Here is a 72089-nt window from a genome sequence, read left to right as displayed (position 1 = left end):
ATAATCAATACCACCTCAACTAGACGTAGGCTTTTACCTTCACCGTAAGGGGCCGAACCAGTATAACCCTCATGTTCCTTGTCCTGTTTAACCCCTTTAAGCTTCCTAGCTGCGATGGCTCCATGACTAAGTCCTAGCTCGAGGACATCTGCCGTGACAATTCCACGACAGTTGGCGCCCACCGTGGGGCTGGCGCACGGTGGATTTGAGTTCTTGAAGGGCAGCTTCGAAGGGCTCAAGGGATACGCTATGGGCCGGATGACCAAGAGTCGTCGCGTCAAGCTCTACATCGACGATGCAAACTGGGGCCCCGACGCCGGCACAATTGAGTACGGGTACTGGGTCCCCTTCGGCGGAATTCATGTCTTCATTGGCAAGATTGGCGAGCCGGGCCCTGAGCCGGATCTCTGCGCCGACCTCATCGAGACGGCTCAGTGTTCACGACCCGCCCAGGCTCTACCTGCCTTGAAGCATACTTTTGTGGGATGTGTTCATGGAGGACTCTCTGAAGGATCTGGATCTGGTGATGAGACGGTCGCCGGCTCTGACGGCGAGTCGTCTACGGATGAGTCAAACTCGTTGTATCAACTTCAAGATGGCAGGCTCAGGGGTTGTTCCGACGGCGACAGTATTCCGGACCCCTTTGAACCGCCGAGTCGGGTTGGAATCTTCATGGCCGGCGCACAACCTGTTCAGAACCCCGCCTCCGGGTCAGGAAGCCCGGTGCCTTCACCGGCTCAGGTGCTGATGGATCTCACACACAAGATGACGGTCCTGTTGACCGCTACGGTGGCTCCGGCGGATCAAGTTCAACATGACGCGGAGGTGGCACAGTTAAAGATGGATCTAGCAAAGGCCAAGGAGGATCTGGCGGCGGAGGGGATCAGGATGGCTGCAGAGAGGCCGGCTCTCGACGCCCAGACTCAGCTGATTCAGGCACAGTCCTTCCGGCTCACGATGGATCAAAACGCATCCAATGAGGTCATGAGAAGGAGGCATCAAAAGGCCCAATCTCGACTCCCTCCGGTTTACGATCCTCGAAACCTCTTCAACACGCCGGGTGCAGGGTCTAGTAACCCACCGGAGATCATAGTGCCCGGGGCTGGGACACCAATTCAGCCCCAAGTGATGGGACCTCCCCGGGTGAACCCTGCCCCGCCTCAGTACGTGCCAATACCACCGGGTCATTATGCCAACCCGCTGGAAAACATGGTCGCCGCGGCGGCACGGCTGGCGGCTCTCCCAATTGATGGTGACTCTCCAACGGCGGTTGAAACCCGGCGGGTCAGAGAACTCCTTCAGACAGCTCTGGCGCAGCAAGAGGCGTACTCTTATAGCCGGGACAGGATCCATTCAACCCCTCGTCCAGGCCGGAGTCCGAGTTATAGCAGACACATGGTCTCAGCGACCGGCTCAAGTAATGTCCGACGCCATGATTTACCACCTGGCCACGGCCCGGCTCGTAACGGGGCCTTTCACGCAGCAGACCAAGACAGAGCACGGCAAGAGCTGGAGCAGGTGCCTCAGTTGACGGCTTACCAGACACCCCCGGCTTATCCGACGGCTTCCGCCGACGTGGGTATCCCTACGAGGACTGGAGGTGTCCCTTGTTTAGTGCCGGCTCTCCGCAATGAACGTCTACCCAAGGACTTTAAAGGGCCTAGGAAGGTGCCTAATTACACGGCTGATTTACAACCTGGAGCCTGGATCGAGAGTTACGAGATGGCCATGGAATTGCTGGAGGTCAGCGAAGCGGCGATGGCCAAGTACTTCACCATGATGTTAGATGGGACTGCCCGCACTTGGTTGAAAGGGCTGCCGCCGAATTCTATCGGGTCTTGGGCTGAGCTGAAAGCCCGGTTCATCCAAAACTTCAAACATACCTGTAGGCAGTCTATGTCAATTGTGGATTTGACTAACTGTAAACAGCAGGAGGGTGAGTCTACGACACATTGGGTTCGCCGGGTCAAAGAGATAATACATTCATCTGATAAGATGGATGCCGGCTCTGCAGTCTTAATGTTGGAGCAGAATTGTCGTTTCCTGCCCCTGAAGATGAAACTCGGGTGGCTCAAGCGCGACTGCAATGATATGGGTACACTGATGGCGGCTCTCGTCAAGTACGCCGACTCTGATAGTACCAAGGACCCCGCGTCAAATGATGAAAGGACAGGGAAGGGAAAGAAGAACGGCAATGGCAAGGGTCCACAGCATAACCCGGCGAACCAAGGAGGTAACAAGCGTAAGGCTGATCGCAGCATGGAGTTTGTGGCCAATGCCAGCTCACAGGGTAACAACTAGCGACGTAAAGGGAGGCCACCTCCCCGAGCCGGCGGTTCAGGCCCGACGCTTGAGCAGTTGTTAAATGAGCCTTGTCCAAGGCATGGCTCTAGGGAGAAGCCAGCTACTCATCTATGGAAAGATTGCGCAATCATGAAGGCCTTTAAGAATTCCAACGCCTTTAATGGCAACAATGGCCCGGGCGGCGGTGCAGGCGCCGGCGGTTTTCATGGCACGGGCGGCGGCTCAAATTCCAATCCTCAGAATGTTCAAGGGGGCTTTAATCAGCAGTCCGGCCAGGGTCATCAACAGCAACAGGGGGGATACCAGACCAATCCAAAGCAGCTCAATGGTGGACAGTACCATGTGTTTACCACCAGTCTGTGTAAGCGAGATCAGAAGCTTCATAAGAGGGCTGTGAATGCTGTTGAGCCGGCGGTTCCACGCTATTTAAGATGGTCTGAGCAGCCTATTGTGTGGAGTAGGGAGGATCACCCTCCCAGGGTTGATAATCCGGGTCACTTGGCCCTGGTGGTGGCTCCTCAGTTGGGAGGATATAAGCTCACTAAGGTGCTCATGGATGGAGGCAGCAGCATCAACATCCTCTATTATGAAACCTTCCGTCGCATGGGGTTGATTGATAAGAACCTCAGCTAGTCCAATACTGTTTTCCATGGTGTGGTGCCTGGTAAGTCGGCTTATCCAGTTGGTAAGATCGAACTGGAAGTGGCCTTTGGAGATGAATATAACTACAGGGTGGAAAAATTGACCTTTGAGGTGGTCAAGATAAGAAGTCCGTACCATGCCATATTCGGGCGGCCGGCTTACGCCAAGTTCATGGCACGCCCGTGTTACATATACTTACAGCTCAAGATGCCGGGTCACAATGGGACCATTACGGTTCATGGCAGCCGAAAGATAGCCTTGGAGTGTGAGGAAGGCGACGCGGCTTATGCAGAGTCTGTTTGTGCAACAGAGGAGTTGAAGTTTTATAAAGACAATGTTGACCCAACAGATATGACATCTCTGAAAAAACCGACCACGGAGCATGAGCCGGCGATGAAATTTAAGTCGGCTGATGAGACTAAACTTGTTGATTTCGTTCCAGGTGACTCATCTCAGCAGTTTAGCATCAGTGCCAATCTGGATCCAAAATAGGAAAGCGCGCTCATCGAGTTCATCTGTGAGAATAGGGACATTTTTGCATGGAAACCTTCTGACATGCCAGGTGTACCTAGAGAACTCGCTGAGCACACTCTTAATATTGATCCGAAATTTAAGCCGGTCAGGCAATTCCTTCGGCGGTTTAATGAAGAGAGGCGAAAAGCCATTGGTGAGGAGGTGGCCCGGCTCTTGGCGGCCGGGTTTATTATCGAAGTCTTTAATCCAGAATGGTTAGCTAACCCGGTGCTCGTGCTCAAGAAGAATGGCACCTGGCGGATGTGTGTGGACTACACGGACTTAAACAAGGCGTGTCCGGCTGATCCTTTTGCTCTCCCCCGTATTGATCAAATCATTGATGCTACGGCGGGTTGTGAACGCTTAAGTTTCTTGGATGCTTATTCTGGATACCATCAGATTAAAATGGCAGTTAAGGACCAGGAGAAGACGGCGTTCATTACTCCCTTTGGAGCCTTCTGTTATGTGTCTATGCCTTTCGGACTCAAGAGTGCACAGGCGACTTACCAGCGTTGTGTGCAGAATTGTCTTCATAACCAGATTGGGCGCAATGTTCATGCCTATGTGGATGATATCGTGGTTAAATCCAGGGAAAAAGAGACTCTAGTCGATGACCTTAGAGAAACCTTTGATAATCTCCGGGTTTACAAGATGATGCTTAATCCGGCCAAGTGTGTTTTTGGTGTTCCTGCAGGCAAGCTCTTGGGTTTCCTGGTTTCTAACAGAGGCATTGAAGCTAACCCGGAAAAAATCAAGGCAATCACCTCTCTGGCTAAGCCGGCGTGTCTAAACGACGTCCAGCGTCTAGCAGGCCGCATTGCTGCTTTGAGCCGATTTATAAGCCGCTTGGGTGAAAAGGCCATGCCACTGTACTAGTTGATGAAGAAAACTGATGACTTTGTGTGGAATGATGCTGCTAATATTGCTTTTGAGGATCTGAAGAGGCAGCTGGCGGAGCCCCCAGTCCTTGCTGCTCTAGTTGACAAGGAGCCCTTATTACTGTATGTAGCTGCTAACACACGAGCCGTCAGTGTGGCGGTGGTGGTGGAGCGCAAGGAAGAGGGTAAGGAGTATCCGGTTCAGCGGCCGGTTTATTACGTCAGTGAAGTGCTCATCGAGTCCAAACAGCGGTATCCACATTGGCAGAAGCTTGTTTATGGTGTGTTCATGGCAAGCCGGAAGCTTAAGCATTATTTCCAGGGTCACCCTATCACTGTGGTTAGTTCTCCTCCCCTTGGAGATATCATCCAAAACAGAGAAGCCACAGGAAGAGTGGCTAAGTGGGCTATAGAGCTCGGGCCTCATGGTCTGAAATACGTACCGCGCACTGCTGTTAAATCTCAAGCTTTGGTGGATTTCATCAATGATTGGACAGAGCTACAAGTGCCTGAAGAAAAGCCGGATAATACATATTGGACTATTCACTTCGATGGGTCTAGGCAATTGGAGGGCTCGGGGGCTGGAGTCGTGTTGACTTCCCCTAAAGGTGACAAGTTCCGTTATGTGCTACGGTTGATGTTTCCATGCACTAACAATGCGGCTGAGTACGAGGCTTTGCTCCATGGTCTTCGGGTGGCTAAGGAGATGAGCTTGAGCAGAGTAAGATGTTTGGGCGACTCAGATCTAGTGGCTCAACAAGTATCAGGCAAGTGGGATTCCAAGGACCCTCTCATGGCGGCTTATCGCCGTGAAGTTGATGCCGTTGCTGGACACTTCCAGGGTTACCAAGTAGAGCACATCAATCGCAGGAAGAACGAGGCGCCTGATGCATTAAGCCGGCTGGGCTCTCAACGAAAGCCGGTGCCGCCTAATACTTTCTTGGACATCTTGCATAACCCTTCTGTTAAGTTACCTACAGAGGAAGACTTGGCTGTCCCTGACCCGGAAGCACAGTTGGTGGCGGCTCTCCACATCACCCCAGACTGGACAGTACCATACTTGGCTTACATGACCCGGGGAGATTTGCCTGAGGATGAAACTTTGGCCAGACAAATAACCCGGCGGTCTAAGTCAATGGTCATCATCAATGGCGAGCTGCATCGTCGCAGTGTTACTGGAACTTTCCAGCGTTGTGTTTCCCCTGAGGAAGGCCAAGATATTTTGCGTGAGATTCACGAGGGGGATTGTGGCCATCATGCCGGCTCAAAATCTCTTGTGGCCAAGGCTTTCTCATGGTTTTTATTGGCTGACGGCTCACGCTGATGCGGAGGACTTGGTTAGTAAATGTGACGGTTGTCAGAGGTTCTCGCGACGGGCTCATGTGCCGGCTCAAGAGTTGAGGATGATACCAATCACTTGGCCATTTGCGGTCTGGGGGCTTGATATGGTTGGGCCTTTTAAAAGGTCCAAGGATAAGAAGACCCACCTTTTGGTGGCAGTTGACAAGTTCACAAAGTGGGTTGAGGCAGAGCCAGTTAGTAAGTGTGACGCGGCCACGGCGGTTCAGTTCATGAAAAGGGTGATATTTCGCTTCGGCTTTCCACACAGCATTATAACTGACAATGGTACCAATCTGTCTAAGGGCGCCATGGAGGAGTTTTGTCAACGAGAGCATATTCGGCTTGATGTTTCATCAGTGGCTCATCCTCAATCCAATGGTCAAGCTGAGAGAGCTAATCAGGAGATCTTGAAGGGCATTAAGCCCCGGCTTTTGGTCCCTTTGCAACGGACGCCGGGTTGTTGGGTGGAGGAGTTACCCTCCGTGCTATGGAGCATCAATACTACTCCTAACAGGTCTACGGGTTACACGCCTTTCTTCATGGTTTATGGAGCGGAAGCAGTCCTCCCCAGTGACATCCGTCATGACTCGCCTCGAGTGGCGGCTTATGTTGAGGCGGATAATGAACAGGCGCGCCAGGATGCTCTTGACTTGTTGGACGAACAGTGTGACGTGGCAGCAGCTCGCTCAGTGATTTACCAACAAGACCTGCGCCGTTATCACAGTCGCCGGGTTAAGTCCCGGGTCTTCCAGGGAGGTGATCTGGTGTTCCGGCTCATCAAAGATCAAACAGATGCACACAAGCTATCCCCGCCTTGGGAAGGGCCCTTTGTGGTCAGCAAGAACTTGCACAACGGGTCATACTACCTTATTGACGTTCTGGAGCATAAAGATTCACGGAAGTCGGAGGAAGAGACCCCGTCGGCCGTGGAACATAGCTCAGCTTCGGCCTTATTACACCTGAGCCACCGGCTCTCATAATGTACATATTTCTATAGCCATGTATATATTATGTTCAATAATAAAGCAGGACCTCTGTCCTTTTCTCCTCCAAAGGTAAACGTGTTATTTCCATTACAACATCACATGGTCACTTGGAGGTGGATCCGGCTTATGATCGTATTCGAATCTAGCCGTAACCAATATAATCACCTGGGGGCTTCCTGTTCAAACATGGGTCGTATTCGAACCAAAGAGAACATAGCTGTCGATACCCACTTGATTGGCAAAGTGCCGAGCTCATTGGGGATTTTTTGTTGATCATATTTGAATCATAGCTCAACCCCCTTTGGGAACCGACGTGGATCGTATTCGAATCAGCGTCGTTAAACAACTCTTAAGGTCATTTGGGGGCTTCCTGTTCAAACATGGGTCGTATTCGAACCAAAGAGAACATAGCTGTCGGTACCCTCTTGATTGGCATCGCCAAAGCCACTAGGGGGCTATATGATCACATTCGAATCTTAGCTTAACCCCTTTGGGACGGTTCTCTGGTCGTATTCGAACCGGAAGCCCCTAAGTTTTTGATCTTCTGACTTACAACAAGTTCTGTTGGTCACATCAACAGTGTGCCGGTTTAATTTTGATTCACAATGTTGATAACACATAGTAAGTATTCTTGATGCTGGTAAACCAGAGTTGAGATCTTCACCTCATTATTCGGGTTACATAAACCGGAAATATACTTGAAGGCTATTATGGTTGCATTAAAGATATGATTGAGGGCCAGTCTTTGGTGATTTTTAATTCATCTTCCGGGTTATATATATAAGGTCTATGATTCTCAGTGCAGTAAGCCGCCTCGAGACTTGTGACTTGTTTTCTATGCAGGATGGTTAAAGACAACTGTTCGAGCTTAAGGACAATATTTGATCAATTATGACCCGGAGGAATATAAGGAAGCAACTTCAATGGAGTTAAGCATTCAACACGTGCACGATGGCACGACAAGGTTAGAATGTTTGTCCTACTCTATTACAAGACTCCCCAAGTCCAAAAGATGAGGCATTGTTTTAAAGGCGTAACCATGGGCCGCCTAAGAGTCAAGATGCTTGCTGGGTCGAAGCTTCCGGCTCATCCCTCTCCGCTCCTCCGGCTGTTCCCATGACCTGGAAGGTTGACGATTTCCAGTCAATGCCTCTCAAAGCTTCAAATTGAGCCTCCTCGTCAATTAACCCGGCCGGGTCAACTTCTGGGGCGAAGGTATGCTTACGAGTCGGAGGGATCAAGCTGATTGCTTCGTAGCGTGGAGTGGGGATCCTCTGATTCTCTGAGTCATAGCCCGGCTGATACTTGGTGAGGTCGGTGTCATTCCCAATCGAGGTAGCCACCGAGCACACACTCTTCACGCAGGCAGCAAAGTCTTTTTGATCAAAGGGAGTGCCGTCCTCCTTCAGACTGGGGTATCCAAGTGCGATCTCCGCCGGATCTAGCTCCGGGAGGAATGCCTTGGCCCGGCTCAGAGCAGCTATGGCTCCGGCTCTTGCAGAGGCCCGTCGTAGCTCTTGGAAGCGCTGAGGAAGAACGGCAAGCCGCCGAAGTACGTCCGCCAGGTGAGTCGGATCTCATTGGACAGGGCCACAACGGCCAAGGCGCGCTGTGACCCGGTGTAGAGTTGCTCCACCAAGGTGTACACGGCCTTCAGTTTGGTCAGCACATTCTGATTGAGGTTGGCGCTTCTGGGACCTGTTTAACAAAGTAAGGTAAGCCGCTAACAATGATGGGACTTATGAGATATGAAGAGTGTAAACTTGTTGAAGGCCTGCGGAATGACTTACCGAAGATTGCGGCGACCATCTGTGACACATGGCGTTTTAAGCCGGAGAGTTCGGCGGTTCTCTCCGTCAGAGCCGCCTCCGCCTGTTCGGCCCGGCTGACCAGAGCAGCCTTCTCCTCGGCCCAAGTCTTCCTTTCGGTTTCAAACTTCTTCTTCAGCTTCTCTTGTGCAGCAACACTGGACTCAAATTTAGCGTTGGCTTTCCGGGTCTCAGTTTTCTGAGTCTTCAGGCGGTTCTTCAACTCAGAGATATCAGCTTCAAATTTCTTGCTAGCAGCCTGTAGAAGTTCTGGGTTATAGTATGAGTAATTATTAGACAACATTAAAGTCCCAAGCACTTTCCAAGCAAAGACACTTGGCACTTGGGGGCTAATGCATGTTGAAAGGTTCTATTTATAAATTGTCGGTTCATGAAAGTAAGCCGGAAGTTAAGTCTACAACATATTCTATCATCAGTGGTAGACTTGGGGGCTAGCATGGGGAGAATGACTATGGAGTAAGCAAGAGAGGTACCTCAGATTTTTGTTGCATTTGCTTTACCATGTCAATCTCTAAGTCTCGGCTGTTGCGCACTTGACCAATGTAACTTGAGACGATGTCTCCAATGCTCAAATTCGCGTAGTCAGTGATCTCTAGCCTAGCCCTGCGGCGCTCCAACAGTTCTTCTTTGGCGGAGCATTTGGCCAGCGCAGTGGGTCTCCCCGACTTGACATATTCCGTCCGGGTGATTACAACGTCCGGGTCATCGGCCGGCTGAGCTGGGATGGAGATCTCCGGGTTAGTTGAAGTCTCTATGACTGGCTCGCCAGTTGGAGCGGTGGCCTCAGGAGCTGAGGCAGATGGCGGTTCTTGAGCTGAAACTTCCGGTTCAGTTAGGACCGGGTCTTCGACTGGTTTATTCTTCTTCGCTCTCTTGCTGAGCTTTGCTTGAGCACTGAAAGGACAAAAGGTTAGTACAAAAGTATGAGTAAAGATAAGCACAATATAAGATGATCATCATTACCCGGGTGCGGCCTTGAAAGCCGGCAGGTTCGATTGCATAGAATCACCAGAGGAAGGTGAAGTGTCCTAATAATTTGAATCAGAAGAATTGAGCGGTTGACGAGTAACGCCCGCCAAAGGATGAAAAGGATATAAGTTGGAGATAACCGCGGTCCGGTGCTTCCTTGATGCTTCAGGTAAGCCGGAGGAGAGGTCTGCATCCTTGTTGGTCCGGGTGTGCCGCCGGCTCTCATGAATCTGTCGCTTCAAAAGAAATTGAGGATCTTGATAAGCTAAAGGATGTGAAAATCTTACTTTCCGGGTTACTCTTCGGACTTTCAGCCTTGGCAAGGGCTCCGAGTCGGAGGAAAGTGTAGTTACCTCTTTAGTCACCGGATACTCGCTCCGGTGTCCTCCTGCTGATAATCAGTATCGATAAGGCGGATAGGAATAAATAAGAAACAAAAGAAGAACCTAAAGATTCAAGGGTTACCTCTGACTCGGAGCTGTCACTTAGCTGAAGCAGCTCTGAGGCAGTAGGCCTGCTTCCCTTCTTGCGAGGAGCGGCTCTCCTGGCGGCTTTCTTAGCCTTCCTGGCTTTTTTAGCCGCCTCATGGTCATATCTGACCTTCCAGAACTTGTCATTAGCCTGAAAAATACAACAAAGGTTTCTTAAAGTTCAGATGAAAAATATTGAAAGGAAAATCAAGGTGTTCAGGTCAGTGGCTTACCGCCGGAGCCAGGTTAGCTTGGCAGAAGGGGTTTAAGCCGGTCCTCCCACAGTCGGCTAAGCTCTCATTCAGGAGAGACTTGGTCATGTCGTCCACGACGTCCTCAGGAAGATCGTTGGGGCTGTGCCGCAGAGGGTCATCCTTTCGGCCCGTGTAGTCACACATTAAGCCGGGGCGGCGGCTCAAGGGGATCACCCGCCAAGAGATCCAGACCCGGACCAGATCAATGCCGTTGAGGCCATTTCCCAGCAGAGCCTTGATCTTATTGATGGTGGGGATCAGAGGTTGACGCTCAGCTTGAGATAGTTTGTCTGGCAGAGGGTGATTTGGCTCCAGACGCAGGGCACGAAAGCTGGGCAGAGGGCTCTCGTCAGCCGGAGAGGTATCCTGGCAGTAGAACCACGTCTGGTTCCAGTCCTTTGGATGGCTTGGCGGTTCAGCGTAAGGAAAAAGGCAATCTCTCCGTCGTTGAATGGAGATTCCGCCAAGTTCCAAGCTAGGCCCGTTAGCGCACTCATTCTGGCGGTTCAGATAGAACAACTCCCTAAAAAGCAGTAGGCTGGGCTCTTCTCCAAGATAGACTTCGCAGAATACTTGAAAATTGCAGATATTTGACACGGAATTGGGTCCTATGTCTTGCGGCCGCAGATCAAAGAAGTTCAGAACCTCTCTAAAGAATTTTGAGCCGGGTGGTGCGAAGCCCCAGCTCATGTGATCAGCAAATATCACCACTTCACCATCTTTTGGTTGAGGTCTTTCCTCCGACGGGTCAGGGGCACGATAAGACATGATCTCCTTTTTGGGCAAGTAACCCGTCTTCACGAAATCAGCTAAAGTATCGTCGGTGAGATTGGATCTCATCCAGTTGCACGTGATGGGTGCCTTGGGAGCTTTGGGTGGCATTGTGAAAGATGAAGCCTATGACAAAAGGGAAAATGCCCGGTTCAATTATAAGCCGGAAGACGTCTACAGTTCAATGCTCAAATGGCGGCTTATGAAGGAGCCTAATGACATATGGCTAAGTGCATCGGGTTATCTAAGCCGCTGAGGGCATCGTGAGTAATTCAAATTGTCTATAGTTTTATCATAAATGAGCCGGAAATTCTACAGTGCGTGGCCTCCTTTAAGCCGGAGATATGAGCCGCCATATCTAAACAGAGGCAATTTTTGACTAAGTGCGGCGCAAACAAGTTTCACAGATCACGGTAGTTATTCTGGATCAAACGATCGACTGGAAAGGGAAAATTTCTAGACCTAGAACTGACACAGTGGAAGTTCACAGGTTCGAACGGAGCCTCTGTGCAATGAAAAGAGATCTATGTACGTTTGGAACGGGTGCGAAACAGCTACCGCAGCATTTCTATACTACCTAAAGATCAAAAAGGGGTATTAAGAGTGGAATCTATCAAGCGTTCATGACGAACGACGACGAACACCGACGAACTCGAAGGTCGCTAATGCGGATCTGAGGAACAGGGAGGAGAAAGCTTACAGATGCGGAGTTACTGTGGAGGTTCGTCGCATTTCTCTGGTCACGTCAGGTTGATGCAGCGGCCTGAGTTGGTGAAGACAAGGAAACCCGCGGCGGCGGCGGCGGAGCTCGGGCGGCAGCACAGTGGCGAGAGGAGGAAGAAGATGGAGGCGACGAGTAACTGGAGGCTCATGGGCCGGGCTATTTATAAGGTGAGGCTCATAAGTGGGCGCGAGAAACGAGGAGGCCACGGCGTGATTATCTCGCTACGAAAGCGCCTCGATTTTCGGGATAGCCATTAAAGATAAGATCCGTTGGAGTATAACAGAATAAAAAAATGGACTTAATGGAAGATGACGTCACGGCGGGTTACCAGGACTCCAGAAGATGACGTCACGGCGGGTTATAACCTTCGCACGACCATAAGCCGGAAGATTTTTTCTCTCAAAGGAATTGAAGATTGACATGAACCGGTTCAAATCAATCTGGGGCCTAATGTTGAGAATATAACCATTAGAGTCACCCGCCCAGGAGGGGCCGGGTTACTCATAATGGTCATCACGCGAAGCCCAGTACCGAGCTTGAAGACGGCGGGTCAATAATGGGCTTAAGACCCGGAGATGGCTTAAGGCCCGTAGTGATAACCGCCATTATGGTGGAACTTGTAGTGTAAGGCAAGAATAGTTGAGAGTCCGAGTCGGACACTCTTATGAGCCGGCCGGGACTCTGAGAGCCGCTGGGCGTCAACCTCTCTATATAAGGGGGCGACCCGGCGGCGGTTTAGGGACAAGTAAGATCTCGTCGAGAGCCAGGCATAGCGATTAAGCTCCCTGGTCATTGAAACCATAATCAATACCACCTCAACTGGACGTAGGCTTTTTCCTTCACCGTAAGGGGCCGAACCAGTATAACCCTCGTGTTCCTTGTCCCGTTTAACCCCTTTGAGCTTCCTAGCTGCGATGGCTCCACGACTAAGTCCTAGCTCGAGGACATCTGCCGTGACAATTCCACGACAGGGTGGCTTATATAGAGTGTGCCAGGACCCCAGCTCCCCTCCGTTACACAGGATTCAATGTACATAAAGTGAGAGCGTTATAGGTAACGTCAATAATAAATTGCTATAAATGATCATTAAGTCTACGAGTAAACGTCCGACCGTTGCTGCGCGGAGTGGCTTTAGGTCTTCTGTACGTCGAGTGGTTGAGTGGTCGAGTGACCTAAATAAGGAGAGATCTCCGAGTGAATGGTAGGTCCAGTGGATTGCACTCGACACCTTTGTTGAGCCCTCTCTATTTAATCTTGAACTTCTTTGCTTCTAGGACAAGGACCTTAGGTAGGACGTATAGGTCAGGCCTATTGCCCTACCCTAGGTCTATGTCCTCATCATTAGCCCCCGAATGGATGGAGGTCCGAGTGAAAAGAAGGTTGAAGTTGATCTTGCTTTGACTCTTGCCTTTCTCAAGAACTCATCTCTGAATGGAGGCTAGTGTTGGTACTTCAGCTTCGTTTCAGTCGCCTTGATCGATTCAGGAATTGCCGATTGGTTTTTATAATGTCACCCGCCGAGTGTTGTCTTTGACGTGAAATCTTTGGCGTGATCGGTTGCAGAGGATCCCGGATTTCGCGGGATTCGAAATTTTGGTGAAAGCGCGCCAGGCGGAGCGTGCCGTGGTAAGCGGAGTGGATAAACAGGACGTTTCGATTTTTGCGCCACCTTTTTCGCCACATATCCCGTGTACGACTGTTGCGGGATTTGACAGGATCGCCCGGACACACGCGTCAGCCACTCGGAAGTGGGCCTTTAAAAGCGGCGAGGCCGAGGCATCCGCACTGTGCGTGCCCATTCTCCTTCTTCTTCCTCTTGCTCTTTCACCCCATCCGACTTCTGCACTCTCGATGCCTCCGCTCCGCCGCCATGGGGAAGGAGAAAACGGTGGCGCTGGAGCGCGCGAAGAAGGCGACAGGGGCGGCGAAAGGCAAGAAGACGAATCGGGGATCCTCATCGCGCTCGAGGCTGCCGCGGGGTTGGATCCAGGGAGATTGGATCCGTTCCTCGCTTCAGCAGGAGGACTTGGATGATATGGCCGAGTCAGGGCTAATCGTCCATGGGTCCGCGCGGCTGCCGGAGGGGGACACGGAGCCACAGCCGCAACCGGGTGAGTGTGTTCTGCTTGCCACCCATGTCGACCGCGGTTTCTCGCTTCCTCCACACCCCTTCTTTCGAGGTTTCTTGAATTTCTTCGGGGCTCAACTCCATCATTTCACTCCCAATACCATCACATACCTTGCCGCATTCGTGTCCATGTGCGAGAATTTTCTGGGGTGTCGACCGCACTGGGGTCTTTTCAAGCACATTTTCACCATCCGCTCCCAAACAGTGAAGAAAGCGAACTCGAACGACGAGAAAACCCATGTTATCCAGATGTGTGGGGGTCTGGGTATTCAAAAGAGGAAGAGGAGTTCCTTCCCTTCGATGACTCTTCCTGAGTCGGTCAGAGGCTGGCAGTCGACCTGGTTCTATTGCCAGGATATTGCGACTCCAGGCCAGTCGACTGGACTTCCCCCTTTCTCTCTTGATCGTGTTCAAACTCCATCTTCATTGAAAGTGACCGCCGCGGAGAAGCCGGAGACGGGCATGTTGGTCGAGAGAGTAGTTCAACTGATCAACCAAGGTGTCACCGGCATGGATCTGCTGGAGGTGTTCCTCAGTCGACGCATTCAACCACTCCAAGCTCGTGACCACTGCATGTGGCTGTACTCCGGGGCTGGTGATACCGCTCGGGTTCATCCGGAGGAGGTGGAGGCCAAAACAGTGGTCGAGTGGCTGAGGGGCATCACCGGGAACAAGGACAACCCCAGGGGTGCCAGGAGGGTCAAACCTTTCAGCGAAAGCAACCAGCCAGACAAGGTTTGACCACTACACTTGATTGAATTTGGATGTGTTTTCTGACTGTTTGTTTATCCGACTGATTTCCACTCGGCTCCTTGTTTTGTAGATTTATACAGAGATGTACTCAATGCCCAATGGCGAGCAAGCTCTGGAGCAGGACCATGAAGGCAAGGACAGCGCAGAGGAGAGCGACGAGTGGGAGTCACCAGCCGACGGTGATGAAGATGATAGCGATGAGCCGGACGACGAGGAGGTAGCCGACTCACCACCTCGTTCCGAACGTCGATCCAAGCAGCACAATGATCCCGCGGGCAGGCGTGGCAAGGCTGTGGCCTCGAGCGCTCCATCTCAAAAGCGCACTCGGTCTTCGACTCCAGAATTGGCTGAGAAGGTCACCAAGCAACCCAAGATCAATCCTTCGAAGGCTCGGAAGACCCTGCCTAAAATCAAGATGGACGTTCCCGTTGCTACTGGGTAAATGTTCTCTTTGTATTTTCTTGTTCTGACCGATTCTCTTGTACTAACCGAGTGGATGATGAACCTTTACAGCCCGGCCTCGGCTGCGACTGATTTGGATATCGACAAGACTGCAGTCGACGAGGAAACCGCCGATGCAGCTACCTCCAAAGCCAGTAAGTCTGCCCGACTCGAATTTATTTGGACGACTGGATTGTTTGTCAGCTATCTCTTTGACTTTCTCTGTCTGTTGCAGCACCACGAGATGTTGTTGTGCTCCCGGACGATGAAGAAGAAGTACCGCTGAGGGGAAGGAGGAGGAGGGACGCGGAACTGAGGGGGAAGACGCCTGAGGTCCAGGTTCCTCAGTCGACTGAGATGCCTGAGACGGCAGTCGAGCGATCGACAGATCCGGCACGTACCAACGTCACTTTCGCTATCCCGCTGTCGACTGATTTCCCATCAGGATCAGCTGCTCAGACTTCTGCTGCGCCAATATAGACTGCTCTGCCATCATCGCTTTTCACTGCGTATCAGACTCCGGACGACCCACCGGCTGCCGCGAAAGAAGCTCTTCTTCAGTTGAACCTTGTGATGGGGCAAATGAAAGTGGTGCATGAGGCCAGTTAGGTGCCCTTCAACACCAGAGCAGCGCTGCAGACCAATGTCCAGGTTAGTAGATTCCTGATTGATCATACTTCTCATCCGATCACCCACTGGGTGTGACAGTTATGAAGTTGTACGAGGCAATTTGAGTCGTCTTGAATTGTATCTTTGAACTAGTGGGGGCACTCTTAGTGCACCCACGGGGTGTAGTCCCTGAGACCATAGTTGACTGAGGGCAGTCGACTGTGGTCTGACAAATTTTGTCACTCGGTCTGGACGGACCAGGTCGAATGAAACCAGAACCAGTGGGGGCACGCTAAGTGCACCCACTGGGTGTAGTCCCCGAGACCATGGTTGACTGCGGGCAGTCGACTATGGTCTGAGAACTTCTTCTTTTTACTCTCGCGCTGGGCAGGCCATGTCGAGTGTTTATTCGAACCAGTGGGGGCACGCTAAGTGCACCCACTGGGTGTAGTCCCCGAGACTGCCGTTGAATGTTTGATTCGGTGGTAGTCTTAGAGTAGTTATCACTGTGATGTCTTTTTATCTCAGTCAACTGATATGGCTTATACTGCAGAAATCTTGTGATCTTGGGGCTCAGCTTTCTGCAATGAACAAACAGCAAATCAGCCTCAACCTTGATCTGGAATTGGCCAAGAAGAACTCAAGACTGCTCGTGATGAAGTAGCTGCCATGGGAGGTAACCAATCGTCAACTGTCTATCTCACTGCTGGCACTTTTCCTTTCCATTTTTTTAACTGAGTGACTCCACTCGAGCAGATGTATGTAGTGAAAACCGTCAACTCCAAGCCCGTCTGAAGAATGTTATTTCTTTAGAGAAAATGAAGCAGGCTTTGGAGAAGAAGGATCAGGATCTTGCTGCTGCACAGAAGGTAGCACAAGAGAAGATGGCGCTTGCTGACAAGAAGCTTGCTTCAGTCGGCAAGTTAGAAGAAGAGAACTCCAAACTGAAGGCTGCTATTTCTGACGCCAATCGGGAGGTCGAGCGACTGAAGAAAGACAAGGACAAGCTGACAAGCGAGCTTGGGAGCCTCAAGGCCAGGAAGGGCGAGTTGGAGTCTTATCTGGGCCAGCTTGCTGCAAAGCTGGTCCTAAAACTTGAAGGTACTGATGATTGACTGACTTATTGCGGACGACTGTCGAGCCCGATCATATCGTCGACTCACCGTTTACTCAACTGTGCAGAGCTTTGCCAAGATTTTGAAGCGGAAACTGGGCGGGTCGAGACAGGTCTCGACCCCATAAATTGCCCAGTCAAAGATGACATCGCAATGAATGTGCTGCGATTGGAATCTCGCATGGACAGCGCGGTTGCTTATCTTACCCGCCTGAAGGCGGAGATGACTCGGGTTGATGCTGAACTCTAGCCTCAGGCGGAACTATCTCAAGACCTCGAGTCTCTGATGGCTCGACTGAACCAAATACCTGACCGAGTGCAAGAATGGAAAAAGTTGTCTGCTCGCTGCGGTGCTGATGTCGCCTTGTCTCTGGTCCGAGTGCACTGCAAGGATGTCAAAGAAGAAAAGCTGGCAGAGCTCTAAGTTGCTAACACAAAAAGGCACACTTTCCAGTCCTTTATGGACACTTTCCTTGACGCTGCCACTCGCATCGCAGATAGCATAGACCTTGACAGTTTCTGCGACCCAGCCCGTCCTTCTCCCGATGAGTGACCGAAAAACATTATGCTCCACCTTTATTTGCCTCAGAATGCCGAGTGATTGTGTAATCTTTAAACTTCTTTGGGCTTGATGCTCGAGTACTTTTGGTATGCGGTCCGGAACCTTAGGATTTATCTGAACTTTGTTTTCCTTGAAATATGCTTGCGTTTGTCTTTGAGTGGGTTTTGTTCTTCACTCGGAATAATCTTTGAACTTGAGATGCAGCTCTGAGGAGGAGATTCCAGGCGGCCTGCACCTCATCGTCCTTGTGGATGAGGATGGAGCGTACGTTGTACTTGTGGTGTAGCTCTGAGGAGAAGGTTGCAGTCGACCTGCACCTCGTCGTCCTTGTGGATGAGGATGGAGCGTACGTTGTACTTGTGGCGTAGCTCCAAGGAGAAGGTTGCAGTCGACCTGGACCTCGTCGTCCTTGCGGATGAGGATGGAGCGTACGTTGTATTTGTGGCGTAGCTCCGAGGAGAAGGTTGCAGTCGACCTGCACCTCGTTGTCCTTGCGGATAAAGATGTGTTTCAAACTTAGGCGAGTACTGGACTGCAGCTAAGCCCCCAAGTTGGAGGGTTGCTCGCCACTCGGTAGGATTTTTTACACTTAGGCGAGTACTGGACTGCAGCTAAGCCCCCGAGTGGGAGGGTTGCTCACCACTCAGTGGGATTTTTCACACTTAGGCGAGTACTGGACTGCGGCTAAGCCCCCGAGTGGGAGGGTTGCTCATCACTCGGTAGGATTTTTTCAAACTTAGGCGAGTACTGGACTGCAGCTAAGCCCCCGAGTGGGAGGGTTGCTCACCACTCGGTAGGATTTTTCACACTTAGGCGAGTACTGGACTGCCGCTAAGCCCCCGAGTGGGAGGCTTGCTCACCACTCGATAGGATTTTTCACACTTAGGCAAGTACTAGACTGCAGCTAAGCCCCCGAGTGGGAGGCTTGCTCACCACTCGGTAGGATTTTCTACACTTATGCGAGTACTGGACTGCAGCTAAGCCCCGAGTGAGAGGCTTGCTCACCACTCGGTAGGATTTTTCACACTTAGGCGAGTACTGGACTGCAGCTAAGCCCCCGAGTGGGAGGCTTGCTCACCACTCGGTAGGATTTTTTAAACTTAGGCGAGTACTGGACTGCAGCTAAGCCCCCGAGTGAGAGGCTTGCTCACCACTCGGTAGGATTTTTTAAACTTAGGCGAGTACTGGACTGCAGCTAAGCCCCCGGGTGAGAGGCTTGCTCACCACTCGGTAGGATTTTTTAAACTTAGGCGAGTACTAGACTGCAGCTAAGCCCCCGAGTGAGAGGCTTGCTAACCACTCGGTAGGATTTTTTAAACTTAGGCGAGTACTGGACTGCAGCTAAGCCCCCGAGTGAGAGGCTTGCTCACCACTTGGTAGGATTTTTAAACTTAGGCGAGTACTGGACTGCAGCTAAGCCCCCGAGTGAGAGGCTTGCTCACCACTCGGTAGGATTTTTTAAACTTAGGCGAGTACTGGACTGTAGCTAAGCCCCCGAGTGAGAGGCTTTCTCATCACTCGGTAGGATTTTTCAAACTTAGGCGAAACGGATTCGCGGCTAAGCCCCCGAGTGAGAGGCTTGCTCATCACTCGGTAGGATTTTTCAAACTTAGGTGAAACGGATTCGTGGCAAAGTCACCCACTGGGGGATTTCAAACGCAAACGAAAGTAACAACAACCATTTAGGAAGACTGTAAAGCTCTTGTCTTTGATAAACAAACTACAAAGGTATTTCTTATTACATCTCATCCAAATGAGTACTCAAGTATAAAAGGGGCGGAGCAGCTCCGCGTTCCAAGCCCGTGGCTCGTCTTTCTGATGCTCGACATTGTAAAGATGGTATGCTCCATTGTGGAGAACTCTGGTGACAATGAAGGGACCTTCCAAGCAGGGGCGAGCTTGTGTGGTTTCTGCTGATCCACTCGAAGAACCAAGTCTCCCTCTTGAAAGGCTCGGCCCCTCACGTTTCTGGCGTGGAATCGACGCAAGTCTTGCTGATAAATGGTTGACCGGATTAAGGCCATCTCTCTTTCCTCCTCTAGGATATCGATTGCGTCCTGCCGGGCCTGTTCTACTTCATCTTCAGAGAAGAGCTCGACTCGGGGTGCATTGTGAAGCAAGTCACTCGGTAGAACAGCTTCAGCTCCATAAACCAAAAAGAATGGAGTTCGGCCAGTCAACCGATTGGGAGTTGTCCTCAATCCCCAAAGAACTGAAGGAAGTTCATCGACCCAGGCGCCTACTGCGTGCTTGAGATCACACATTAGACGGGGTTTCAGTCCTTTGAGAATCAAGCCATTTGCTCTTTCTGCTTGTCCATTCGACTGCGGGTGGGCGACTGAAGCATAGTCGACTCATGTGCCTTGGGAAGCACAGAAGGCTCTAAACTCATCAGAATCAAAGTTCGACCTGTTGTCAGTGATGATGTTGTGCGGAACTCCATATCTGAATGTCAATTCTCTGATGAAACTAACAGCAGTACTGGCCTCAAGATTCTTGATAGGCTTGTCTTCAATACATTTGGTAAACTTGTCGACTGCTACAAGCACATGAGTGAAGTCGCTCCTACCGGTCCTCAGGGGTCCAACCATGTCCAATCCCCAAACCGCAAAGGGCCAGACGAGTGGAATAGTCTTCAGGGCTGACGCAGGCTTGTGGGACATATTGGAGTAAAACTGGCAACCTTCACATTTGTCAACTATATCTTTCGCCATTTCATTTGCTCGTGGCCAATAAAATCCAGCTCGGTATGCTTTGGCCACAATAGTCCGAGAGGACGCATGGTGATCATAGGTCCCCGAGTGGATGTCGTTGAGGATCATTTGACCTTCTTCTGACGTTATGCATTTCTGGCTGACTCCAGTTATGCTTTCCCTGAACAGATGCCCTTTTATCACAGTGAAGGCTTTCGATCGACGGACAATCTGTCGAGCCTCTTCTTCATCCTCTGGGAGTTCCTTCCTATGGATATAGGCAATGTATGGCACTGTCCAGTCGGGAGTGATGACCAAAACCTCCATGATCAGGTCGACCACGGCTGGGACTTTGACTTTAGTCGGATCTGTGGCACTCTTAGGCTGCGGGGGCTCTTCAGTGAAAGGATCTTCTTGAACTGAAGGTGTATGAATGTGTTCTAAAAACACGTTGCTAGGAATGGCTTCTCTCTTGGAACCTATCTTTGCCAAATCATCGGCGGCTTGATTTTTCAGTCGGGGTATATGATGGAGCTCTAACCCCTCAAACTTCTTTTCCAACTTCCTCACCGCATTGCAATAACCAGTCAAAGCTGGGCTTCTGACGTCCCACTCCTTCATCACTTGATTGACTACCAAATCTGTGTCGCCGTAGACCATGAGGCGACGGACGCCGAGTGAGATGGCCATATGTAACCCATACAAAAGTGCTTCATATTCCGCTTCGTTATTGAAGGAATCAAAGTGTATCTGGAGAACATATCTGAGCTTGTCTCCTCTGGGGGATACCAGTACCACCCCAGCACCGGAACCATTCAGCATCTTGGAACCATCAAAGAACATGGTCCAGTGCTCCGAGTGGATTTGAGTCGGCAGTTGCTGTTCGATCCACTCGGCGAGGAAATCTGCTATTGCTTGGGACTTGATAGCTTTCTTTGCCTCAAACTTAATATCCAAGGGAAGGAGTTCAATCGCCCACTTTGCCACTCGACCAGTTGCATCTCTGTTGTTCAGAATCTCTGATAATGGAGCGTCGCTGACGACTGTAATGGAGTGGTCAGAGAAATAATGTGCAACCTGTGGTCATATAAATCCCATAAACAAGCTTCTGATAATGTGGATATCTTTGCTTTGATGGGGTCAAAACTTCAGAAACATAATATACTGGGCGCTGAACTTTATAGGCTTTTCCTTCCTCTTCCCGTTCGACCGTAAGTACTATACTGACAACTTGTCCAGTGGCTGCAATGTAAAGCAGTAAAGGCTCATTGCTGATTGGGGCAGCAAGCACCGGCTGGGTGGAAAGCAGGGCTTTGAGCTCTGCAAATGCTGCATCAGCTTCAGGAGTCCACTCGAACTTATCAGACTTCTTCATTAGTCGGTAAAGAGGCAATGCCTTTTCACCGAGGCGAGAAATGAATCGACTTAAGGCGGCCAAACAACCTGTAAGCTTCTGGACATCATGCACACGCACAGGGCGCTTCATTCGGAGAATGGCACCAACTTTCTCTGGGTTAGCATCGATCCCTCGTTCGGAAACGAGGAAACCGAGTAATTTTCCGCCCGGAACTCCGAATGTGCACTTCGATGGATTAAGCTTGATATCATACCTTCTGAGGTTGGCAAAAGTTTCAGCAAGGTCAGCCAACAGGTCGGAACCTTTAAGTGACTTGACCACAATGTCATCCATGTATGCTTCCACATTCCGACTGATTTGAGTGAGTAAACACTTCTGAATCATCCTCATGAATGTGGCTCCAGCATTCTTCAGACCGAATGGCATGGTGACATAACAGAAGCACCCGAATGGGGTGATGAAAGCTGTTTTTATCTCATTGGGTCCATACAGTCGGATCTGATGATACCTGGAATAAGCATCCAAAAAGGACAAGCGCTCACACCCTGCAGTCGAGTCGACAATTTGATCGATGCGGGGGAGAGGAAATTGATCTTTCGGGCAGGCCCGATTGATATGTTTGAAGTCAATGCACATGCGAAGTGAGTCGTCCTTCTTGGGGACCATGACAACATTGGCTAACCACTCGGAGTGGTAAATCTCTCGGATAAACTCAGCTGCTAGGAGTCGAGCCACTTCTTCACCGATTGCTTTTCTCTTCTGCACGGCGGACCGTCGAAGGTGTTCTTTGACCGGTTTCACTTTTGGGTTGACTCGCAAACGGTGCTCAGCCAACCCCCTGGGAACACCTGGCATGTCAGAAGGTTTCCATGCAAAGATGTCCCAGTTCTCACGGAGGAACTGGATGAGCGCTTCTTCCTATTTGGAGTCGAGTGTTGTTGAGATGTGAGTTCGAGCAGCATTGGGATCGGTCGGGTGAATATGAGTCGGCTTCGTTTCACTAGACGACTGAAATGCTGAATCCGTGGCAGGCTTCTTAGCTCGCAACAAATCACTCGGATCTGCATTTTTTTGATACTCCTGTAATTCCACAACTGCCATTTGTGCATCGGCGATCTTTGAGCCCTTCTGGAAGCACTCTTCTGCCTTCTTCCGATTGCCAGTGATGGTAATCACTCCTTTAGGACCAGGTATCTTCAATTTAAGGTAAACGTAACATGGTCGAGCCATGAAACGTGCATAAGCCGGCCTACCCAGAATAGCATGATAAGCACTCTGGAAATCGACGACTTCAAACGTCAACTTTTCCTTGCGATAATTCTTGGAATCACCGAAAACTACATCGAGGGCGATCTGGCCGAGTGACTCAGCCTTCTTGCCAGGAATAACCCCATGGAAACTCATATTGCTTTCACTGAGTCTGGACATCGGAATGCCCATTCCTTTCAAGGTCTCCGCATACAGTATGTTCAGACCACTGCCACCATCCATCAAAACCTTAGTCAATTGAGTGCCTTCGACGACTGGGTCGACCACCAACACTTGCCTCCCAGGGTAGATATGTGTGTCGGGTGATCAGACTGGTCGAATGTAATGGCGGTCTGGGACCACTTTAAATAACTAGGCGTCGCCGGAGCGACCATGTTCACTTCTCTATTGATGACTTTCAGTCGACTCTTGCTCTCGACATCAGCAAAAATCATCAGAGTGGAATTGACGTGGGGGTAACCATCATCGTCCTCTTCCTTATCCTCAACTTTGTCCGATTCTTTCTCCTTTTCTTTGGGTTGTTTCTTTCGGAACTGCTGGATTAGTAGCCGACATTGTCGAGTGGTGTGTTGTAACACCCCGGATGTAACTTTCCATATTTGTAACTTCAACTCTTGCTATTTTCGGCTATGTGTTATGATATTCCCTTCGTGGTCGGGTTTTGTCTTTCGTTTTGCATTTTGTTCATGTCATGCATTTCATATCATGTCATCATGTGCATTGCATTTGCATACGTGTTCGTCTCATGCATCCGAGCATTTTCCCCGTTGTCCGTTTTGCAATCCGGCGCTCCCATCTCCTCCGGCGCTCCCCTCTTGTTTTCTTTCGTGAGCAGGTGTCTAACGTTCTCGGAATGGACCGAGGCTTGTCAAGTGGCCTTGGTATACTACCGGTAGACCACCGGTCAAATTTCATTCCATTTGGAGGTCGTTTGGTACTCCAACGGTTAACTGGGCATCCGCAAAGTCCTTTTGTGTGTTGCAGCAAAACCCCCCCTCAAAAACAGCCCAAAACCCACCAAACTCTATTCCATGCTGTAGGTCGTTCGATCACGATCGTGTGGGCGAAAACCGCACCTCATTTGGACTCTCCTAGCACCCTCTACCTATAAAACTCCTTCCCCCTCCGAATTTTTCCACACATCAAACCCTAACCTCCGTCCCTCTGCGCGCCGGACGTGTCCGCCCGCGCCGGACGGAACCGCGCCGCCGGCCGCAGCCAGTCTACGCACGCCACGTGGCGCCCGCCACCGCCCGTACCGCGCCGGCCCGCCACGGGCCCGCGAGCCCGAGCCGCCGGCGCCCGCATCTGCGCCCCGCGCCGCCGCCTCGCCTCCCTCCTCGCCGCGCCGCCGCCGTGCCACGCCGCCGTCACCTCCACGCGCCCCTCCGCCGCCGTCTCGCCGTCGCCTCCGCGCGTCCCTACGCCGGAGCCCGTGCCGCCCCTCTCCTCCGTCGTCGCGCCGCCGCCGTCCTCGCCGGCCCCGAGGCCCTGCCGCCTCCTCCCTCACCGGCAGCAACTCCGGCGGCCGGAGCCCCGAACCCTAGCCGGCCCGATCGGATCTAGAGACGGTTGACTTTTCCCGAACCCCCGAATTTCTTCCAAGTCATTTATTTTTCTTAGCATGTGCTCATGTTCATAGCATCATAACTCTCTGCATATAGCTCCGTTTCGCGCGTGTAATATATCGAAATGTTCGCCTCGTGATGCTCTATATTTCGTTCAATTGCACCATGTTCATTAGAGGCCATCTTGATGCCCAAATCTCTGGTGCAAGAGTGCTAGTTGCTGTTATCTGCTGGTTCTTAGCAGAACTTGGAGAATTTTTATTTTTGTATCATTTAATCTGTGAATCTTATGGGCATGAGCTCTACATGTGTTTTGTTGTATGCCATGCCATCTTTCCAGGGGTGTATGCCATGTATTTTTGTGATCTCTGTGGTGACTAGCACAAGCATGCAAACTAGGCCCCGTAATGTTTCTGATTTCAGGGACTTGGTAATTTCTCCAAGTCCTTGTCTGCTGTTATTTTGTTGCCATGTAAACTTGATGCTACAGAGAGATCCGTGCATATTTTGGAGATCTTCAGTAAGGATGTTTTGTAGATATTGTTGTAATTGATCCATTCCTGCCCTTGTTTGCAATTATGGAATGCCCTAACATGACTCAATCTTGCTCTACTTTTGCTATAAAATATTTCTGGCAGATTGTTGACATGATATTCATTTTTGCCAAGCTTGTTGTAGTTGATTCATACATGCTATGTATTTGCTCTTGCCATGGATAGCTTCATAAGCATGCCATCTTGCTGTAGGTATGCTTGTTTTGTCATGCATTGCTTTGTGGTGAGTGCATCAAGCTCACCAAGATGCCTTCATATTATTGTTTCTGCCATGCTCTGTTTTCTGCTAAGTCTGAAACCTGTTAACGAAACTTGCTATGTTTACATTCTTTCCATCATATCTTCTTGTCCTTTTTGGCTTATGGTCAGTAAGGGCCTTTTGTCATCTGCATTTAGTAGAATACTTATATGCCTTGTTTGCCATGTTAAGTTCCTGTAGCATGTTGATTTCGTGCTCTGAACATTGCTACCTGATGCTGTTTCAGGCATGTCCAGTAATTTCACCAAGTCTGTGAACCTGTTATCTTTTGCACTTTTGCCATGCTTGTTTGAGCTTGTTATGTTGTGATCTAGCCGTAGCTCAGTGTTCATCTTTTGTCAAGCATCTCCGGTAGATTACTGTCATATGCTTTGTTGATATGTTGGAGTGCTGTAGCATTGTTACTTGTTGCATTCTAAGTGTTATCCTGCTGTTAATCGCAGATTCGTGTCATTCTTGTTTTGCTTGCCATTTGCAAACCGTGCATCCGTTTCCGGTGATCTTTATATCGATTTCGACCGAAATCATCTCATCTTTCCAGTGGCATGCTTGGTTCGCCAAGTTACAGCCTTGTTCATCATTTTCCTACCGGAGCACTCATATGCATCGCATATCATATCTTGCATATCATTCATGTATTGCATCATATTGCTTGTGCATTCCCCGTGATTGATTGTGGTTCCGTTGCTTGTGTTCTTGTCTTGGGTAGAGCCGGGAGACGAGTTCGTGAACGAGGAACCTGTTGAGTACGCTTACGAGGATCAAGCTCTCGACAACTCTGAGAACCTTGCAGGCAAGATGACCACCCCTCGAAATCACTTCTATCTTTGCTTTGCTAGTTGTTCGCCCTATTGCCATGCTGCGCTACCTATCATTTGCTATATCATGCCTCCCATATTGCCATGTCAGCCTCTAACCATCCTTTCCTACTAAACCGTTGTTTGGCTAAGTTACCGCTTTTGCTCAGCCCCTCTTATAGCGTTGCTAGTTGCAGGTGAAGTTGAAGTTTGTTCCATGTTGGAACATGGATATGTTGGGATATCACAATATATCTTGTTTAATTAATGCATCTATATATTTGGTAAAGGATGGAAGGCTTGGCCTTATGCCTGGTGTTTTGTTCCACTCTTGCCGCCCTAGTTTCTGTCATACCGGTATTATGTTCCTTGAGTTTGCGTTCCTTACGCGGTTGGGTGATTTATGGGACCCCCTTGACAGTTCACCTTGAATAAAACTCCTCCAGCAAGGCCCAACTTTGGTTTTACCATTTGCCACCTAAGCCATTTCCCCCGGGTTTTCGCGAGCCCGAGGGTCATCTTTATTTTAAACCCCCGGACCAGTGCCCCTTCGAGTGCTGGCCCAAACCGAGCGATGTCCGGCGCCCCCTGGGCAACCAGGGTCTATGCCAACCCGACGTCTGGCTCATCCGTTGTGCCCTGAGAACGAGATATGTACAGCTCCTATCGGGATTTGTCGGCACATTCGGGCGGCTTTGCTGGTCTTGTTTTACCATTGTCGAAATGTCTTGTAAACCGGGATTCCGAGACTGATCGGGTCTTTCCGGGAGAAGGTTTATCCTTCGTTGACCGTGAGAGCTTATGATGGGCTAAGTTGGGACACCCCTACAGGGTATTATCTTTCGAAAGCCGTGCCCGCGGTTATGAGGCAGATGGGAATTTGTTAATGTCCGGTTGTAGAGAACTTGTCAATTGACCTAATTAAAATACATCAACCGTGTGTGTAGCCGTGATGGTCTCTTCTCGGTGGAGTCCGGGAAGTGAACACGGTTTGAGTTATGTATGACGTAAGTAGGAGTTCAGGATCACTTCTTGGTCATTGCTAGATGACTACCGTTCCGTTGCTTCTCTTCTCGCCCTCTTTTGCGTATGCTAGCCACCATATATGCTTGTTGCCTGCTGCAGCACCACCTCATTACACCATCCTTTCCTATAAGCTTACATAGTCTTGATCTCGCGGGTGTGAGATTGCTGAGTCCTCGTGACTCACAGATTCTACCAAAACAGTTGCAGGTGCCGACGATGCCAGTGCAGATGATGGGATCGACCTCAAGTGGGAGTTCGATGAGGAACGTGGTCGTTACTATGTGTCTTTTCCTGATGATCAGTAGTGGAGCCCAGTTGGGACGATCGGGGATCTAGCATTTGGGGTTATCTTATTTTCATTTGGTTCTTGACCGTAGATGGTCTATGTGTGTATTTTGGATGATGTATGATTTATATTTATGTATTGTGTGAAGTGGCGATTGTAAGCCAACTCTTTATCCCATTCTTGTTCATTACATGGGATTGTGTGAAGATGACCCTTCTTGCGACAAAACCACAATGCGGTTATGCCTCTAAGTCGTGCCTCGACACGTGGGAGATATAGCCGCATCGTGGGCGTTACATGTGTTTCGGGTAAATGAGATTACCCTCCTCATCTTTTTTGATGTGAATGTGGCATGGTAAATCCAACACATCATTTCCGTCTTGATCTTTTACTTTCTTGGGGTTCCATGGCCCTTTGGGCTTCCCCTTTGAACTTTCCTTGAGTCACGGCTAAGGTTTCTCCAGGAGCAGCTGGCTCGGCTTTGCGCTTCTGCTTCCAACTGGAGTTCCCTCCCCCGGTTTCGTGGGCGACTGTTTTGTGCTTGCCACTCTGGAGCCGATCCTCTTCTTCACCATTAGCATACTTGGTGGCAATTTCCATCATTCGACTCAGAGACATATCTCCGGTCCGACCGAACTTCAGATTCAATTCTCGATACTTGACGCCTTCCTTGAAGGCACAAACTGCTTGGTGATCAGACACATTTTCCACTGTGTGATGCAACGTGATCCACCTCTGGATATAATCTCTCAAAGTTTCATTCGACGTCTGCACACAAGACAGTAGCTCAGTTAGCCCCGCTGGTCGTTTGCATGTACCCTCAAATGTTCTGACAAACACTCGGGCAAGCTCTTCCCAACTGTAAATACTGCCAGGTGCTAACTGATTCAACCACGCTCTGGTCGAACCCTCTAACATCAAAGGTAGGTGCTTCATGGCCACTTCGTCATTGCCACCACCAATCTGCACAGCAACTCGGTAGTCCTCAAGCCAAGTGTCAGGCTTGGACTCACCAGTGAATTTGCTGACTCCAGTCGCCAACCTGAAGTTGGGAGGAATCACTTCTGCTCTGATGGCTCTGCTGAAACACTCGGGACACGAAACATGCACCCTACTGCCGGTCAGGTAATCTCTATCGTGGCCATCTCTGTGTGCTCTGTTCCTGTCAACCAAACCTTGAACGAGAATGGATCTCGCGTCAAAGCCTGGCTCCTGGGGGTCGACTGGAGTCCTTCGCCCACCACTGTGAGGGCGCCTGTCATCGTGTTGCCGAGGTGCGTATGACCCACTCCTTGGGGGAAGCGTGGGCACTCGGCGCCGATCATCGTGGTCGAGTCGGTGATCATACTGCTCATGGTTTCTATACAGATCTCGTCGGTCCCCATGTCCCTCGCGCCTCGGGGGCGATCTTGGACTGTGAGCCGACTGGACTGTGTCTGCTACCACGGATCTGCTATGGATCCTATTCCGCGACTGAGATACTGATGTGTTTTGTTCTCCTGCTGCCCGGAGTAAAGCCCTGATCTGCATCAAACCTCTGCCAGCTTCTGAATGGGAGGGCTGGATCGACTCTGCTATTCGGGCTGCAGCTGTGAGATTCTGAATCGGAGTTCGGTATTCCTGAGTAGGAGGCGGAAAAAGTTGTCGTCGACTGGACTCAGGAATCCGCTGCCGAGCACGCTCGTCGAGTGCGTGCTGGAGATTCTCCAGTCGAGTGCGCTCAGCCAAGTTGGCCAGGCGCACCTCCTCCAAGGCCCGGGCCCCGGGGGTTTCTCCAACGATAGGAGTGTGAAGTGCATCCATGTTACGGCAGGGAAGCTCTTCCCTCTGCTGCGAAGAGAGGGGATCGGGGCGGTACTCCTCGTGGGCACGCGACGGATCGCCTCCGCCGTCGCCACCATCCTCACAGGGGAAGCCAGGAGGACTGCGCGGTCCGTTGACCATCAGGACTTCCGTCGCGGGGTCACAACTGTCGCACTCGGACGCAGTCTCAACGGAGCCAGTCGAACAGGACGTAGAGAGTTTCGTCGGGCTCGATTGCCGCGACTTGGGGGGTGGCCGATTGGCGAGCCACCGCGTGCCTCACCCACCGCTGGAGCCTCGACCGACCGGAACGCTTGTGCCGGCGGGCAGCAGGGAGTGAAGACGCCACCGGAGCCGACCGATACTAAGTCGACGGCTGCCGCAGGAGGACGCCGCGGACGCACGTGCAAAAGTGCGTTGCCCCGCGGACGGGGAGCGCCTCGACGTCGAGTGGAGCTTCTTGGAGCCAAGCGGAGTCATCGGCGACGAACACGAGTGCGCCGAAACGGATCTCGCGGCCCTCGGCCAATCCTCTGCCTGAAACCATGCTGATGGGGATCGGAAAAATCGCAACTTCTCCAACAAGTCGCTAAGACACCTGCCCCACGGTGGGCGCCAACTGTCGTGGTTCTAAGTCTGACAGTAGAATGGGGGGTAGGGATGTAGAGGCAAGATCTTAGCTATGGAGAAGTTGTACGCAAGAGTTTTACGAGTTCGGGCCCTTCTCGGAGGAAGTAACAACCCTACGTCTCGGAGCCCGCAGGCGGTCGACTGGATTATATGCATGTGTGTGTGTTACAGGGGGTGCGAACCCTTGTCTCAGAGGAGGGGGGTGGCTTATATAGAGTGTGCCAGGACTCTAGCTCCCCTCCGTTACACAGGATTCAATGTACATAAAGTGAGAGCGTTACAGGTAACGTCAATAATAAAGTGCTATAAATGATCATTAAGTCTACGAGTAAACGTCCGACCGTTGCTGCGCGGAGTGGCTTTAGGTCTTCTGTACGTCGAGTGGTTGAGTGGTCGAGTGACCTAAATAAGGAGAGATCTCCGAGTGAATGGTAGGTCGAGTGGATTGCACTCGACACCTTTGTTGAGCCCTCTCTATTTGCTCTTGAACTTCTTTGCTTCTAGGATAAGGACCTTAGGTAGGACGTATAGGTCAGGCCTATTGCCCTACCCTAGGTCTATGTCCTCATCATTGACCACTGAACTTACCGGTTTAAAACACCGTGTAACCCAGATGGTTTATGCTATCTTTGGTGAGTCGCCTTGCTAGCATCAAAAGTGAATCGCTTCCTTGATGGTATACACCGCCTCTAACCAATCCATAATTATTACTCAAGTCCTAGGAGCAGCAATCTTAGCCAAGAAATGCTTGTGAAGCTCAAGGTTGTTTATACACTTGTTGAACAGCTATATACCGGAACTCAGCGCACACTAGCCACGATTTCTCTGACTAATCAAGCACCAACTCCCTTGAGTGATGTCTTGAAAAAACTCTCTATTCTGCCTGCTAGGATTGACGAGATGAAACGGGCATCTTCAAGAGCCGGCATCGTGACAGCTTTAAGCCGGGCCAAGGCATGGCTAGCAGAGCTAGACCCGGCCGAGATGGCTATTGGGTATCCAAGCTTGAAGGAAGATGGCACTCCATTTGAGAAGAAACACTTTGCTGCCTGCGTGAAGGAGATACGTCCCCTCGCCAGCCTGATTGCAAATGAAACGGATCTGTCAAGATACCAACCTGCTTATAACATGGAGAATCGGAAGATGCCCACGCCGGCCTATAAAGTGATGGATCGAATCTCCCCAATCCGTAAGCATACTTTCGCCCCTGAAGTTGAACCGTCCGAACTTATAGATGATGAAGCTGAATTTCAAGCCTTGTGTGGCATCGATTGGGCATCACCAAATTTCCAGATGGCGGAGGAGGATGAAGAACCGGAAAAGGATGATCCAGAAGCCTCAAGTCGTCAAGGCCAAGAAGAGTGAACCACTGGGCGGTTTAAATATTTGATCCTTTGAAAACACTTGATCTTTTTGGCTCACTGAGTCATGTAATAGGCTAGTAAAACTTTGCTCTGTCATGCCATCATGCACGTTTATGTTTTGTGCAACGCTGTTTGATCCGCCACTTGAAAAGCTATCATCTTATGCTCATGATGACGTCGATTTATGCAGATGAGATTTAGCATTATCCTGCACACAAGTAGATCACAAGTGCCCTGTGATATTTGATCACGTTGTCGGCTTATCATACCAGTGCAGTAAGGGTTCCACCCCAAAGATTGAGAGCACATCGCCATATTCAGTGGACTCGTGCTATAGGCTTATAACGCCGTAAATACGGGGTAACATCCCAAGCTTTAAAGCCATAACTCTAGACATAAAATCATTATTTGCTAGTGACTTAAAATCCACAATATTGTCGGGTTATAAAAACCCAAAGATGCTCAAATATGAGACAGACAGTGCTGCTTGGCCCGATTTATGAAAACCATATGGTAATAAAAAAGAGGGATATAAATCCAAGATGGAAAAGAAACCCAAAAAATACGAGGCTTTTATAGGCCGCCAAGCCAAAATTTTCTTCTTCAATGAAACTAGCATGATAGCCGCTGGAGTATCCGCGCTTTTTGTAAGCCGGCTCTCACATGACCCAATCGACATTTTAACCTGGATAAGTTCAGGGTCTTTAAAAGATTAACTTATCAAGAGTATGGTGGGGTAGGAGTAGCATCATGCAAAACAGGTCGGTTTAACCAAGTTTCAAAGAAGGCGGCTTATCAGCCTGAGCTTCTCCTTGTGTTCTGTAATCCGGCTCTTTCATGACCCAATCAATGTCTTAACCTTAACAAGTTCCGGGTCTCTTTTAAGGGATTGACTTGTGAAGAACAGGGTGGGTCATCCAGGATTACCTGGTCGAAGAGCATCTTGGATACAGGCCGGATAAACCGGATTTTTGGTGAATACACCTGGCATCCATGCCAATCAACCGGGTAGTTTCAGCTGTGTTCTTTGAATAGGAAGCCCCCAAGTGATATATTTCTGAGCTATGCTCAGCGGGTACCTATGTTTGAGCTGTGTTGTGCATCCAACTCTCTTTGGTCCCTGTAATTTGGGCGTCAAGCTTTTAAGTGATCATATAAAGTAGTAATAAAGACTCAATTTTCTGAGAAACAAAACGACAGAGGCCCTGAATTATCAGGGATGCCGGCTTTATTACATTGATTATAATATATACATTGTCAAAATATGTACATCAGGAGAGCCGGTGGCTCAGGTATAGTAAGGCCAAAGATGAGCAATATTCCACGGCCGGCGGATCTCCTCCTCCGACGTGCGTGAGTCCTTGCGGTCTCGAACATGGATAAGGTAGTATGACCCATTGTTCAGATTTTTGCTGACCACAAAGGGCCCTTCCCAAGGTGGGGATAGCTTGTGCATATCAAATTGATCCTGGATAAGCCGAAGCACCAAGTCACCTTCTTGAAAGGTTCTGGTTTTAACTCGGCGGCTGTGATAATGGCGCAGATCTTGTTGGTAAATCGTTGAATGAGCCGCCGCAAGGTCACGCTCCTCATCTAACAGGTCAAGTGCATCCTGGCATGCTTTTTCATTGTCAGCTTCAACATAAGCCACCACCCGGGGCGAGTCGTGACGTATGTCACTAGGGAGAACCGCCTCAGCTCCGTAAACCATGAAGAAAGGCGTGTAACCCGTAGATCTATTAGGGGTAGTATTGATACTCCATATCACTAAGGGTAACTCCTCCACCCAACAACCCGGCGTCCTCTGCAAAGGAACCATAAGCCAGGGCTTGATGCCTCTCAGAATCTCTTGATTGGCTCTCTCAGCTTGACCATTAGACTGGGGGTGAGCCACGGATGATACATCAAGCTGGATATGCTCACGTTGACAAAATTCTTTCATAGCACCCTTGGATAGATTAGTGCCATTATTAGTTATAATACGGTGGGGAAAACCAAAATGGAAAATCACCTTTTTGATGAATTGAACCGCCGTTGTCGCGTCACATTTACTGACCAGCTCTGCCTCAACCCACTTTGTAAACTTGTCAACCGCCACCAAGAGGTGTGTCTTTTTATCTTTGGACGTTTTGAAAGGTCCAAACATATCATGCCCCCAGACTGCAAATGGCCAAGTAATCAGAATCATCCTCAATTCTTGAGCCGGCACATGAGCTCGTCGTGAGAATTTCTGACAACCATCACATTTACTGACTAGATCCTCAGCATCAGCGTGAGCCGTCAGCCAATAAAATCCGTGACGGAAAGCCTTGGTTACAAGAGTTTTAGAACCGGCATGATGACCACAATCTCCTTCATATATCTCGCAAAGAATTTCACGGCCCTCCTCAGGAGAAACACAACGTTGAAACGCTCCAGTAACACTGCAATGGTGTAACTCTCCGTTGACAATCGTCATTGACTTAGACCGCCGGGTTATCTGCCTGGCCAAGGTTTCATCTTTAGGTAACTCGCCCCGGGTCATGTAAGCCAAATATGGAATTGTCCAATCAGGAATAGCATGAAGAGCCGCCACCAGCTGTGCCTCCGGGTCAGGAATAGCAAGATCCTCCTTTGTAGGCAGCTTGGTTAGGTGGCACCGGCTTATGCTGGGACCCTAACCGGCTCAAAGCATCAGCCGCCTCATTTTTCTGCGATCAACATGTTCCACTTGATAACCCTTGAAGTGCCCTGCAATAGCATCAACCTCTCGGCGATAAGCCGCCATGACTGGATTCTTAGAATCCCAAGTGCCAGAAACTTGCTGAGCCACCAAGTCTGAGTCGCCAAAACATCTCACCCGACTTAAATTCATCTCCTTAGCCATCCGAAGACCATGGAGTAAGGCTTCGTACTCAGCTGCATTGTTAGTACAAGGGAACATCAACCTTAAAACATAACAAAACTTGTCACCTCGTGGGGAAGTCAATACAACTCCAGCCCCCGAGCCCTCCAATTGCATGGATCCATCGAAGTGAATAGTCCAATATGTGTTATCTGGCTTTTCTTCGGGTGTCTGCAACTCTGTCCAATAATTAATGAAATCCACAAGCGCTTGAGACTTGATTGCTGTGCGAGGCATATATTTCAAACCATGGGGTCCAAGCTCAATAGCCCACTTAGCGACCGACCCGTGACTTCTCTGTTTTTAATGATATCCCCTAAGGGAGCAGAACTAACCACAATGATGGGATGACTGAAGAAATATTGCTTGAGCTTTCGACTAGCCATGAAGATTCCATATACTAGCTTCTGCCAATGCGGATACCTCTGCTTGGACTCAATAAGCACCTCACTGAGATAGTAAACCGGTCTCTCAACCGGATGTTCCTTGCCTGCTTCCTTTCGTTCCACCACAATAGCTACGCTGACAGCTCGTGCATTGGCGGCCACATATAACAACACTGGCTCTTTGTCGATAGGAGCAGCAAGGACTGGCGGCTCAGCTAGCTGTTTCTTCAAGGCTTCAAACGCTTCATTAGCGGCATCACTCCAGACAAAGCGATCTGTTTTCTTCATCATCTGATACAGCGGTATGGCTCTCTCACCCAACCGGCTTAAGGCCGCAATACGACCTGCCAGACGCTGGACATCATTGACACACGCCGGTTTAGCAAATGATCTAATGGCCTTGATCTTCTTCGGCTTAGCTTCAATACCTCTTTCAGAAACTAGAAAACCCAAGAGCTTGCCTATTGGCACGCCAAAGACACATTTGGCCGGGTTAAGCATCATCTCGTAGACCCGGAGATTGTCAAACGTTTGCTTCAAATCATCTATCAAAGTTTCCTTCCTTCTGGACTTCACTACGATATCATCCACATAAGCATGAACATTGCGCCCAATCTGATCATGAAAACAATTCTGCACACAGCGCTGGTAAGTCGCCTGGGCACTCTTGGGCCCGAAAGGCATAGACACATAGCGGAAGGCTCCAAAAGGAGTTATAAAAGTTGTCTTCTCCTGGTCCTTAACTGCCATCTTGATCTGATGATAACCAGAATAAGCATCCAAAAAGCTTAAGCGCTCACAACCCGCCGTAGCATCAATAATTTGATCAATACGAGGGAGAGCAAAAGGATTAGCCGGACAAGCCTTCTTTAAGTCCGTGTAGTCCACACACATACGCCAAGTGCCGTTCTTCTTAAGTACCAGCACCGGGTTAGCCAACCACTCAGGATGAAAAACTTCAACAATGAACCCAGCCGCCAAGAGCTCCAATGGCCTTGCGCCTTTCTTCATTAAACCAACGAAGGAATTGCTTGACCGGCTTAAACTTCGGATCAATATTGAGAGTGTGCTCAGCGAGCTCCCTCGGTACACCTGGCATATCAGAAGGTTTCCATCCAAAGATGTCCTGGTTCTTACAGATGAACTCGATGAGCGCGCTTTCCTATTTTGGATCCAGATTAGCACTGATACTGAACTGTTTGGATAAATCGCTAGGAACGAAGTCAACTAGCTTATTGTCATCTGCCGACTTAAACTTCAACGTCAGGTCATGCTCCGTAGTTGGATTTTTCAAAGATGTCATATCCGCCGGGTCAATATTGTCTTTGTAAAACTTCAACTCCTCGGTCGCATAGACCGACTCAGCGTAAGCAGCGTCACCCTCTTCACACTCCAAAGCTATCTTCCGGCTTCCATGCACTGCGATAGTCCCCTTGTAACCCGGCATCTTGAGTTGCAGATAAACATAACAAGGCCGTGCCATGAACTTGGCATAAGCCGGCCGTCCAAACAGAGCGTGATACGGGCTTTGAATCTTGACCACTTCAATGGTTAACGTCTCGGCCCTGGAATCATGTTCATCCCCAAAGGCTACTTCCAAAGCAATCTTGCCGACAGGATATGCCGACTTACCAGGCACCACTCCATGGAAAACAGTGTTGGACGGCTTAAGATTTTTGTCAGTCAACCCCATACGACGGAAAGTATCATAATAGAGGATATTAATGCCGCTACCTCCATCCATGAGTACCTTAGTGAACTTGTATCCTCCAACCTGATGTGCCACCACCAAAGCTAAGTGACCCGGATCATCAACCCAGGGCGGGTGATCCTCACGACTCCACACAATGGGCTGCTCAGATCATCGCAAGTAACGGGGAACTGCCGGCTCAACGGCGTTCACAGCCCTTTTATGGAGCTTCTGATCCCGCCTGCAAAGACTCGTGGTGAAGACGTGGTACTGCCCACTATTCAACTTCTTCAGATTATTCTAATATCCGGACTGCTGCTGCTGCTGATTCCCGTGATTATTCTGCTGGTTGTAACCACCCTGATGGCCTTGGTTTTGAAAACCGGAGCTTGAACCGCCACCTCCATGACCCTGACCATTAGGGCCAGAACCTGAACCGCCGTTGGGCCATGGCCGTGCTGGAAAAGATGAGACTCTCTGAATTGCTTCATGATAACACAATCCTTCCACAAATGTTTAGATGGCCTCTCCTTTGTTCCGTGCGTTGGACACGGCTGGTTCATCACTGCTTCTAGGTTGAATTCTCCAGACTGAGCCGACCTCCCCTTACGACGTTGGTTATAATTCTGCATGTTGGTATTGGCCACGAAATCCAAACTATTATCAGCCTTGCGCTTACCATTGCCCCCCTGACTCGCCGGGTTATGATGCTGTCCCTTGGTGTTGCCGCTCTTCTTTCCCTTTCCCGGCTTTTCATCATTAGACTCGGGGTCCTTGGTACCATCAGAGTTGGCATACTTAACCAAAGCCGCCATTAGCTCCCCCATGTCGCTGCAGTGGCGCTTAAGCCGCCCTAGTTTCTGTTTGAGGGGCATAAAATGACAATTCTTCTCCAACATCAAAACTGCTGAGCTGGCATTGATGCGATCTGATGAATGCAGGATAGTGGAAACCCGGCGCACCCAATTGGTTGTTGACTCACCCTCTTCTTGGACACAGGCATCCACATCCACAATTGACATAGGATGCTTGCATGTATCTTTAAAATTTTGAATAAAACGGGCTTTTAACTCGGCCCATGACCCGATGGAGTTGGCAGGCAGCCCTTTCAACCAAGTACGGGCCGTCCCATCCAACATCATGGTGAAATACTTAGCACACGCAGCATCGCTAACATCCAGCAGTCCCATGGCCATCTCGTAACTCTCAACCCATGCTTCAGGGGGTAAGTCAGCTGTGTAGTTAGGCACCTTATGAGGACCCTTGAAATCCTTGGGCAAACGCTCATTACGCAGAGCCGGCACTAAGCATGGCACACCCAAAGTTCTGAAGGTCACGCCTGTTTCCACTGAAGTTGTCGGATGAATCGGAGAATGTTGACAAGCCGCGTACTGAGCCGCCAGCTTAGCCTCTCGACGCGCTCTTCCCTAATCCACCACATTCTAAGCATTAGCTCCACCACGCGCCGGTTCATATCCACGGGGTGGGTTACGCTGTCGTTCACTGCTTGACACAGCCAGCTCGTCAATATGCCTGCTATAACTCCGACTTGGGAGGGGAGTTGAATGAATCCTCTCACGACTGTAAGAATAAGCTGCCTGCTGGGTCACAGCCGTCTGAAGCAATTCTTTGGCTCATCGTATTTCCATTGCTGCCGGCGACTCACCTTCAACCGGTAGAGCTGCCAATCATGTCGCCTCAACAATCATATTATCCAAAGGGTTAGAAAAATGACCTGGTGGCATCGGCACATGCTGAGACGGAGCTGTATTCAATCGGGGCGGCTCCGTCGTGCACGGCTGAGCCGGCGTTCCAGTCCCAGGGGCTTCAACCCGGTTTACTACGGGCGGGTTACTGGTCCCTGCTCCAGGCGTGTTAAAGAGGTTTCTCGCCTCGTACACTGGAGGCAGACGAGTCTGATGCCTCCTCCTCATGACTTCGTTTGAAGCGTTTCGATCCATCATGAGCTGGAAAGATTCTGACTGAATCCGCTGCGCCTGAGCATCCAAAGCAGCCCGCTCCGTGCCATCCTGGTGTTCTCTGCTGCCAAATCTTCCTTGGCTTGAGCTATCTCCTCTCTCAGCTTTGTGACTTTCGCGTTATGCTGAACTTGATCTACCGGGTTAACCTCTATTGTTAACAATGTTGTTAAATTGTCCAGCAAGTCAGTCAAAACCTGAGCCGGCGGGCGCACAGGGCCTCCTGCCCCGGCGACCGTTGTCGTTGCTGACCTGGAGATTATTGCCGCCGCAGTCGAAGAATTCTGTACTGGCTGAGTGCCGGCGATGAAGATCGCAACCCTACTCAACGGCTCAAAGGGGTCTGGAATACTGTCGCCATTGGAATAACCCCCAAGCCGGCCGTCTTGCAGCTGATACAATGACTCGGTTTCTCCAGTGGACGACTCACCATCAGAATAGGCGACCATGTCACCACCAGACACAGATCTGTCCTCAGATTCCGCCCCATGGATGAATCCCACGAAGGCACGTTTCACGGCGTGCTGAACTCGAGATGGTCGTGCTCGCTGAGCCTTCTCGATGATGTCGGTGCAGATGTCCGGCTCAGGGCCCGGCTCACCGATCTTGCCAATGAAGACGTGAATTCCGCCGAAGGGGACCCGGTACCCGTACTCAATTGAGCCGGCGTCGGGGCCCTAGCCTGCATCGTCGATGTAGAGCTTGCCGCGGCGACTCTTGGTCATCCGGCCCACAGTGTATCCCTTGATCCCTTCGAAGTTTCCCTTCAAGAACTTGAAACCATCGTGCGAGAGCCCCACGGTGGGCGCCATCTGTCATGGAATTGTCACGGCAGATGTCCTAGCAGAAGGACTTAGTCGTGGAGCCATCGCAACAGGGTTAGCTTAAAGGGGTTAAACGGGACAAAGGACACAAGGAGTTTATACTAGTTCGGCCCCTTGCGGTGAAGGTAAAGGCCTAATCCAGTTTGAGGTGGTATTTCTTATGTCTTGATTACCAGGGAGCGATTATGCTTGACCTAGCTTTCGATCTGTTGACTCCTGCCCTAAGCCGCCACCGGGTTGTCCCTTTATATACACAGGTTAACGCCCAGCGGCTTACAGAGTCCCGGCCGGCTCATCAACAATGTGTCCGGCCTGGTGACTAATTATACCTGCCTTACAATACAAGTTACACATATATGGCGGTTTACACTTATGGGCTTTAAGCCGCCTTTGGGCTTTGGGCCCTTCTACTTCATGAACCGCCATCTTCAACATCTTCATGGGCTTCGTCTTGATGAACAGCCATTGGAATAACCCGGCCCATCCTGGGCGGGTCATACCCAGTAGTCATATCCCCAACAGACTGGGTCCGTAACTTGAGATTATCCTCATTGCTGCACAGAAGAATTACGTCCTGGAAGCACCGCTAGGTGCAAGACCCAGTGCAGGAGCAACACCAGACGTTATGAACGCCTGGCAGCGCAAAGCTGATGACTACTCGATAGTTTAGTGTGCCATGCTTTACGGCTTAGAACCGGGACTTCAACGACATTTCGAACATCATGGAGCATATGAGATGTTCCAGGAGTTGAAGTTAATATTTCAAGCAAATGCCCGGATTGAGAGATATGAAGTCTCTAATAAGTTTTATAGCTGCAAAATGGAGGAGAATAGTTCTGTCAGTGAACATATACTCAGAATGTCTGGGTACCACAACCACCTGACTCAACTGGGAGTTAATCTTACTGTTGATAGTGTCATCGACAGAGTTCTTCAATCACTGCCACCAAGCTACAAAAGCTTCGTGATGAACTATAATATGCAAGGGATGGATAAGATAATTCCCGAGCTCTTCGCGATGCTAAAGGCTGTGGAGGTAGAAATCAAGAAGGAGCATCAAGTGTTGATGGTTAACAAGACCACTAGTTTCAAGAAAAAGGGCAAAGGGAAGAAGGGGAACTTCAAGAAAGAACGGCAAGCAAGTTGCTGCTCAAGTGAAGAAACCCAAGTCTGGACCTAAGCGTGAGACTGAGTGCTTCTACTGCAAAGGGACTGGTCACTGGAAGCGGAACTGCCCCAAGTATTTGGCGGATAAGAAGGATGACAAAGTGAAAGGTATATCTGATATGCATGTTATTGATGTGTACCTTACTAATGCTCGTAGTAGCGCCTGGGTATTTGATACTGGTTCTGTTGCTCATATTTGCAACTCGAAACAGGGGCTACGGATTAAGCGAAGATTGGCTAAGGACGAGGTGACGATGTGCGTGGGAAATGGTTCCAAAGTCGATGTGATCGTCGTCGGCACGCTACCTCTACATTTACCCTCGGGATTAGTTTTAGACCTGAATAATTGTTATTTGGTGCCAGCGTTAAGCACGAATATTATATCTGGATCTTGTTTGATGCGAGACGGTTATTCATTTAAATCAGAGAATAATGGTTGTTCTATTTATATGAGTAATATCTTTTATGGTCATGCACCCTTGATGAGTGGTCTATTTTTGTCGAATCTCGATAGTGGTGATACACATATTCATAGTATTGAAGCCAAAAGATGCAAGGTTAATAATGATAGTGCAACTTATTTGTCGCACTGCCTTTTAAGTCATATTGGTGTAAAGCGCATGAAGAAACTCCATGTCGATGGGCTTTTGGTATCACTTGATTATGAATCACTTGATGCTTGCGAACCATGCCTCATGGGCAAGATGACTAAGACTCCTTTCTCCGGAACAATGGAGCAAGCAACGGACTTGTTGGAAATAATACATACTGATGTATGCGGTCCGATGAGTGTTGAAGCTCGCGGCGGGTATCGTTATTTTCTGACCTTCACAAATGATTTGAGCAGATATGGGTATATCTACTTGATGAAACTTAAGTCTGAAACATTTGAAAAGTTCAAAGAATTTCAGAGTGAAGTGGAAAATTATCGTAACAAGAAAACAAAGTTTCAACGATCTAATCGTGGAGGTGAATATTTGAGTTACGAGTTTGGTCTTCATTTGAAACAATGTAGAATAGTTTCACAACTCACGCCACCCGGAACACCACAGCGTAATGGTGTGTCCGAACACCGTAATCGTACTTTATTAGATATGGTGCGATCTATGATGTCTCTTACTGATTTACCGCTATTGTTTTGGGGTTATGCTTTAGAGACGGTTGCATTCACGTTAAATAGGGAACCATCTAAATCTGTTGAGACGACACCATATGAACTGTGGTTTAGCGAGAAACCCAAGTTGTCGTTTATTAAAGTTTTGGGCTGCGGTGCTTATGTGAAAAAGCTTCAACCTGATAAGCTCGAACCCAAATCGGAGAAATGTGTCTTCATAGGATACCCAAAGGAGACTGTTGTGTACCAGACCTGATGTGTGCCATAGTTTCTATCATGTATGCAATGTTGTGTACCAGACCTGATGTGTGCCTTGCTATTAGTTTAGCAGGGAGGTACCAAAGTAATCCAGGAGCGGATCACTGGACAGCGGTCAAGAACATCCTGAAATACTTGAAAAGGACTAAGGATATGTTTCTCATTTATGGAGGTGACAAAGAGCTTGTTGTAAAGGGTTACGTCGATACAAGCTTTGACACTGATCCGGATGACTCCAAGTCACAAATCGGATACGTATTTGTATTGAATGGTGGAGTTGTAAGTTGGTGCAGTTCCAAACAGAGCGTCGTGGCGGGATCTACGTGTGAAGCAGAGTACATAGCTGCTTCAGAAGCAGCAAATGAAGGAGTTTGTATCCGATCTAGGTGTCAAACCTAGTGCATCGGGTCCAATGAAAATCTTTTGTGACAATACTGGTGCAATTTCCTTGGCAAAGGAATCCAGATTTCACAAGAGAACCAAGCACATCAAGAGACGCTTCAATTCCATCCGCGATCAAGTCAAGGAGGGAGACATAGAGATTTGCAAGATACATACGGATCTGAATGTTGCAGACCCATTGACCAAGCCTCTCTCACGAGCAAAACATGATCAGCACCAAGACTCCATGGGTATTAGAATCATTACTGTGTAATTTAGATTATTGACTCTAGTCCAAGTGGGAGACTGAAGGAAATATGCCCTAGAGGCAACAATAAAGTTGTTATTTATATTTCCTTATATCATGATAAATGTTTATTATTCATGCTAGAATTGTATTAACCGAAAACTTAGTACATGTGAGACTACAAAGAAAACAGAGTGTCCCTAGTATGCCTCTACTAGACTAGCTCATTAATCAAAGATGGTTAAGTTTCCTGACCATAGACATGTGTTGTCATTTGATGAACGGGATCACATCATTAGAGAATAATATGATGGACAAGACCCATCCGTTAGCTTAGCATAAATGATCGTTTAGTTTTATTGCTATTGCTTTCATCATGACTTATACATGTTCCTCTGACTATGAGATTATGCAACTCCCGAATACCAGAGGAATACCTTGTGTGCTATAAACGTCACAACGTAACTGGGTGATTATAAAGATGCTCTACAGGTGTCTCCAATGGTGTTTGTTGAGTTGGCATAGATCGAGATTAGGATTTGTCACTCAGTGTATCGGAGAGGTATCTCTGGGCCCTCTCGGTAATGCTTATCACTATAAGCCTTGCAAGCAATGTGACTAATGAGTTAGTTGCTGGACAATGCATTACGGAACGAGTAAAGAGACTTGCTGGTAACGAGATTGAACTAGGTATGTTCATACCGATGATCGAATCTCGGACAAGTAACGTACTGATGACAAAGGGAACAACGTATGTTGTTATGCGGTTTGACCGATAAAGATCTTCGTAGAATATATAGGAGCCAATATAAGCATCCAGGTCCACTATTGATTATTGACCGGAGATGTGTCTCGGTCATGTCTACATAGTTATCGAACCGGTAGGGTCCGCACGCTTAACGTTCAATGACGATTTGTATTATGAGTTATATGATTTGATGTATCGAAGTTTGTTCGGAGTCCCGGATGTGATCACGGACATGACGAGGAGTCTCGAAATGATCGAGACATAAAGATCGATACTTTTTGACCCCATATTGTAGGGTGGATCTCGAAAGATAGGAAAGATCTCCCTCCAAGCCGTACATACGACTTTCATCGAATACGGCATTCCACAGAATTCTGCAAGGTCCCCTTCTCAGAACAGCAGCAAGTCAGCACCAGGTTGGAAGGTTATATTCGGACACCGGAATGGTTCCGAAGTGTTTAGGGTATTTTCAGGAGTACCGGGAGGTTACCGGAACCCCCCGGGAGAGTAATGGGCCTTAGTGGGCTTTAGGGGAAAGGAGAGAGGGGCCTCAAGGGGTGGCCGCGCGCCCCCCCATGGGCTAGTCCAAATTGGACTAGGAGGGGGCGGCGCCCCCCTCCTTCCTTCTCCCGTCCTTCCCCTTCCCTCCTTCTCCTAGTTGGAATAGGAAAGGGGGGCGAATCCTACTTGGACCGGGAGTCCAAGTAGGACTCCTCCCTATGGCACGCCCTCCTATGGCCGGCCTCCTCTCCTACACCCCCCCCCCTTTATATACGTGGGAGGGGGCACACCAAGTCTTCTCTTAGCCGTGTGCGGTGCCCCCTCCACAGATACAAATCTCGGTCATATCGTCATAGTGCTTAGGCGAAGCCCTGCGCCGGTAACTTCATCATCACCGTCGCCACGCCGTCGTGCTGGCGGAACTCTCCCTCGGCCTCAACTGGATCAAGAGTTCGATGGACGTCACTGAGCTGAACGTGTGCTGAATGCGGAGGTGTCGTACGTTCGGTACTTGGATCGGTTGGATCGCGAAGACGTTCGACTACATCAACCGCGTTACTAAATGATTAACAAGTATCAATGATTCATAATCAAGTGATTCCAAAAGTCCATCTGCATGGAGTTTCTTCATGCGCTTTACACCAATATGACCTAAACGGCAGTGCCACAAGTATGTTGCACTATCATTATCAACTTTGCATCTTTTGGCATCAATATTATGAATATGTGTATCACTAAGATCAAGATTCAATAAACCATTCACATTGGGTGTATGACCATAGAAGGTTTTATTCATGTAAATAGAACAACAATTATTCTCTAACTTAAATGAATAAACGTATTGCAATAAACATGATCTAATCATATTCATGCTCAACGCAAACACCAAATAATATTTATTTAGGTTCAACACTAATCCCGAAGGTAGAGGGACTGTGCGATGGTGATCATTTCAACCTTGGAATAAATTCCAACACACATCGTCACTCCGCATTTAACTAGTCTCTGCAACTCTTGTTTCGAGTTACTAATCTTAGCAACTGAATCGGTATCAAATACCTAGGGGTTATTACGAACACTAGTAAAATACACATCAATAACATGTATATCAAATATACCTTTCTTCACTTTGCCATCCTTCTTATTCGCCATGTATTTGGGGCAGCTCCACTTCTAGTGACCATTTTCTTCCCAGTAGAAGCACTTAGTTTCAGGCTTGGTCCAACTTTGGGCTTCTTCACGGAAGTGCCAACTTGCTTGCCATTCTTCTTGAAGTTCCCTTTCTTTCCCTCGCCCTTTTTCTTGAAACTAGTGGTCTTGTTAACCATCAACAGTTGATGCTCTTTCTTGATTTCTACCTTTGCCGATTTCAGCATCGCGGAGAGCTTGGGAATCGTTTTTGTCATCCCTTGCATATTATAGTTCATCACGAAGTTCTAGTAGCTTGGTGATAGTGTCTAGACATTCTGAGTACATGCTCACTGGCCGAGCTATTGTAGTACCCAGACATTCTGAGTACATGCTCCCTGGCCGAGCTATACTCCTCCATCTTGTAGGCAAAGTACTTGTCAGAGGTCTCATACCTCTTGACACGGGCATGAATCTGAATTACCAATTTTTAGCTCTTGGAACATCTCATATGCTCTGTGGTGCTCAAAATGTTTTTTAAGTCCTAGTTCTAAGCCGTAAAGCATGGCACACTAAACTACCAAGTAGTCATCATATCGAGCTTGCAAAATGTTCATAACGACTGCATCTGCTCCTGCAATAGGTTTGTGTGCATCAAGGACATAATTCTTCTATGCAACAATGAGGATAATCCTCAGATCACGGACCCAGTCCGCATCATTGCTACTATCATCTTTCAACTTAGTTTTCTCTAGGAACATATAAAAAAATAGGAGCTATATCGCGAGCTATTGATCTACAACATAGATATGCAAAAGTATCAAGACTAAGTTCATGATAAATTAAGTTCAATTAATCAAATTACTAAAGAACTCCCACTTAAATAGACATCCCTCGAGTCATCTAAGTGATACATGATCCAAATTAACTAACCCATGTCCGATCATCACATGAGATGGGGTAGTCATCAATGGTGAACATCTCTATCTTGATCATATCTACTACATGATCCACGTTCTACCTTTCGGTCTCCAGTTTTCCGAGACCATGTCTGTACATGCTAGGCTCTTCAAGTTTAACCCAAGTATTCTGCATGTGCAAAATTGTCTTACACCCATTGTATGTGAACATAGTCTATCACACCCGATCATCACGTGGTGTCTCGAAACAACGAACTTTCTGGTGCATACTCAGGGAGAACACTTATACCTTGAAATTTTGTGAAGGGGTCATCTTATAATGCTACCGTCGTTCTAAGCAAAATAAGATTTATATAAGATAAATATCACATGCAATCAAAATATGTGACATGATATGGCCATCATCATCTTGTGCTTTTGATCTCCATCTCCAAAGCATCATCATGATCAACATCGTCACCGGCTCGACACCTTGATCACCATCGTTGTGTCGTGGTTGTTTCCCCAACTATTGCTTCTACAACTATTGCTAACTCATAGCGATAAAGTAAAGCAATTACATGGCATTTGCATTTCATACAATAAAGAGACAACCATAAGGCTCCTGCAGGTTGCCTGATATCTTACAAAACATGATCATCTCATACAATAACGTATATCACATCATGTCTTGACCATATCACATCACAACATACCCTGCAAAAACAAGTTAGACGTCCTCTACTTTGTTGTTGCAAGTTTTACGTGGCTGCTATGGGTTTCTAGCAAGAACTGTTCTTACTGATAACCCACAAGTATAGGGGATCGCAATAGTTTTCGAGGGTAGAGTATTCAACCCAAATTTATAGATTCGACACATGGGGAGCCAAAGAATATTTGCAAGTATTAGCAGCTGAGTTGTCAATTCAACCACACCTAGAGATTAATTATCTGCATCAAAGTGATCAGTAGCAAAGTAATATGATAGTTTTGATAATAGTAGCAGCAGCAATAGCAATGGTAACAGTGATAGCAGTAGTTTTATAGCAAGTGCAATAGTAACGATAGCAGTGGTAACTTAGCAAGAATAATATAGGATAAATTCGTAGGCACTGGATCTGTAATTTGTTGGATGATATTCATCATGTGACTGTCATAACCTAGGGCGATATGGCACTACCTCCAGTTCATAAATATAATGTAGGCATGTATTCCGTAAATAGTCATACGTGCTTACGGAAAGAACTTGCATGACATCTTTTGTCCTACCCTCCCGTGGCAGCGGGGGCCAATTGGAAACTAAGGGATATTAAGGCCTCCTTTTAATAGAGAACCGGAACAACGCATTAACACTCGGTGAATACATGAACTCCTCAAACTACGGTCATCATCGGGAGTGGTCCCGACTATTGTCACTCCCGGGTTGTCGGATCATAACACGTAGTAGATGACTATAACTTGCGAGATCGGATCTAGTACATGGATATAATTGTGATAACATAAACAGTTCAGATCTGAAATCATGGCACCCGGGCCCAAAGTGACAAGCATTAAGCATGGCAAAGTCATAGCAACATTAATCTCAGAACATAGTGGATACTAGGGATCAAGCCTTAACAAAACTAACTAGATTACATGATGAATCTCATCCAACTCCTCACCGACCAGCAAGGCTATGAAGTAATTACTCACTCCCGATGGGGGGCATCATGGAATTGGTGATGGAGAAGGGTTGGTGATGACGAAGAACGAAGATTCCCCTCTTTGGAGCCCCAAACGGACTCCAGATCTGGCCTCCCAATGAAGAACAGGAGGTGACGGTGGCTCCGTCTCATGGATCGCGATAATTCTTTCTCCCTGATTTTTTCTGGAAATATGTGATTTTATAGCATCGTTTCAGGGTCTGCGGGGCCACCAGGTGGGGACAACCCACCTGGGCGCGCCTGGGGGGCAGGCGCGCCCTAGGGGGTTGTGCCCACCCAGGTGCCTCCTCAGGTGGCTCTTGGCTCCAGAAATTCTCTTTATTGATATAAAAAATCCTCACAAAGTTTCGTTCCATTCCGAGAACTTTTATTTCTGCACAAAAACAACACCATGGTAGTTTTTCTGAAAACATAGTCAGTCCGGGGTTAGTTTCATTCAAAGCATGCAAATTAGAGTCCAAAACAAGAGGGAAAGCGTTAGGAAAAGTAGATACGTTGGAGACGTATCAACTCCCCCAAGCTTAAACCTTTGCTTGTCCTCAAGCAATTCAGTTGATAAACTGAAAGTGAAAACAAAAAAAATATATGAACTCTTTTGCTCTTGTTTGCATAAATAAGCTTAAACAACACAGAGGTTTTCAGCCAACATTATAACTAACCATGCCGACAATAACTCTTAAAAATTATATTAACTCATATCAATAACATAATAAGCTAGCGAGCAATAATAAGATATCTCAAACAGCAACACGTTATTAAAACAACCATGATATAATATGACAATAGTGGTATCTCGCTAGCCCTTTCTGAGACCGCAAAAGATAAATGCAGAGCACCTCCAAAGTTCAAGCAGCGACTAAACATTGTAATTCATGGTAGAAAAGATCCAGTCATTATGCACCCAACATTAGCTACACATAATGCATCAGCATGACAGCAGTGCTCTCAGGTTCTGGCGCTTATTTTAGAAGGTGATGACATAACATAAAAGTAAATAGATAGTCCCTTCGCAAAGGGAAGCTGTGATTTGCCGCGGTGCCAGAGCTCAAGTTTTTAAAACAGAGGTAAATGATATTTTGAGACAGCACCCTTCTTGTTTACTTCACGACCATCAGTTATCAATATCTTCCATGCTAAGCACGCTAGTGGCGGTTCCCAAGCAATAAAAGTAAAGGTTTACTCCCCCTCCACCAACAATCACACTCCACGGCTTGTCCGAAACAACGGGTGTCGTCCATACCAACAACAGTCCCAGGGGAGTTTTGTTTAATTATTTGCATTTTGAGTTCGGGACCGGGAATCCCTATTACCGCCCTTTTCTCGTGCGATGGTGAGTGAATAAACACTCGACCTGAGAATAACCCGCTTAGCATGGAAGATACCGACCACTTCCTGTCATTCCATGAACGATCCAGACACACAAAAATGATATTTATTTGAAGTTTTTAGAGGTGGCACATGCAAATTTACTTAAGACGGCAGGGTAATACCGCATATAGGTAGGTATGGTGGACTCATCTGGAATAACTTGGGTTTAAGGTTTTTGATGTACAAGCAGAATTCCCACTTAGTATAGGCGAAGGCTAGTAATTAGGTTGAGAGGCGGCCAGCTAGAGAGCAACAACGGTCATGAACATGCATTATGCATAAGTAACATTGGACATTAGCATGAGTAGGATATGAAACCATGAACATAAATATCAGAGAGGCTATGTTGGTTTTGATTCAACTACATGCATGAACATGTGCCAAGTCAAGCCACTCGAACATTCAGAGGAGGATACCATATCATCATACTACATCACAATCATTTTAATGCAATGTTGATATCCAAGATAAATCATTATCCACTCCCAGCTACTCATGCATGGCATGAGAAACTATAATCTTTAATTTTCATTGCAAACATGTTTAATAATAATGGGCAAAGGATAATTATGAAGGCGTATCTCAACATCGAAGTGAGTCGCCAAACGATTAGCGTAAATACCACCATGTATTTACCCTTGGATTTATTAAGGTGAAGCGTGCCACAATAGCCCCCGAGCTATAAGTGTTGTCGCCCTCAAGTGCACGACGTAAAACAGCAAGGTCTGGGGCACTCAGTGCACCTACCTTCTCTCTAGCAAGCAAGCATTTTGCAATAAAAAGAGTGAAATAATGAACAGCAGGAAAATGCAAGCCAGCGGCAGTGATACCCGACACCCCTCTCTCATCACCCACTATCAATGTACGATAAAAGGCTTCAAACTCTATAGGCCTAGGCTTTACCAAACCACCATTAGAAGGAAGCAAGCATATTCCACAGAACTCAGTAAGCGGTATCTGATGGGGCTCAGCGTATAAATTAAACTGCACCACAGGAGGATTATTCCTAGGAAGGAAATTAAAACTTTGAACAAAGGTGTTTGTGAGGAGATGATACTATTCACATTCAGCTGCGATGAAGTCAGTGAGGCCGGCATTAGCAGCATATTGTGCAAACTCTGGAAGCATTCCAGCCCCTTCCATGAACGGGGTATGCGGCCATTCGCATGGCCGTACTTTCGCTAATCTCCGTTTATGGAGATCACTGTCAGACGATTCCCCAATAACTCCCTTGGAGTTCTTCTTGGAAGCAAACTTCCTAAAGATATTCATCTTTTTCCTATGAACAAAATTCTGAACTTTTTAGTCCATAAATTTTTCTCAACAAAACTTACAAGATTGATAGAAACTACTCATAGGGATACATAGAGGCCATAGAGCAAGCATTCAAACTACTTAGAACTCTAAGAATTCAACATGCAAGCTCATCTACAGCAGCACCAAGAGTAGCTAATTATTCAAAATATAAACCACTAAAACAAAAACTAATCGGACAAACGGAGGAGTCACATACCAAGCAACAATCCCCCGAAATAGTTTTGGAAACGGAGCTTCGAGCAAAGAGATCGAAATCCGCGAGTTTGAGAGCGAGAACACGAGAGAGAGAGCAATGGTGAATTTTTTCTAGAGGTAGGTGATGATGTGGTGGGAAGGGATAAGTGAGGGGGCCCACGTGGGGACCACAACCCACCAGGGCGCGCCTGGGGGTCCTGGCGCGCCCAGGTGGGTTGTGCCCACCTGGTGCACCTCCCTCTGATGTTATTTTCATCAAAAATTCTTAAATATTCAGAAAAATCATATTAAATTTTTAGAGCATTATGAGAACTGTTATTTTTGGGTCATTTTTATTGCACGGGAAATCAGAAAACACACAAAACATGGCATTTTATTTTATTTAACTAATAAAAACAGAAAACAAAAGGTAGGGACAGAAGGTAGTGCTTACTAAATTCATCAACTTCATACCTATTGTAAGTGCATCTAGTGACCCTTAGTGATTTTGGTGTATTGAAGACTTATAGGTTAAGAGACTAATAAGTTTATGAGTGTACACATGTCTATAAGTCTATGAGGAGTTTGATATTTACAGAGAAAGTTGACCCCTAAAAATGAAGTTCTTCAACTGAAGACTTTGGATTTCTGAAGACTTTCTGAAGACTTTGAAAGTGAAGAAATTGGTGTGACCTTGAAGACTTGGTATTCATTCGAGGACATAAAGCGTGAAGACTTTTGTTTTTATAGTTTCATTTTCTCTTTCTTGAGTCATCGGAAACACCATACTGTTAAAGGGGGTCGAGGAAATACTAAGGAAAAATTTCCATGTGCTGCTCAACTCAAAATCCTACATCTACCAATCCCTTCGAGTGAAGCCATTGGAAATCTCGTACAGTTCAGTCATATTCTTCAGTGACAGAGACGAAGTTCTTCTGGTCTCTGAGGAATTTGTTCTGACTGAGGAGTTAGGAATTCGCCATTGCGATTACCTACACAGTGAGGAACATGATAGCCCTGAGGAATCTGATACTCAAATTTCCGACCGTTGCTGTGCCTTGTGCCAGCTGTCCCAAAAATATCTACCCACCTAACGGTCATATCATTGAAGGGCATTTATGTCTTATCATGTCGGGCTGCTCCCTAGGCTATAAATAGCTGCCCCCTACAACCACTAGCTGGTTGGCTGCTCCGAGAGAAACTGACACTTGTCATTTGAGAGCATCCCATCCTCCGAGGACTTTGAGCGAAAATCATCGAGTGAGGAAAACCCAAACCCAAACACCTACAAACCCAAAGTGATTGAGCATCACTGAAGAGATTGATCCTGCGTGGATCCGACGCTTGTTACCTTTGAAGACTGTGCTTCTTCCAGACGGTTAGGCGTCATGGTCTAGAGCATCCAAGAGGAATTGTGGATCGCCGAGTGACCAAGTTTGTGAAGGTTCGGAAGTCACCTGAAGACTTACCACGAGTGATTGGGTGAGGTCTGTGTGACCTTAGCTCAAGGAGAATACGGTGAGGACTGTGTGTCCTCAGGTTTCAATACCTAGCCGCTCCAACCAGATGTACAACTGAGACAGCAGTTGGAACTGGTCTACCAAATCATTGTCTTCACCAAGCCACCAAGCCTACTGGTTCTATTCCTCAACTCTTTCATTTCCTCATTACTGTGTTGTGTGCTTGTCATATCTGTGTTTGAAGACTTTGACTGAAGACTTTCTCAATTTCCTCAGTTAAATTTCTTCAGTCTGTTTGTCTTCATCCTGTGCTATCCTGTGTTTACGCTTTCAGTACTCTGTGCTTGTTTTTATTTCATCATGATGACCATGCTTGTATTCGGTTATGTTTACTTTTGAGTACTTATTCTGCTGCAAGTAGCTCTTCGCTAAGGAATTTCCTCACCTGCAAATTCCTCAGTGAAGAATTCATAAAAATTGCCTATTCATCCCCCCCCCTCTAGTCGATATAACGCACTTTCAATTAGTATCAGAGCAAGGTACTCCCTTGTTCTGTGTGATTTTGGTTTAACCGCCTGGAGTTTTAGTTATGTCGACCACAGGTATGAAGAAAGTGACATGCCCCATCTTTGACGGTCATGATTATCCCAAGTGGAAGGCCATGATGAGGAAGTGCCTCATGGCTATGAACAGCGAGTTGTGGACCGTCACTGAGATTGGTCTTACCGATCTGTGCAAGATGGCGGACGCTGATGATATTCGCAAGTACACTCGACTTGACATCATGGCGAAGGATATCATCTGTTCCTGCCTATCCAGAGATGAATTCAGGCACATTATGCACCTTTGCAATGCGAAGCTTATCTGGGACCGAATCTCTGACGTCTATGAAGGTCATCGAACTTGTCATGATCCCTGGTTTGAGGATTTCAAGGAATCACTCAAAACGATGACTTTCGAACCTGAACCATCATCTTCTGCACCATGCCTCATGGCAAAAGGTGCCAAGGTAACCGAATGTTCCTTATCCGAGTCTAGTGATGATGAATCTGATGATGATTTTGGACCTAGCTATACCAAGCTTGTTTGTATTGCCACTAAACAACAAAAGGCCTTGGAAAAGGTTCAAAACATGCTAGACAAGAGCGATGATATGTTGGGTGAAGAAATGGATCACACTAAAACTTTGACTGAAAGTCTTCAGAGACTTTAGTCAAGGTTTGACAACCTTCAAGGTCATCATAACACTCTCTTATCTGATCATGAGAAGCTTTCTTATGAATTTCTTCAAAGAAAGCAAGATCTTGAAAAGCTAAGAGTGAGTTATGAAGATCTTCAGAAGGAGCGCGATTCATTACTTGCTCAACAAATCAGCGCTGCTCAGGAAGAATTTTTTCCTCCATGTTTGAAGTGCATTGAACGTGAATCTGCTAATTCTTCACCTGAATGTTCAAATGCTACTAATGCTACAAGTTCTTCAACTGTCTCTGCTATCACTAATTCCTCATCTGAGGACATTGCTAGTATCACTGACGATGCAGGGCTGAAGGAATTGTACATGACAGGCATGTACAAAAGCCTCAAAGGGCATCAGACTCTTTGTGATGTGCTTAAAAAGCAGATGCTCAACAGGAACCCTAGGAAAGAGGGTATTGCCTTTGAGAGAAAACTCAATGCTGATGGTACATATTGGAAGCCTGAGCAGTACCCCAAAACCTCATGGGTTGGTGCAAAGGGACCTCCAGTTGATCCATCTAATCTATCTGGCTTTACATGTGAATCTTCTCATTCTTCTGATGAGTCATTTGACTCCAACTATAAACTGTTCAAAAATCAGAATGGTGAAGTATTTGCTAGATATGTTGGCACTAACTGCAGGAACGGCTCCCCTATGAAGAAAATCTGGGATCCCAAACGGTGCCTTGAAAGTCTTCAGGTGAATGTCCTCATGACACCACCTGTGAAGAATAGGAACCCCAGATCACATTCTTCATATGGACCAAATTCTTCATATGGATCCAAGTCCTCATACGGACCAAATTCCTCACGTGGATCAAATTCCTCAAAAGGATCAAAGTCCTCATATGATTATCATCGTGCTAACAACTCTGTTTCGCAGGCAAGAGCTAAGGGCTATGAATATGAGCATTATTCTTCTAATCATTATGTTCATAAGTCCTCGAAGAATTTCTCTGCTTATTCATATGCTTATCCTAACTCCTCTTATGTGAAACGAAATGGACTGGCGTCTATGCCACCTTTCTTGTATGGAGCTCGCAGAGTGATGGACTCTTTGCCACCCCTTCAGATGTGGGTGGTGAAGAAAAAGAACTAATCTCTTCTGCAGGGTCAGGTCTCCAGATGTGCTCAAACGTCTGAAGAATTTGCTGGAGACCTGAAAAGTGCCTGAAAGGACGCAGGCTAATCATGAAGAAATGAACTTTCATTTCTCACGTCCGCATATTGCTTATCTGTTCTATTACTTGATGAAATTGATCTGATGAATTGTGATGTCATATTCTTCACTGATGAAGTATATGAGTTCGTAAGCTGCACTAATTCATCTGCAGGATGATCAACCCAAAGCCACTGAGTGGGTCCTCGATAGTGGATGTACAAATCACATGACTGGTGACAAGAATCTATTGATGGATGCTCCCTTATCTCCATCGCATCTGAAGCATATCATCTTCGCTGACAAAGGCAAAAGTCAGGTATTGGGTCTAGGTAAGGTTGCGATCACAAAGGATCGACACATGGACAAAGTCATGCTTGTCGAGTCCTTAGGATACAGCCTCATGTCTGTCTCAATGCTTTGCGATCTTGATATGGTTGTTGTCTTTGGCAAGTATCGTTGTGTTGTGGTTATGGAAGCTGACAATTCCAAAGTCTTCGAAGGCTTTAGGAGAGGAGACTTGTATATTGTTGATTTCTCTACAGGACCTCAACCAGCCGTGTGCCTACTTGCAAAAGCTTCAGAAGGCTGGCTATGGCATCGACGACTTGGTCATGCAGGCATGAGGAATTTGCACACGCTTGCAAAGAAGAAGCATGTCATTGGCGTTGAGAATGTCAAATTCCTCAATGATCACTTATGCGGAGCCTGTGAAGCTGGGAAGATGACAAAGGCCAAGCATCCAGCAAAGACAATCATGACCACTACTCGACCATTCGGATTGCTTCACATGGACCTCTTTGGTCCTAATCATTACTCAGCAGTCACAAATGATGCATCTCTCTATGGCTTTGTTATTGTTGATGATTACTCTCGTTACACTTGGGTACATATTGTCACTTACAAACATGAAGTGCAGGATGTCTTCAAACGATTTTCCTCGAGGGCTTCAACCAACTTTGGTGTGAAGATCAAGCACATCAGAAGTGACAATGGAACTAAGTTCAAGAATTCTGGTCTTGATGACTATCTTGATGAACTTGGTATTACTCATGAGTTATCTGCTCCTTATACTCATCAGCAGAATGGCATCGTGGAGCGCAAGAACAGAACTCTTGTTGAGATGGCTTGCACTATGCTTGATGAGTACAAGACGCCTCGTCACTTCTGGATTGAGGCAATTTATACTGCTTGCCACATCATCAACAGAGTATATCTTCACAAATTCTTCAAGAAGACTGCCTATGAACTCCTCACTGACAAGAAACCCAATGTGAGTTATTTCAAAGTCTTCGGTGCTAAATGTTGGATTAGAGATCCTCATCACAACTCTAAATTTGCACCGAAAGCACATGAAGGTTTTATGCTTGGTTACGGAAAGGACTCGCACACCTACAGAGTCTTCAACAACATTCTTCACAAGGTTGTTGAAACTGTAGATGTGCGGTTCGATGAAACTAATGGCTCGCAAAGAGAGCACCTACCTTCTGTGATAGATGAACCAGCACCTGAGGAATCTATCAAGTTCAAGGCTACTGAGGATGTCATTCCTACCGAAGAATCTGCTGAAGAATTCATTCCAGAACATGAAGAACGTCGAGCTAATGCACCTGAAGAAAATACTGAAGAAAATGGTGCTGAAGAAAATGTTGATCAAATTCCTCGACGACAACCAACTCATCCTCGCGTTGCAAAAAAAGTGCAGGTTGAAAAGGTCATCGATGACATAGAAGCACCAGGTCCTCTCACACGCTCAAAAGCTTCACATTTATCTAACTTTTGTGGGCACTATGCTTTTGTCTCTATCACAGAGCCCACTAAGGTAGATGAAGCATTTCTGGAGCCTGAGTGGATTCAGGCCATGCAAGAAGAATTACATCAGTTCGAGCTCAACAACGTCTGGGAACTGGTCAAACGTCCAGATCCTCGCAAACACAATATCATTGGCACAAAGTGGATCTACCGCAACAAGCAGGATGAAAATGGCCTTGTGGTGAGGAATAAGGCACGGCTTGTAGCTCAAGGCTACACACAGGTTGAAGGAATTGATTTCGATGAAACTTTTGCACCTGTTGCTAGACTTGAGGCTATTCACATATTACTTGCTTATGCTAACCATCATGATATCACTTTATAACAAATGGATGTGAAAAGTGCATTCCTCAATGGTAAGCTTGAGGAAGAAGTATATCTTGCTCAACCCCCAGGTTTTGAAGATCCAAAGCATCCTGGCAAAGTCTTCAGACTCAATAAGGCCCTTTATGGCCTCAAGCAGGCCCCTCGGGCGTGGAATGATACTTTGAAGGAATTCCTCATGAAGAAAGGCTTCCAAACCCGGTTCACTCGACCCTACTCATTTCACTAAATCTTATGATGGTGAACTGTTTGTGTGCCAAATATATGTTGATGATATTATCTTTGGCTGTACTGACCAATGTTATAGTGATGAATTTGCCTATATCATGAGTGAAAGAATATCAAATGTCTATGATGGGAGAGTTGAAATTCTTCTTAGGTCTTCAAATTCGTCAACAACGCAATGGCATATTGATATCTCAGGAGAAATACCTCAAGGATGTACTGAGGAAATTCGGCATGCAAGATTGCAAAGGCGTCAAAATTCCTATGCCCACAAATGGCCATCTGTGCACTGATGAAAATGGTATTGACTTCGATCATAAGGTATACCGCTCCATGATTGGTTCTTTATTGTACTTATGTGCATCTAGGCCAGATATAATGCTTAGTGTTTGCATGTGTGCCCGATTCCAAGCTACACCGAAGGAATCACACCATAAGGCTGTGAAGCATATTCTTCGATATCTAGCTCACACACCAACACTAGGATTATGGTACCCCAAGGGCTCGGCTTTTGATCTCATTGGATATTCTGACTCTGACTATGCTGGTGATCATGTGGACCGCAAGTCAACATCTGGTACATGTCATTTCCTCGGACGATCTTTGGTCTGTTGGTCCTCGAAGAAACAGAACTGTGTATCACTGTCTACTGCTGAAGCTGAGTACATTGCTGCTGGTTCTTGCTGTGCTCAATTGTTGTGGATGAAGCAAACTCTCAAGGACTACGGCGTCAACGTGAAGACTGTGCCTCTCTTCTGTGACAATGAGAGTGCCATCAAGATTGCTCACAACCCAGTTCAGCACTCGAAGACAAAGCACATTCAGATTCGTCATCATTTTCTTCGCGATCATGTGTTGAAGGGCGACATTTCCATTGAGCATGTGAAGACTGAAGAACAGCTAGCCGATATCTTCACAAAGCCCTTGGATGAGAAGAGATTAGCAAGTTGCGGTGTGAGCTAAATATCTTAGAATCTTCGAATGTTCTTTGAAAAGGACACTCATCCTAACACTTATGCAAAATTGATGACTTAGATGTGCAACACATGAAGAAACATTTTTCTTCAATCAATGAAGAATAACACTCTAAGTGTGAAGAAATTAACGAAGATTTTGATTCTCAGAACCCTACGATAATTATACGCGGTGTCTGAAATCATCATTCTTATACGGTGGGTCACGCCACCACCAAAGTTGAAAATCTTCAATTTGAGTTTTTTTTTTGTTTTCAAATTCCTCAGTTGTTCATGTTCTTCAACTTTGCATTGTCTTCACCATTTCCATCGTTTTTCTTCATTGGCTATATATATATGAGTTTATGTCCTCTACAGCATTCACTTATTGCTATTTCTTCAAGTTGATATTTCTGCTAAGTGAATGTGATCAGACCCTTCCCCCTCTATGCTAAACTCAACCCAATCTATTCACAAATTCTTCATGTGCGTTCTATTTGAAACTCGTTCAAAATCTTCACTGTGTCCTTGTCAGCTGAAGAATTTGCGAACGGAACGTTAAAACTTATCTTATCCAAATTTTCGGCTTTGCCGCTCAAACCGTTCCGCTTCCCACGAAATACTTATCTATTCACCCACGATCTTACACGATCTCCACTTCTCAGTACGTGGGTGACACATGTCAAGCGAATGAGAAGGGTCAGGGGCACGTTCGTCCAAATTCTTCGCGCGAACAGTTTTTCACCGTGGCTATAAATACCCCCTCCCCTTCCTCACTTCTTTTACTCCGCTCGACCTATCTCCAGCTCGAGCTTCTCAAACCCTAGCGCCGCCGCTACTTCATCGTCGCCGGTGAGGAAGAGCTTCACTGCCTCGACCTCGTCGCCGTCGTACTCGCGCCGGCCGTGGAAATCTTCCCTCCGCCGCCGCCGTAGTTGTCTTCCTCCGCCGAGTTAGGGCGTGGAAGATCAGCACAGACGAACTTCTCATCTCTTCATCCCAGTTCGTCGTGTTCTTCGTCCAGGGTAATTAAAAGTTACTTTTACTGCCCTCTTTGATTCATATGATTACTACAAAATCTTCAAAGGTGTTGTTCTTCAAATCCTCACACACTAAGCACCTCACATGTCATCTGTTCTTGATTCGTTTCTCTAAGCAATAATTTTTCTTCAAGATTCCTCAATTGTGTGGATCTTCGATCTATACAACTCTGGAACCTAAGACAAAGAACGCTTAGTGAAATTCTTCAAGACTCATCTGGTCAAATTCCTCAAACTTGTTCTTTTTGAAAAACCTTCTGAGAACGCATATGACCTCTCCAAATTCCTCGCAACTATACTCTGTTCACAGGTACTCATGTCCGCTGCTGAATCACTAGGTTCTCATCAACTTAACTCATTTGCAGCGTTCCTCGAAGAAAAGTTGCATACTTCTTCAGAGAATTCAATTGTTCAAATTCCTCAACTGAAGAAAATGGCTGATGGTAAGAAGCCACAGAAAGGAGGAAAGAGGCCTGAAATCAACACTGCTTTTGAAATCCCTGATGATATATACAAAGACTATTGCACTCCTGATGAGGCCAAGTTTGGTAAGGAGGATAAAAATCAGCACAAGGTGCGCATCCAGAGGATAGAAAGGAGATGGGCAAGAGAGTGGAGGGAGTACAGATATGTTACTCCCAAATACATGAAGAAATTCGCACTCAATCCTCCATGCCCAAGACCTCCATTGGCACCTGGCCAAGAAGCGGATCCCACCAGCCTCAAGCGCAGTGAGGACTATCCTAATGAATGGGCCAAGCGCCAGGCCAAGCTGGCCAGACAAGCAAGAGAAGCAGTGAGGAAATTCAATGAAGACTCGGTTGCTGCTGCTGCCGCTGAGGCCTCTGTCAAGCCGAAGAAATCCATGGCAAAGAAGCCTGCGCACAAGTCAAGTGCTTCACCTTCAATGCCCTCAAGGCCAAGTTCCTCGGCTATGCCCTCACGGCCAGAATCTTCAAAGCCCTCATGGCCAATTCCTCATGCTGCTCCTGCTCCTCCAAAGTCCTCAGCTCCTCCTCCAAAGTCCTCAGCTGCTCCGACCAAATCCTTAGCACCTGTGCATCTTGCCACGTGCCAAAGGACTACAGGCATCTCTATTGCCTCAGGAGCTTCTGCTAGTTCCTCAGCTGCACCAAATTCTTCAACAGGACCCTCTCTGCTGAAGACAAAGACCACTGCTGGACGAGGTTCTCGACCAAGTCCTCACAAGAAGCAGGTCGCCTTCCAAGTACCGTCTGATGAAGACGAAGCTGATGATGAGGAACTTACTGAAATCATCAGAGATAGGCAAGTCAGGGCCGCTAGAGCCAAGGGCACAAATGTGCCACTGCTTTTGGATCCAAAGTTGATCCTCGACTACATTGATCTCTGGCACAAGGACCCAAATACTCCTATGCCTAATTTCAAGCTCACTCCTGGCCAAAGTCATATGTTGACTGCTTTCATCCAAGAAGAGAAATGGAAATATGAGAAGGCCAGGCAGATCAAGAAAGCACAGTAGAGGAAGGAGAAATTCCTGAAGAACAACGTTGTCTCTATGACAACTGACGAACTTGTGAAGATCCAGTCTGAAATCAAAGTCCTCAGCGATGATTTCAATGCTTACTATGCTGATTGGCAAGGAGCCAAGGTCAGGTTTGTAAAACTGACTGAGAAATTCAACTCCAATGTTGCAGCTCCAACGCAACAAGAAATTCCTCAGGCTGAAGCATCTGCTCAGCCGACTGAAGAACATGCCAGCACCGCTGATGACATTCAGGCTGCTGAAGAAAATGTGAGTTCCAGGGCTGATGACTGCATTCCAGCCGCTGAAGAAATTGACAGGGCATCCACTAGTGGTGCGCCTGAAGAAAATGAAGAGGTCAGGGCAACTACATCAGTTGTGCCTGAAGAAAATCAACCACATTACTCTGCTCCTCCTGCGCCTACCCCAACTCCGATCCTTCCATCTGCTTCAGATGTGAAGAAGACTAAGGCTACTGAGCGTGCAGCAGTGAAGAAAAGGAAGGCATCAGCTTCTTCAGATTCTTCAGCTCCGAAGAAGATGAAGTCTATGACCAGCTCATTTGCAAACCCCATTGATGTTGTTCCTATCTCAACCATGCCATCGAAGGAAATCGTCCCTTTTGATGAAGAATATGTGATCCCTAGTGGATCTGATGAAGAAAATCCTTCTACTGCTACGTCAGAGCAGATGGATGAAGAAATTGAAGTGGATGAAATCCCTTCAACTCCAGCTGTTTCCTCGCCTATGCCTCAGTTTACTGCTGAAGAGGCCGGCGTTGAAGAAATGGAAGATGAAGATGTGGACATTGGCTGTACCACACCTGTGCTGAATGATGACTTTTGGGAAAGTCAGCACCCCAACTCTCCACTCTTCACACCATTGCAACAAATTCCTCAGTCCCCAGCAACTACAGTTCAAATGGGATCTGATGAACCACATGCCACATCGTCTGTCCATGAAGAAATTCCAGCCACTAGCGCTGAAGAAAATGTAAATGAAGAATTGAAGACCCAGGCTGTCACTGGAGTAGAAGCTGAAATTCCTCAGTCTGAAGAACCTGAGATTGCTATTCCTGAGGTGATAATGCAATTGACTGACACTCCTCAGCCCAAACCAAAGGATCCATTCTCAAAGAAGCAGAAATTCAAGGTTGATGATTTCTTCGGCGAGCATGTGTTCTTCACAGACTATAATCCCTATGATTCTGCTCGTCTTAGAAGGAAGCGCTTCTGGACCGCCAGCCAGGCCAACTTCTATTCTTCACTGCTCTTCAACAAGGACAAAGTCTTCGATCACGAGCATATTCCTCATGTGGACATGGAATCACTGCCATGCTTCACACCTGTCCTCAGTGTGCTTCATGACACAGGCCTCCTCAACTTTTGCACAGACATAGTTGATTGGAATGAAGAGCTCATTCTTCAATTCTACGCAACATTGCACATCACAGGAGATGCTGACGATGTGAACTCCTGGGTTTTGGACTGGATGAGCGAAAATACTCACTATAAAGCACCGGCCTCTGAATTGCTTCACGCCCTGCCCATCAGTCCTCCACCTGAAGGAGCTCGTTGCATGTACCAAGAGCCTGAGCTTACTGATCACTATATGCAAGTGCTGATGAAGCCATTGAAACCTGGTCAAGCCTCAAGGACAAAATTCCTCGTGAAGGAATTGCAGTATGTACCAAGGACAGTCTATCTCATTCTGACGAAGACTATGAGTCCAATCAAAGGCCACGACTCATCTGATGAGGAAATTGTTGGCATCATGAAGAATCTGGTTTTCAACATCATTCATGGCATTCCTGTCAATTATCACGATTTCTTCATGAGGACTCTGGCAAATGTTGCACTTTCACCGTTTGAGCTGAAGCCTTATGCGCCGTGGATTATGAGATTCCTCAGAACAAGGTCTTCCCTCAACTACAAGGCTGATTTTCAGAATCACCTCAGCTACTTGCCCCCGATTGAAGTCCTCAAGCGGACCTATTCCTCAGCTGACGAAAAGGGCAAGGCACCAGCTGTTATAGATGAAGGCATTCGTCCATTGGATGGTCAATTTCGCAAGGCTGCACCTTATTCCACCAATGATGACTCTGCCACTCATGATTCTGCTGCCCATGCATCCAAGCCAAATCCTCAAGCCACTGCTCCGTGTGTGATGACTAACCGTGAGCTTCTGCTAAGTCTTCACCAGAAGGTGGATTGAAACCATAAATGGGTTAAGCGTCAGTTTGGTTCAATTCTTCACAACATGACTGCTACACATAATGCAGTGAAGAAAAACCATTACTACCTCCATGAAGTCCTCGATCGCACCTGGGCTATTCTGCCACATGTATATGGTGAAGAAGATCTGAAGAAAATGGGTCTCAAGGAAGACTTTGACTGGTCTGCACCTCCTCCAAAGAAATACAAGAAGGTCAAGGTTCCTTCCTTGGTGGCCAGCCCCTATTCTTCATCGCGCGACACCGATGAGCATGAAGACTTGGACGACACTGCAGCAGGCCCTACTACGACAAACGACCCCAACAATGTTGGCGCTCCTTCATCAACTTGATATTCTTCAGGGGCGTTAGTCCTCATTTTCGATCCTTTTGGTCATTCGATGACAAAGGGGGAGAAATTTGAGTTAGTCTTCAAGCGGGTCTATCTTATATGGGCGTTTTTTTATAAGTTACAACTCTCGTTCTTCTGATGACTTTGCTAGATCGAGTTGTAAACTTAAACTCTATGGTGGCCTGATACTTTTGTTTTGTTCTTCTGCATGCTTATTCCTCGTTAATATTATTGCACGCATGCTGAATTACATCAGTCACCATATTTCATCATGCATTTCAAATTCTTCATATGCGTGTATGAATTACAAGATAAAGGGGGATATCTCCATGATTCAACTCTTCAAGTGTGCATTGCTTCAAAAGCAAATTCCTCACTATGCACATCTTCAGGGGGAGTTCTTCTATATCTTGCAATCAAATTCCCCAATATTAGTATTTACACTTCATATGTTTATCCCCGTTGAAAACTTAACCTATATTGTCATCAATCACCAAAAAGGGGGAGATTGTAAGTGCATCTAGTGCACCTTAGTGATTTTGGTGTATTGAAGACTTATAGGTTAAGAGACTAATGAGTTTATGAGTGTACACATGTCTATAAGTCTATGAGGAGTTTGATATTTACAGAGAAAGTCGACCCCTAAAAATTAAGTTCTTCAACTGAAGACTTTGGATTTCTGAAGACTTTGAAAGTGAAGAAATTGGTGTGACCTTGAAGACTTGGTATTCATTCGAGGAACATGAAGCGTGAAGACTTTTGTTTTTGTAGTTTCATTTCTCTTCCTTGAGTCATAGGAAACACTGTACTGTTAAAGGGGGTCGAGGAAATACTAAGGAAAAATTTCCATGTGATGCTCAACTCAAAATCCTACACCTACCAATCCCTTCGAGTGAAGCCATTGGAAATCTCGTATAGTTCAGTCATATTCTTCAGTGAGAGAGACGAGGTTCTTCTGGTCTCTGAGGAATTTGTTCTGACTGAGGAGTTAGGAATTCGCCAGTGCGGATTGCCTACACAGTGAGGAACATGATAGCCCTGAGGAATTTGATACTCAAATTTCCGACCGTTGCTGTGCCTTGTGCCAGCTGTCCCAAAAATATCTACCCACCTAACGGTCATATCATTGAAGGGCATTTATGTCTTATCATGTCGGGCTGCTCCCTAGGCTATAAATAGCCGCCCCCTACAACCACTAGCTGGTTGGCTGCTCCGAGAGAAACTAACACTTGTCATTTGAGAGCATCCCATCCTCCGAGGACTTTGAGCGAAAATCATCGAGTGAGGAAAACCCAAACCCAAACACCTACAAAGCCAAAGTGATTGAGCATCACTGAAGAGATTGATCCTGCGTGGATCCGACGCTTGTTACCTTTGAAGACTGTGCTTCTTCCAGACGGTTAGGCCTCATGGTCTAGAGCATCCAAGAGGAATTGTGGATCGCCGAGTGACCGAGTTTGTGAAGGTTCGGAAGTCATCTGAAGACTTACCACGAGTGATTGAGTGAGGTCTGTGTGACCTTAGCTCAAGGAATACGGTGAGGACTGTGTGTGCGGGACTGTGTGTCCTCAGGTTTAAATACCTAGCCGCTCCAACCAGATGTACAACTAAGACAGCAGTTGGAACTGGTCTACCAAATCATTGTCTTCACCAAGCCTACTGGTTCTATTTCCTCAACTCTTTCATTGTGTGCTTGTCATATATGTGTTTGAAGACTTTGACTGAAGACTTTCTCAATTTCCTCAGTTCAATTTCTTCAGTCTGTTTGTCTTCATCCTGTGATATCCTGTGTTTACGCTTTCAGTACTCTGTGCTTGTTTTCATTTCATCATGATGACCATGCTTGTATTCTATTATGTTTACTTTTGAGTACTTATTCCGCTGCAAGTAGCTCTTCGCTAAGGAATTTCCTCAGTGAAGAATTCATAAAAATCGCCTATTCACCCCCCCCCCTCTAGTTGATATAACGCACTTTCACCTCTCAAAAATGATCCATTAGTAAGGTTGATCAAGTCTTATTAACAACCACTTTCGATTAGCATGAAACCGAAGAACTTTCGTAAATCAGTAAGTTACCTCAACGAGGATATGAATGTCCCCAATAATAAGCATTTCATATTTCTTTTTGGCAGTAGGTAGAGGTAGTTGAAAACTTCCAATAGTGATTGTCGGAGATTTTTCAATAACATTAATACCACTCACTTGGAATTGTTTCTTCGAAAAGTGCACCGTATGCTCATTACCATTGATATGAAAAGTGGCCTTGCTTTTATTGCAATCAATAACAGCCCCTATAGTATTCAAGAATGGTATACCAAGATAATCGACATGTTGTCGTCCTCGGGCATCTCAAGTATAACAAAGTCAGTCAAAATAGTAACATTAGCAACAACAACGGGCACATCCTCACAAATACCGATAGGTATGGCAGTTGATTTGTCAGCCATTTGCAAAGATATTTCAGTAGGTGTGAGCTTATTCAAATCAAGACCTTTATATAGAGAGAAAGGAATAACACTAATACCGGCTCCCAAATCACATAAAGCAGTTTTCACATAATTTCTTTTGATGGAGCAAGGTATAGTTGGTATTCCCGGATCTCCAAGTTTTTTAGGAACGCCATCTTTAAAGATATAATTAGCAAGCATGGTGGAGATTTCAGCTTTCGGTATTATTCTCTTATTGGTGATGATGTCTTTCATGTACTTTGCATAAGTAGGCATTTTTAAGATATCAGTCAAGCGAGTACGCAAAAAGACTGGCCTCAGCATTTCAGCAAAGCGTTCAAATTCTTCAGCATCTTCTTTTTAGTTGACTTAGGTGGAAAGGCATAGCTTTTTGAACCCACGGTTCTCTTTCTTTACTGTGTTTTCTAGCAATAAAGTCCCTTTTATCATATCGTGTATTCTTAGGTTGTGGGTTATCAAGATCAACTGGTGGTTCTATCTCAACATCATTGTCTGGTTCTTTACTATTTGTTTGAGTGTTTTCATGAACCTCATCATTATCTTTTTCATTGTCAGAAGGTGAATGTTCACTACCAGATTGAGTTTCAGCATCAGAGATAGAAATTTCATTATGATTATCAGGAGGTTTTTCTACTTCAGGTTCACTAGAGGCATGCAAAGTCCTATCATTTTTCTTCTTCTTTTTCTTTTTAGAAGGACTACGTGCATCAGTGTTAGCTCTTTGAGAGTCTTGTTCAATTCTTTTTGGGTGTCCCTCAGGATAAAGTGGTTCCTGTGTCATTTTACCTCCTCTAGTTGCTACTCTAATAGCAAAGTCACTAATAGTATTATTCATTTCATCAAGCAACTCTCTTTGACGTTTAGCAACTTGTTCTAACTGAGTTTGAACCATAGAAGCATGCTTCCCTACACCTCTAACATCATTTGAGATTCTAAATAACAACTCACTCAAGCGAGCAATCATATCAGAATTGTATTTCAATTGTTTCATAACATTTGCATTGAAGTGATCTTGTTTTCTAATGTAGTTTTCAAACTCATAAAGGCATTGGCTAGGGTGCATATTGTGAGGATTGTCATTATCATTGAATTTCATTATACAATTTACCTCTACTACATTAGGCAGTGGTGGTGTATCAATCCCATGTATTTCTTCAATAGGAGGTAAATTTTTGACATCCTCGGCTTTAATACCTTTTTTCCTTCATAGATTTCTTTGCCTCTTGCATATCTTCAGGACTGAGATATAAGATACCCCTCTTCTTCAGCGTGAGTTTAAGCGGTGGTTCAGGAAGAGTCCAATCATCATAATTTTTCAATATGTTATTCAATAATTCTTCAGCTTGCCCAGCAGTTCGTTCCCGGAAAACACAACCAGCACAACTATCTAGGAAATCCCTAGAAGCATCGGTTAGTCCATTATAGAAGATATAAAGTATTTCATTTTTCTTAAGAGGATGATCAGGCAAAGCATTAAGCAATTGGCAAAGCCTCCCCCAAGCTTGTGGGAGACTCTCTTCTTTAATTTGCACAAAGTTAAATATTTCCTGCAAGGCAGCTTGTTTCTTATGAGCAGGGAAATATTTTTCAGAGAAGTAATAAATCATATCCTGGGGACTACGCACACGACCAGGAGCAAGAGTATTGTACCAAGCTTTAGCATCACCCTTTAATGAGAACGGAAATAATTTGAGAATATAGTAATAGCGAGTTTTCTCATCATGAGTAAAAAGGGTGGCTACGTCATACAACTTAGTAAGATGTGCCACAAGAGTTTCAATTTCATAACCATGGAAAGGATCAGATTCAACCAAAGTAATTAACTCCCGGTCGACAGAGAATTCATAATCCTTATCATCAATAAAGATAGGTGAAGTAGCAAACTTAGGATCATATTGCATTCTAGCATTCATAGATTTTTCTTTATACTTGCATAATAATTTCTCTAGATCATCTCTATCCTTACAACCAAGAATGTCTCTAGTTGTCTCCTCATTCATAACATAATCTTACAATACCCTAGGCATTTCATATCTGGGAGGGCTAGTAGGTGTTTCAAGATTTTTAGTTTCAAGCTCATCATCATATTCAACAACATCATGTTGTCTTACAGTAGCAATTTGTTCATCAAGAAATTCACCTAGTGGCACATCATTATCATCAAGCAAGGTACTAGCATCATCATAAGTATCATTCATAGCAGAAGTAACATCATCAACAACTTGCGACATATCAGGATTGATAGCATGTGGTGGTGTTGCAAGTTTACTTATAACAGAAGGTGAATCTAAAGCAGAGCTAGATGGCAGTTCCTTACCTCCCCTCGTCTTAGAGCGATAAATCTTAGTCTTAGCATCCTTCAGATTCTTCATACTGATAAATTTATAATAACCCCAAGTGAATCAACAAATATAGCTATGCTCCCCGACAGCGGCGCCAGAAAAAGGTCTCGATAACCCACAAGTATAGGGAATCACAACAGTTTTCGAGGGTAGAGTATTCAACCAAATTTATAGATTCGACACAGCGGGAGCCAAAGAATACTTGCAAGTGTAGCAGCCGAGTTGTCAATTCAACCACGCCGGGAGATTAATTATCTGTAGCAAAGTAATATGATAGTTTTGATAATAGTAGCAGCAGCAATAGCAACGGTAACAGTGATAGCAGTAGTTTTATAGCAAGTGCAATAGTAACGATAGCAGTGGTAACTTAGCAAGAACAATATAGGATAAATTCGTAGGCATTGGATCGGTAATTTTTTGGATGATATTCATCATGTGTCAGTCATAACCTAGGGTGAAATGGCAGTAGCTCCAGTTCATAAATATAATGTAGGCATGTATTCCGTAAATAGTCATACGTGCTTATGGAAAGAACTTGCATGACATCTTTTGTCCTACCCTCCCGTGGCAGTGGGGTCCAATTGGAAACTAAGGGATATTAAGGCCTTTTTTTAATAGAGAACCGGAACAAAGCATTAACACACGGTGAATACATGAACTCCTCAAACTACGGTTATCACCAGGAGTGGTCCCAACTATTGTCACTCCGGGGTTGCCGGATCATAACACATAGTAGGTGACTATAACTTGCAAGATCGGATCTAAAACATGGATATAATTGTGATAATATAAACGGTTCAGATCTGAAATCATGGCACCCGGGCCGAAAGTGACAAGCATTAAGCATGGCAAAGTCATAGCAACATCAATCTCAGAACATAGTGGATACTAGGGATCAAGCCCTAACAAAACTAACTAGATTACATGATGAATCTCATCCAACTCCTCACCGACCAGTGAGCCTACGAAGGAATTACTCAGTCCCGGTGGAGAGCATCATGTAATTGGCGATGGAGAAGGGTTGGTGATGATGAAGAACGAAGATCCCCCTCTTCGGAGCGCCAGAGGGACTCCAGACCAGGCCTCCCGATGAAGAACAGGAGGTGACCGCAGCTCTGTCTCGTGGATCGCGATAATTCTTTCTCCCTGATTTTTTTCTGGAAATATGTGATTTTATTGCGTCGGTTTCAGGGTCTGCGGGGCCACCAGTGGGGACAACCCACCTGGGCGCGCATGGGGGGCAGGCGTGCCCTGGTGGGTTGTACCCACCCAGGTGCCCCCCTCAGGTGGCTCTTGGCTCCAGAAATTCTCTTTATTGAAATAAAAAATCCTCGCAAAGTTTCAATCAATTCTGAGAACTTTTATTTTTGCACAAAAACAACACCATGGTAGTTTTGCTGAAAACAGAGTCAGTCCGGGGTTAGTTTCATTCAGATCATGCAAATTAGAGTCCAAAACAAGAGGAAAAGCATTAGGAAAAGTAGATACGTTGGAGACGTATCACTTACCTACGGAAAAACCACAACGGTGATTCGTCAAGTTTGCTGTTTTAACCTTTTTCAAGGACCGGCCGTAGTCAAATTCAATTCAACTAAAGTAGGAGAAACAGACGCCCGCCAGCCACCTTTATGCAAAACTAGTTGCATGCCAGTCGGTGGAACCGATCTCATGTGCGTGGACATGTAAGGTTGGTCCGGGCTACTTCATCCCACAATACCGCCGAATCAAAATAAGACATTGGTGGTAAGCAGTATGACTATCACCACCCACAACTCTTTGTGTTCTACTCGTGCATATCATCTACGCATAGACATGGATCATGATGCCACTGTTGGGAATCGTTGCATGGAAAACAAAAAAAATCTACGCACACGCAATGATCTATACATGGAGATGCATAGCAACGAGAGGGGGAGAGTGTGTCTACGTACCCTCGTAGACTGTAAGTGGAAGCGTTTATTCAACGCGGTTGATGTAGTCGTACACCTTCGTGATCTGCCCGATCAAGTACTGAACGCACGTCAACTCCGCGTTCTACACATGTTCAGCTCGGTGTCGTCCTCGCCATCTTGATCCAGCAAGCGGGGAGAGGTAGTAGATGAGTTCCGTCGGCATAACGGCATGGTGACGGTGGTAGTGAAGCAATCCCGCAAGGCTTCCCCTAAGCATTGTGACGATCTAGAGTGGAGGAGTAAACTAGAGGCGGAGGGGTGCTGACACACGGCGTGGAATAAGTTGTGTATTGTGTGGCACCCCTCCCCACATATATATAGGTGTGGGAGGGGAGGAGGCAGCCCTAGGGCGCCTCCAATAGGGCGCGCGACCACCCTAGGGTTTTCCTAGTGGTGTGCCCCCCTTCCATATAATGCACAAGGGAGAAGGAAAGGGGGGAGGCGCCCCTTCTCTTTCCTATCTCCCTTCCAGAGATATGGTAGGAGGAGGTGGCGCCTCCCCTTTCCATCTAATTGGGCGTGGCTGCCTTAGGGGGGCGCACCAGCTTGTGTGGGCTGGTTTGTTCCCTCTACATGGACTAATAAGGCCCAATAGTCTCCCGGTGCCTCCGGAACCCCTTCCGGTATTCCCATAACTTTTGGATGCATTCTGAAACCATTCCGGAGACCAAATAGCATCGTTCTATATATCAATCTTTACCTCCGGACCATTCCGTAGCTCCTCGTCATGTCCGTGATCTCATCCGGGACTCCGAACAACATTCGTTCACCAAACCACATAACTCATATAATACCAAATCGACATCGAACGTTAAGCGTGCGGACCCTACGGGTTCAAGAACTATGTAGACATGACTGAGACACTTCTCCGATCAATAACCAATAGCGGAACCTGGATGCCCATATTGGCTCCTACATATTCTACGAAGAACTTTATCGGTCGAACCTTTATGACAACATACATAATTCCCTTTGTCCATCGGTATGTTACTTGCCCGAGATTCGATCGTCGGTATCTTCATACCTAGCTCAATCTCGTTACCGGCAAGTCTCTTTACTCGTTCCGTAATACATCACCTTGTGACTAACTCCTTAGTCATTTGCTTGCAAGCTTAATATGTGTATTACCGAGAGGGCCCAGAGATACCTCTCCGATACTCGGAGTGACAAATCCTAATCTCGATCTATGCCAACTCAACAAACACCTTCGTGGATACCTGTAGAGCATCTTTATGATCACCCAGTTCTGTTGTGACATTTGATAGCACACAAGGTATTCCTCCGGTATCCGGGAGTGGCATAATATCATAGTAGAAGGAATAAGTATTTGACATGAAGAAAGCAATAGCAATAAACTGAACGATCAATATGCTAAGCTAAAGGATGGGTCTTGTCCATCACATCATTCTCCTAATGATGTGATCCCGTTATCAAATGACAACACATGTCTATGGTTAGGAAACCTTAACCACCTTTGATCAACGAGCTAGTCTAGTAGAGGCTTACTAGGGACACGGTATTTGTTTATGTATTCACACATGTATTTAAGTTTCTGATCAATACAATTCTAAAATGAATAATAAACCTTTATCATGAATAAGGAAATATAATATAAAATATAAACTTTATTATTGCCTCTAGGGCATATTTCCTTCATACTAACCCCTCACGGTGATGGTGAACTTGCAGTGGTAGGATTACACCCTCGTTTGGATGTGGTGGTAGGATGGCACCATTTGTGCTAGGTTGAACTTGCTATGTTGTATGATCATGCATGCTTAATACTGCTCTTATGCTCCAATGCTTTCTGTTTGTGTGCTCAATTGCTTGCTGCTTGTGTGCTCCATTGCTTTGTTGCATGAGCTTGCTCTTGTGCATTGCTAGGACAAATGGTATAAGGTGTTCATCGGGAGGGCTCCAGGGTTTTACAGTTCATGGGAAGCTTGCAATGAACAAGTTTCAGGGTACAAGCATAGTAGCCACAGAGGGTTTAAGACTTGGCAGGCGGCAGAAGATGCTTACTCCAAGTTTGTGCGAAAGCAGGCATGCAAGGTTGAAGTTGGCAAGGCGGTGCCACACTTTGGGGTGAAGAACTTAATCATCCTCCTATAGTTCGTCGCCATTGCAGTGGTGTGGCGTTAGTGTGGTCGTTGTGATTGTGTGTAAGGTGCAACGGTTAATCTCACCACATAGGGTACAAGGTTAGCACAACTTGATGCATGTGTGCAACCAAAAAACGTGTACATGTGTGAGTTCAGACGATGTAGGACGCCAAACACCGTGCGCAAAGCTATCCTCTAATGCAGGAAGAGGGTATGTAGTCAACCAAACTAGGTGCAGATGTTGGTTTTTTGTCTGTTTTCTCTCAGCCAGACTCGGCTGGGAAGTGTATGCAATGCAGGAAAAAATTGAGACGACAACTAAAAACGCTCTAGTAGGGCGGCTATGTTGCTGCCTTTTGCGGTCAAGTGCAAAGTGCTAACTCGATACTGGCCACAGATAGTTGTTTCTCCTGTGCAAAATCACAGCCGGACCACACAAGTGCGTGAGGGGATGGAAACAGACGAGTTCAATACTTGCTCCTTCAATAGACTGTAAGCATGCCGCTAATCTAGTGGCCGATAGCTTAGCTAAATTTGCCTCCAGGGATATATCATCTTATATAAGCGATCTCACTATTGTGTTCCTGGTCTTCGGGATCTCCTCCAACAAGAGTCTGCTCTTGGATCGCCCTCTCCGCTACACGTTTCCTTTGTTCCTTTGATCTCATATAAACACTGTTATGTAGAACTTGGTAGTGGTGTGTATTTGGAGTCTAGCTTTGTTGGCCTGTTGTTATACCTCCTACTGGAGACCTGATCTTGTGGGGATCCCGTTTTGTGTGTATGGGGGATGGATGATTTCTGTTATTTGACGCGTCTGGTCTAGGTTGGCTTCACAGGCCCATATTTTAGGTGGTAGATCATGCATTGTTTTTCTTTTGCTTGTATGGTTTGTCTGTAGGACTTGGTGATTTATCTTAATAGAAATCAGAGAGGAGATTCTCTTTTATCAAAACGATAATTGTTTAAATAAGTCTTTCCCCTATCAAAAGAAAAACCAGAAATATAGATGGATCATGCAAAAAACTTGTTCTCGTGTAAGGTGGAATTTTAAGATGATCAGGACAATTTAATCCTAGCCACTGATTGACCAAGGACAATTTTGACTATCCACATATGGCAACTGCAACAAAACAATTAAGGGTTTGCATTATTGATAGATTTAGTGATATATTTTCCAAGAAGAGATTTCCCTCTACCTAAAGATATATAATTTCATTTATACTATGCGGTATCTTTTTAGTCGAGAACGCTCCTTTTTAGTACAACTTACAATTAAGTGAATG

Source organism: Aegilops tauschii, chromosome 4, assembly GCF_002575655.3.
Source record: "Aegilops tauschii subsp. strangulata cultivar AL8/78 chromosome 4, Aet v6.0, whole genome shotgun sequence".
NCBI classification, from domain to species: domain Eukaryota; kingdom Viridiplantae; phylum Streptophyta; class Magnoliopsida; order Poales; family Poaceae; genus Aegilops; species Aegilops tauschii.
The sequence above is the reverse complement of the archived record's forward strand: the minus strand, read 5'-3'. Positions refer to the sequence as shown.